Below are 71,863 nucleotides of genomic sequence, written 5' to 3' on the forward strand. Positions count from 1 at the left end.
TCAACATTGGCTTTTTTTTTTTTGCATCTACTCAACCCACAAAACATTTCCTGGTGCTTACATTTATTTGAAAACACTCTACATGCTACAGAATTCTGAGATGTGGTCTCTGGGGGAAGAAGTAAAACAGCTGCAGCAAATAAAGCAGATGGGAATTAAGAATGCTGGAGAGGCTCCAAAACACGATCCCATTGTCCACTAAGTGCCTGCCCTACAAAGAATGTGTGCTCCAAAATAGAAACTTTATGAAACTTTGAAGCATTTGATTAATGTAAACCTTCATGAATAATGCAAGACTGTGCACCAGGGTTTGATGTGGAGCTGAGAGAGGAGAAACATTAGCATGTTCATCTTGGCTTAAAAAAAAAAATTAAGAAAAATTCACAGAGGGAACTGGGGCATTTTGGGGCGAGAGGTACAACTACTAAATTAGCTGCTGTTGCCGTGTTTTTTGGGGGGGTCCTCAGAGCAAACGCCAGCTGGCTTGCTGGGGAGATTACCTGCCAGGGAGTGGGTACAGTTTGCCATCCTAAAGGCCCCCTAGTCCTGCCCTGTAAGCTGTTGGGGAGGACGGCCAGGGCCAGCCATGTATACATGGCTGCAGGCAGACACAGAGACTCATTTTTCTCCTGTAAATATCTTTCCTACCTACAGGTTCCTGGGATTAGATCTTCTTCCATCAGAATTCTTTCTCATGTATTAATAAATTGTCTTCTGCTAAAATGCAAACATCTCTGGGAGGGGTTGTACACACAGATTGTTCCTTTCTATTCTGTCTCTAAAATGTCTTTTATACATTTTGTTGTGAAATATTTCAGATGCACAAAAAGTATAAAGAACTTCCATGATAAAAAGTTAAAAATAAACAAATGCAGTTTAGCAACTACCTATGTACATGTCACCCAGCTTAATATATAAAATATTACCAGTGGAGGTGAGATCCTTTTGACACCCTCCCCAATCACAGCCCCTTCCCTGACCCTAGAAGGAACTGCCGTCTTGAATATAATATGTATCGTTGCCAAGCATGGGGTGTTGCATGAATTTATTACCTGCCCACCCACCCCCATGCATCCTGCCCTTCTACTGATTCAGGCCATTATCATTTTCACCAGAGCCATTCATTCAGCACACACTGAGCACTACCTCTGGGCCAGGCACCATGATGACAGTCTCCTAACCAGTGTCCTTGCCTCAGAGTCTCCCTCCATCCAATCCATGTTCCACATTGCAGTCACAATGTAATATCCCTGCTCAAGAACTTCAGATGGCTCCCTATTGCCTGTGTGATAAAGCCCAAGCTCTTTAGCACAGCATCCAATCCCATGAAGCACATTGCTAGGGCCCCTCCCAGAGCCTCGGAAGAGTTAGGGTAAGGATTAAGGTGGGTTAGGGTTACCATTAGCTTCACAGTAAATGGGCCTCTATACATGTGTTTGCATGGCTATAGTAATAGATTCTTGTGCTGTGTCTTCTCATTTTAGTAGGAGGATTTCAACAGACCTATTTAAATCCCAGCTCTGCTTCTTGCCAGACCTTGGGCGAGTTTCTTCACCTCTTTGAGTTTCTACTTCCTACTAGAGACAAGATCATTTATAAAACAACTGCTAGCTAATCACCAAAATCCCTTTTGCCCTTCTTCTATAGGTCTAAAATTATAGCTAGGACATGGCTACCCAGCTAGGGACCACATTTCTCAGCTTCCTGTTGAGTCTGGGATTTGATTTTACCCTACTTACACGTGACTGATTTCACTGGGGCTGACAGAAGACATAAGATTCCTAGGTCAGAGACAAAGGATTTTAGTACTCATGACACATCATGCAGCACAGCATCAGCATTTTTGCATGGGTTCCTCTTACCCCCAGGTCTCATGGGGGATGATGTGATGGCCCCAGATGGATGTTACGCACGCAGTGGGTTAGTGTTGCAACTGGGGAGCACCGAGGTTGGGGAGCCCATCACTTTTATAGAAAGCAATAAGCAAGCTTGTTCATTGTCCCTGGTGATGAGGGGAAGGGATGGGTCGATGTAATTTCATTTCCTAAGGCAACTGTCTGTGTAAACAACCCTAAGAAACAGCCTGGGTAAAAGAGCAGTGAAGTCCTTGAAGTCTCGGTATACCCAGCAAGACGTGTAGGAATACAAGAGGCCCAAGGAGAACTCTCTTCCAACAGCTCTTTTGAGACCAGATGTGACCATGTGACTTAGATCTCCGCAATAGAATATGAGATGTCTGTGCCTTCAGGGATGACACCTGAAGACCAGGCCAGACCTCATCTAATCATCTTTCCCCTTCTTATTGGCTGGATGATCAAAATGACAATGACAAGAACGATTTTGGAAGCCAAGTATTGAAAAAGCTGCCATCAGCCCGAGTCCCTGAATGCCTGTGTGCAGAAGAGTTGCCCTTCAACTTAGAACATTCACTTCAAATTGTCATGTGGGAGAGAAATAAACTTTTTATTTTGTAAGCCATCAAAAGAGGTTTTTTATTGTAGTGACTCAGTCTACCTTTCACTGATAAAGCATCTAAAATAAAACGGTTATGAAGATTAAGTGAAATTCCAACAGCTAACATTTATGCAAGACCTTACCCTGGGCCCCGTTCTTGCTAAACACTTGCACATGTTATTTCATTTAAAAACATCACAATAATCTTTCAAGGTAGGCTTTATCATCTTCATTTCATAACTAGAGATCAAAGAGATTAAGAAATATTCTTAAGGTTCAAGGACTAGAAAGTGGCAGAACTGAGACCAAATCCAGAACTAACTAACGCCAAGCCCATGATGGTGTTCAGTATGCCGTATGATTCCCAGGGTTTGTTTCAGGTTCTCTCTCTCTCTCCCCTTCCTCTCCCTCTCTTCTCTCCCACTGCATCCATCCTTGATCCCCTCTTTTCCTTCCCTCTCTCTTTCCTTCCTTCCTTAATATTGATTACACTTTCATACAAGATAACACACTGTCATGCAAAAAATGCTCTAGTCAGGAGATCCAAGTTTTGCTTTCAGCTTCTGCAAGTTCTAGCTGTGTTACTTGGTAAATCATTTGAACTCCCTGAGCTCGTTTTCTTGTCAGAGTAATAGACATATCATGAATAGCTATCCTATCTATCTTACATGATAACCATGAGGTTCAATTAAAATAAACATCAAAGTTCTCTACAAATTATAAAACATTCTAGAAATGGCAGGTGTTACTCTCTACCTCTTCCCCAAACGCCAGTTCACAAAGCATGGTCCCCAGACAGCAGCATTAGCATCGCCGAGAACTTGTTACAAATGCGGATTCTTAGGTCCCACCCAGACCTGATGAACGATGAGGTCTGGGGTAGGCCCCTGCAAACTGTGTTTCTCAAGGCCTCCAGGTGATCCTGATGCACACTTAACCTTGAGAACCACTGTCACACACGCTTACACACGAGCACACACACTCCTATCCCAGTGAAGTCAAGTTATAGTAAATATTGAATTAAAAAAAGCCACATAAGAGCAGCCTGTGGATGGTGTTTCCACCATGCTGAGGAGAGGCTCGGGAGGAGAAGTGAGATGATGAAGGGATGTGTGGGCCTCTTTTAGGTCAGCGGGATTTCTCTCTTCTCCTGGAACTGGTGCTGTGCACCCAGCTGTTGCAATGGGAGGAAGAGCAGGAAACTTGGGTCTTGAGGCAATGACTCCATATTTATTAGGACTCTTTCTGTCGCAAGTAAGAGAAACCCATTGCATACAGTTTTAAACATAAATGCAAATTTATGGGCTTACAAAATTAAAAAGTCCAGGAGTAGATTGGCTTCAGGCATAAGCTAGATTCCAGGGCTCACAACTAGTCATTGGAATCTGTTTCTCTAGTCTTCGTGGCTCTCATTTTCCCTGCTATTTTCATCCCTCTTGAAGTCTTCTCTTGTGATGGTAAAAATGGCCAGAAGCATTCTCTGGCCCATATTTGGCCTGTTTAGCCACTCTAGGATAAGAAGAGTGTCTCCTTCGCCATAATTCCAACAGAAATCCCAGGCTCTTTGATCCTGCCTGGGGCACACGGCCACCCCTGGACCAATTAACACGACTCTGATTAGCCAGGCCTGAGTTATATGTCCAGTTCTGGAGTCCAGCAAGGCCACATGGACTGAAAGAGGGTAAGCACGACTCCCTACGAGAAAATAGGGCTGCTGTGACCAAAAGAAGGACAAATGGACACTAAGCAGGCAAAAACAACAGATGTTTACAAAAGACCTTAATTTGCTACCTCTGGGAAGACTAGGATTATGTAGCCACAAACTCCTGCCCAGGTTCTCATTTTCTCTCTGTGTCCTGCAGAATTATCTGTGACAACAGTGACTGAGCCCAAAAGGTGAGGGGTAGCACTGGGGACACAGTAGCTAAGGAAAAAATAGGCCTGACCATATCTCACAGTTGCAAGCTCGACTCAGCTTCTCCAGGTGCAGGAATTATCCAGAGTGGAATCTCTAAGCCTCAGCCCTCACCAATCTCCACGTCCTCTTACAACCCTGTCTGGTAGATAAAACTCCAGTTGTCTCATAAAGGGAGGCCTGGAAGTGTCAGGGTCTTTTGTGTGTAGATGCACAGTGCACAGACCAGCGCTATCCAAGAGAACTTTCTGGGAGGATGAAAATATTCTTTATCTGCACTGTCTAATTTGGTAGCCACTAACCACACATGGCCATTTGAGCACTTGAAACGTGGCTGGAGTGACTAAAGAACTGAAATTTTAATTTTATTTAATTGTAATTGATTTTAATAGCTGCAAGGGGCCAGTGGCTACTATATTGGACAGTGACTGTGGGAAAGAAAGCTAGAGCAGAAGCTCTAACCTTCTGACTTCTAACAAGCTCAACAGACAGGCTACAATTTTAGGCCACTCACTACTTATTCTACTCTTCTGCTTTATCAATAGAACTCTGAGTTTTAGCTGGGCCCGTGGGCTCCTAACAAGATCTATTTCTCAGTCAGCCTTGCAGCTGCAGGGGAGGGTTAAGGGATAATGGGATGCAAGGAGAAGTGTTGTGTGCCATTTCTGGGTTATATTCACAAAGACAAAACCACTTGTCCTGGACTTTTTTTCTTCTCCTATGCTGGAAGTCAAACGTGGAATTGAATCAGACTTATCCCTCCTAGGACAATACCCTTAGGAAGACCAAGAAGATGGAAAGATCCTGGATCCTTGAATTATCTGATGGAGCAGAGATATCCCATCAGCTTTGAACTGCTCACCTTAGGAATGTCTGGTGAGCGATAAATAAAATTTCTCTTTTATTTAAGCCAGTGTGTTTTGGGGCTTCTTTGTTACAGCAGCTTAGCCTGTATGCTAATATACCAGCTACTCACCAAGGGAGCAGCAAGGGGCAATGGACTGGCTATTTAGAGATCTGGGTTCTTATTGGGTCCACAACTTGCTACAATGTGACCAGTTTCCTCTTACGTAAAATAAGCTATTTGAATTGAATCTGGGATGCAGGAAAATGGAATTCATCTTGAGAAAAACAGGGAAAATAATAGTAGCCACAGTCAGCCTTCCCTACCTGCAGAGTCTGAATCCGCAGATTCAACCAACCATGGATCAAAAATATTTCGGGGAAAAAGGGATAAAAAATAACAGTACAACAATAAAAAATAATACAAGTAAAAAAAAACAAGACAGTATTACAACTATTTACATAGCATTTATATCATATTAGGTATTATAAGTAATCTAGAGATAATTTAAAGTATATAGGAAGATGAGTGTAGGTTACATGCAAACAATATTCTGTTTTATATAAGGAACTTGAGCATCCATGGATTTTGGTATCCATGGGAGTCCTAGAACCAACGCCCCCCCACAAATACCGAGGGAAGACTGTACTTCATAGCGCTGTGAGAATTAGAGTAGCTAACATGTAAACCACACTTAGCCTAGTGCCCGAGACACAATAGATGCCCTGTAAGTATTAGCTGTAATTATCATTATTAGTATCAAGGTCTGACCCTTACCGGTTGCAGAAGGCTGCATGGAGCGCTGTGTTGACAAGCATACGAGACCCACGTCAGAGCTCACTGGAAATGGGCGTTGTTATCATCTAGCAGTCAATGTCCTCCAAGGGCACAGGATGGTGAGTTCCTTGTAACAGAGGAGACCCTCTGCATTCTTACGGCCCCTTCCCTTCCAACTTTAGAGAATGCTATCTAGGCTAAGCCAGCAGAGAAGTGCCCTCTTTTTCCCTCTTCCCTACACCACCCACACCACCAGATGCTTCAAGTACAACGCAAACACAGGAGCCCCAATGGCCTGTCACTCTCTCGTAGGCCTTCTTTCCACCCACTTTTGCATTTTATGAGCCTAACCCCTGGATCTGAAGACTCCAGACTTATGAGAGATGCCTAGACTTCTCAAGACTCCCTTTTTAAATTAGTCTTTACTCTCTTCTTATTCTGACTCAAGTCTCTTCTCGGGGACTGGAAGTTGTGTTAAATGATACTGTTCACCCAGGTCTTTGAAGGAAGCATTTTGAGGACCGGGGCCTCCTCACAGGTCCAATCCCCTTTGGGGTTAGTTCCACTTCTGCCTGAGAAGTTCTATGTCCAAAGAGGAACTGCCACAGGGATTCTGATCTTCTGGGAATCCAGTCACCAAAAGTTTAGAAATCAAGCCAGGTCAGAGAATCCAAGTCTGCATTCCCATCTCCAATCCCAGGTTGTTTCCAGGGAAAAGTCTTATGTTGACCATTTTCAAAAGTCACAGAAAGTGGAGAAACGATGTATGGGTGAGGGCTCAGTTGAAGAAAATAGAATTTACTGTGAAAAATAAAATCCACCTAGCTTAAACAGAGCTTGGTTCGCAGAGGTAAACCCACTCCCACACTCCCATTCGTAAATATTTATATTCCCTCTTCTTCACTGGAGTTAGCAAACTATGGCTTGCTTTTCTAAATAAGGCTGCCACTTGTTTTGTAAACAAAGTGTTTGGAACACAGCCACACCCATTCCTGTACATACTGTCTGTGGTTGCTCTAGGGCTACAACCACACAGTCAAGCAGTTATGACAGAGACCACATGGCCCACAAAGCCTAAAACTTGTACTGCCTGCCCCTTTACAGAAAAAGCTTGTCAATCCCTGTTGCATTATATATTCTATCAGCTTCATTTAGTGCAGGCCACCATCAACCAACCACGCCAACACAACCTCCCATCTGCCCGTGCGTGTGCTGACTCCACAGCCCTGGAAGTGGCACCTACAGCGACTGTTTCAGTCTGAACTATAACTATGTTCCTCCCTTCGTGGTCTAGCACCCTCTGAATCCATTTCCCTACCCATGGATAGGAGAGAGAAGTGATTCTTTTAGGGCAGCCATGGACACATCCCGATTCTCAGACAGAGGGCCGGGAATGTGCCTTCCTGAGCCTGTCATTTTCTTTCCTCAAGCTCTCTTGTTCTGTGAGATGAAGCCAGCTCATCAGCCCTCCTCTGTCATGGGAGAATATATGAAAGGTGGACATGGTGCAACTGGAGAGCCAGTACTGGCATAATGTGGGCACCACTTCTCAGCTCCAGCTAATGGTAGCTGTGGGTGGGTGCAAACCTGTGTTGCCAAATATCCTGATTGGTAAAGAGTAGCTGGAAATATTGTTTTGTTTTGTTTCCAGACAATCACTGTATACTGAGGTTTGAGACTCTATTAGCTGGTAATCTTGGGCAAGTTCATTTGCTTTATTGAAGTTTGGTGTCCTTGGCTATCCAGTGGAAGGAAGGAAGAACAGACAGACTGTACCTTAAAGAGGTTTTGTGATATTTACATATGATCATTCCTGGAATGTTCTTAGAATGGAGCCAGGTTTTCACAGAGTAAGAGATCCATGGTTGTTAGCCTCTTGTTTTTTACCAGACACTGGAGGAGGCACTAGATCGGGATCACATCTGTCCTGCCTGTCTGTATTCAGAGTGGAGAGTGTCCTGTCCTTCAAGGCAGGGATAGCAGAGCCCACTTGGAAGAGAGCTCCAGGGCCCAGTGGATAGTCCCCAGAGCTCCCTCTGGGAAGGAGCGAGACAGTCAAGACAGATGAAAGAAATTGTCCCGAACAACATGCTGCAGAGCTTTGCTGGGGGAGAGAAATAAAGAAATGAATAAAGAGAAAACCATAAAGCAGGAAGGAAGGAGAAAGAAAGAAAGAAGAGGAAAAGGGTAGGAGAAATGAGACTCAGAGAAAGCTCAAAGCTTAGAAAGAGGGTAATTAAGATATAGGCAAAGACTCTAGATTTATGGCATAGGGCTATAAAAACACTGCTAAGCAAGAGTCACGTTGCAGATTGTAATTAATGATAGGTAAAGATATTTAAGCTATATTGTTAAGCCTAAAAACCAAGCTATAAAGTAATGTGTATTGAATGAGACTAATAGTGTATATGAATTTATGTATTTTACTAGAAAAAAGACTGAAGGGAAAGCCAACAAAACACAAACAATGGTTATCTCTGGCTGACAGGATTATGGGTGATTTTTATGATTTGTTTTACTTATGTGAACTTCCTAAATTGTCTTCAATAAACCTGTGTAACTTGTGTGATGAGACAAAATGGGAATTATTAACAATAATCGTTATGATTGTGAAGCTATCTATCAGTTATAGCCGAACCAGGAGTCTCAGAGTCTTTTTTCCAATCTTCCAGCAGGTGGCGCAGTGGCAATGTCAGCCTCCTTGGCACAGTCTCACTCCGCAATTGACAGAATCTGAGATTTGCGGTCCGAAGGTGGGGCTGGGTCCTGGCAAGGCTGGCTGTGGGGCAGAGGACACGTTCCCCAGTGGGGAGGGGACGCTGGCAAGGAACCACCCAGACCCAGAAGCTGCCCGCGCTCAGATTTCTGGCCTCATGGTTCGGCACTTCCCACAGTAGGAGAGACAACATGTTTGGAAAATGCAATGATGCAGGCAAAAGAAATGCCTTTTCTCTCCTTCCCTCCTCTCCCCTCCCTTACCCTCCCTGTTTCCCATAATTTGGCCTGAGGCAAAGTTCAGATTAGCCTTTCTGATGGGTATTTCTAGATTGGATTGGATTTGCAGCTCATCTGGGCCCTAACAGTAAGTGAGATTTTGAGCTCAAAGGTGAAGACAAAGCAGGTAATTGTCTCATCCACAGTACTGTCCGGTCAGGGGCTTGTTTATATAGAGCAAACCTTGTACATAAAGACAATGGACGTTTTGGCTAGCCATTGTTGTGGGGCATGGGGAAGTCAGGGAGCCCAGCAACCGGGCTAACTGGTCTACCAGGGAGTGAAAGGGACAGAGGCCCTCCCGCCTGGTCGTTAGTAGCTGGGGCACAGCCTTCGCCTGGTCTGGAGGCAGAGGAACCCTTGAAGGAATCAGTCCCACGACATCATTTCCACTTTTGTTTTACATCTTAAATGTGTCTACCCCAAGAAAACCACTCTGAAGGCAATTCAAGGGGAAAAAAGCCATCAGAGCCCCCCAGAATGGTCCACATTGTACCCAGACGCACAAACATGCATACCATCTGGAAACAGGGAATGTTCTGGGCCCTCGCTGCTAGTTCTCATAGCTCTTCTATAAGCCTCTAGTGCCTTTCTCTGTTTTGACACGAAGGCGGAGGTTGGGGTGGGGGGGATGAAAGAAGGAAGATAGGGAAGGAGGGAGGGAGGGAGGGAGGAAGGGAAAGCACCAGCACAGCTCATCTTGGCAGGGAGCAGCGAGCAGGCTCCTCCTGCCTGGCCCCAGAAGTTCCCACTTACTGACTCACCCCATCGTGATCCAGATGCCTTGTCAGAGCACTGGCTTACACGTGGCACTCGTCTAGGTTCTCAGAAAGTCAACCAAACCCCTTGACATGCATTCAATCTTGGACGATCTAGGTGACCAGAAGGAGCCACATCAAATGATGGGGAACAGGGACCTGACAGTAACCCTCCCTTCACCCTACAGATGTCCATCCTATTTCTCTCTGTCTCTTTCAGACACACACACACACACACACACACACACACACACACATTCCCTAGGGTGCTACAATAGTAGTGATCACATGCTATGGTCTGAACGTGATCCCCAAAGTTCATGTGTTGGAAACTTAATCCCTAATGCAGCAGTGTTGAGAGGTAGGACCTTTGAGGAGTGATTAGGTCCTGAGGTCTCTGCCCTCATGAATGGATTAATGTCACTATGATGGGAGTGAGTTTGCTACTAAGAGGGTGGGTTTGTTATAAAGACAAGTTCAGCTCTCTCTTGCTTGCTCTCTTTTCTCTCTCTCCCACCTCCCGCCCCACCCCCCCACCTGTCACCATTGAATGAAGCAGCAGAAAGGCCCTTGCCAGAGGCTGGCACCTTGATGTTGGACTTCCCGGCCTCCAGAACTGTGAGAGATAAATTTCTTTGTTTATAAATTACCCAGTCTCTGGTATTCTGTTACAACAACACAAAACAGACTCCTGCACCACAAGACACCACGCAATAAGAACAACAAAATAACTAACACATATGAGACTATATACCAATCAGTTTGGAGTTACTCAGCCTGGGTTTAAATCCCAGCCCCACCATTTCCTAGTGTGACATCTTGAACAAATTATCCAAACTCTCTGAATCTTAGTCACCGTATCTGTTAAATGGTAATAATAATGGCTACCAGTCATGATATTACAGAGAGGATTCGATGAGACCCCACAAGTAGAGTACTTACTGCAGTGCTTGACTCAGTGCATGCTGGCTATTATTAATACTATTTTCTAAAAGCATAAGGATAAAGGGGCAATTTGGGATTGCCAAGCTGGAGTTTGTTTGTTGAAGGGAAATTTTATTGAAGGCAGTTATGTTCAGTGACAAGACTTTTGGCATTGAAAGAATTTTTAAAAGAACTTTGGTGTGCTTCAAAATAGATCTCAACACTGTTTTTGCCACGGGTTTTTGCAGTGGCTATCTGGGAGACCTCTGTGTGCTTAGTGAGCTGGAAGGGCCGGGTGATCTTCAAACCTATGAGCCAACATGGCTCAAGAACCAGCCAATCAGAGAGAACCCTGGCCCTGGCCTGCAGCAGGCACCTGGAGATCCCTGGGGTCCCAGGCCCGTTCTTTTGTACTGTGCAGAAGTCTGGGGGACCCGGGGGTGGGACTAGGCAGCAGTGACAAAGAGAGGCATTTGGCAGTGGCTACTGACCAACTGCTACGGATGTATTTCAGTATTTTAATAACCTGCATGGACATGATGGTGCACCCTGGCTAAACATCAGCTCTGGGTCAAGGTCTGAGTTTCACCTCCTACCTGAGCATCACTTTGTCCATTGGCCAGACTGGACAGCCCCCTTATAAATATGTCTTCTTTGGCAAAAGAAGAGATCAGTGGAGAGTGTTTGAATTGATCCAGCAGACATCCCTCCCCAATTCTGGAAGGACAACTCAATGTCAAAATGGTACATGGTTGGTTCCTATTCTTATGTGGCTAGTAGAAGCTAAAACATCCAGGAGCCCCACTTTCTAGATCCTGAGGGTCCAGGAGAGAGCTTATTCCCAGTGAGAATGAAAGGAGAGCCCACTAAGACACAGGGGTCTTCTGAGGTGGGCTTGGTGAGGCAGAGTGGCATGAGCAGATACCCCATAGATTGTGACCTGTTGGAGTGAGGAGCATGCCAGGCTATTATGTACACTCCAGAACAGAAGGTGCCTAGTCAATACTTAGTGTGACCAAGTGTTAGCATGGAACCCAGACTTGGGGTGGAAAGGCGTGATCATATATCTGTGGGCAAGGTTCTCAGGGGTGAGGAAGATGAGAGGAAGGAACAAGGGCATGGAGAGAAGAGACTTTGAGGCCAGTCCCCATGATCCTGTGTGTGGACTCTAGACAGACAGGGGCTACCAAGAGAAGCAGCAAGAATGGTTTGCCCACACATTCTGCAGAAGACACTGGGAGAGGAAGGCAATTGTCCTTCGGAACTGACGAGGATGGGAGAGAGTGGTAGAAGAGATCACTCCACCACTGCCAAGTGACTCAGGTATAGCTGGCACAGTATGGCCTCAAAGCCGGCAGCAAAATGAAGCCCCAACAGCTGGAAACAGCAACAGAAGTGGGGGACACATTCACTGGGCTTTGGAGCCTGCACGGAGGCTGAGAGTCCTTGGTTCTGCAGCCTTTCCAAGACTTTCCCCAGTGTTTCCCCAAAAAGGTTGCAGGGACTTTGGGGAGGGAACCAGAGGACCTGCCGCCACAGGGAGGGAAGCCAGAGGAACACATGCCACTCAATGGCAATGGCACTCACATCTGGAGAGCATCCTGCCATTCACAAAGCACCGTCTCATTCCTAAATCTTCCCAGCAGAGATGATTATTCCTGCTTCGCAGATGAGAGAACTAAGACCCAGAGAGGTTAACGGACTTATCCCAGGTCAGTCATGGGGGTGCCTGCACAGACTGGCTCATCATTCCAGGTGGTCTGTCTCTCAGTTCAGTCCTCTTAATCACAGTGGGACACAGAGGAGGCAGGGAAGGTGCCTGGGGTGCAAAACATAAGGAGGCAAGGTTCTTAAGAGTGCAGTGGCTGGGACACAAAATTTAAAGATGCACTCAATCCTGGGGTCATGACGTATCTCACCCACACCCAGGCCTTGCTTTTGCTACCAGTCCCCTTCCACCCCAGCGGTCAAGGGCTTCACCAGAGAAGCATATTGCTGGCATCGCACACTAGATATCTCTGGCCCCCACTGGCCTGTTGAGCAAGCCCAGGGCTTCACCGTGGGCTACATCCTTCCTGAGAAACTGCCTAGAATCTCCATCTGTTCTTGCAGCGAGGAGAAAGGGAGCGAAGGAGAGTGTTGCCACCAGATATGCCGGGCACCACAAACAAACAACAGAAAAGATTCATGTGTTCAGTGGAGCTGAATTTTAATTGATACTTTCTCAAACAGTGGTTCTGAAGCAACATCACTCAGCCCCCGAAGATGATGACGGGGGAGCGGTTTAACGCCACAATTAGCCGACAACCCGACAACAAATACAGTAAACATTAATCATATTAAATATTGAATGCAGACTTTGGTACGCTTGAAGAGCAATGAGTTTTTTAAATTTTATTTTACAGCAGACAAAGCAGTGATTGTGGAGGAATTATTCCAATGTCAGTGCGGAAGGGAAATAATGTAACATTCTGGAATTTATATAAAAATTACAGCTTTGTTGTGTTTCACACTATATATAGTAATTTAATCATTTGCAGCTGATTAATTTCACTGAAGGAAAATGTAGCATTATGCATCCTTAATGGAGTTCCAAGGTTTGAATTCTAATCGTGAGTTGGGAGCAGTTTAAGTCTAAATTAGCAATTAGCTTGGGCAAGGGACATTTAGGTTGTACTGAAGTCATCTGTTGACATGTACTGAGTCAACAAGAGAACAGCAACGAAGATTGTCGGAAAAATGCTTGCCCCAGAACACTCTTTGCTGGCTTAATAATTATGATTCCATACATTAGCAGTGCTGTTTCACTTTAGAAAACCTTTTCCTGTACATTTATCTCATTTGCTTTGGTCTTCATCTAAGTCTGTGAAGTGGGTGTTTGTGCTCCACTTTCCAGCAAGGAAACTGAGGCTCAGAGAACTTAAGGTCACATTGAGGAAGAACATATTGTGGCAGGATTTGAGCCCAAGTGTTCCAGCTTCAAAGTCAGTATTCCTTCTACATCAAGATATTGTCTAGGGCAAATTCTCCCCCCATCTTGAGGTCCTCCAGGGCAAAGTGCAAAGATAATGATACGAGTCAAAGCAAACCTTGATGAAACTCTCAGGACATATCTAGCATGGTGCTAAGCACTTTACAGGTGTTAGCTCAGTTAATCCTCAACCACAACCATGTAATGGGGATACTGTTAATATCCCCATTACAGACGAGGGTCAGGTGGGTCAAGTTACTTGTCCAAGGATGTAGCTGGCATTGAAAAGCCTCATGCTTTACCATAATACTTAGTACCTCTCAAAGATGGTTTCTAAACACCAAGCTAAGGCTTTTCGATCTTGTAGTGTATTTGGGATTTGATGTGTTGGGTTGTGACAGCGCATTTTGGGTCAGGAGCTAAGGAAAGCCCCTGTGCTGGGTGTCTTCAGATCCCCCTTCTCCACCCTACTCTGCTCCAGGAAGGAGGAACTGGGTGGATCTGTCGTGTCTGGGCAGTGGGGGTGATGAGGGGAGTGGGAGATAGGAGGGAGAGAAGACAGTGGCCCGAGTGTTTGTTCTTCTGGCTTCCTCACTGCAGGGCTGCCATGAGCCAGCTGTGTTCCTCACCAAAAGGTTATGGCTCCTGTAAAAAGCCACACTGCCCGCTCTGTCTCCAGGCTTAATAATTGCCCGGTCACTGTCCCTCTAGGCCCGCGGTGGTCATGATGCCCACCCGTCACCAGCCCTGGGGGGCTGCACACTCCCTTTGCCAATTTTGTCAGTGATGCTGATTGACACAAGCACAGTGACCATCCCCCAATGCAGATCAGAACCAGAGATTTAGAGCGAAATTCATGGAATCAGTCGGGGTCCCAACAGGAAGCAGAACTTTTCAGATGGGTTAAAAAAAAGATTTTTTGAAAAATAAAAGGAGTATTTATGGTGGTATGGACAGGGTTAAATGAACAAACAAGAAATATCAAGGCACCCAGAGACTGGAAAAGCAGGAAGCTATTACCATTCCTAGGGCCGAAAGGGCTGAAGTGCCCTCTGTCCTCCTGGCCTTGGAAGTCTTGCCTGTAACATGCTCCCAAGGGCGGCACCCACCCAGCAACCCGAGTGCAAGGGAATGCGGATGGTGCAGGGTTCAGGGTCAGCCTCACAGGGTACAAAGTGAAACAGGTAAGGCAGAGAGTACAGCTCAGCAAAAAAACACGAGAACAGGCTGTGTGTTCATCTTGTATCTTTGCAGAGGCTAGGGGTTAGGAAACATGAATACTTAGGAGCGTCTGAGTTTTACAAGAGAATTTCTTAAGAATCTCAACTTCAACAAGATTGACTCAAGCAAGGATCATCAATAGATGCTAAAACCATTGTGTGAAAAGTCCATCGGCTAACAGGATATTCACACGATCTCGAAGAATCCTCCCAAAGAGTATTGACTAATTACAAAAGGGAAGGTATCATTACAACAGTAACATCTGTCAGACATCTGCTTAACCAAGTGATCAAGCTTAGCACCCCCAATAATGGGACAAAGTGAGACGATGTGCCCCTCGTGGGATGCAGTGGGAAGCACGCAGCTTCACGTGCATTGTACTCTTGCCAAAATACTTAAGCTCAGTCTAAGCAAGAGGAAATGATCAGACAAACCCCGATCACAGAGCAGTCTACAAGACAACTTGCCTGGAGGCTTCAAAAAAGTCAGTGCCGTGAACAGCAACAACCACACAAACAGAGCTAAGCAGAAAAACTCGGACGAAACTCACAAACATAATGTTGAACAAAAGAAGTCAGACTCTAAAAGGAGTATATAAAATATGATTCTATTTACATAAATTTAAAAAGCAGACAAAACCAATTTAGGTCTTAGGAGTCAGGATAATGGATACCCCTGGAGAGTAATGTCAGAAAGGCCATCCAAGAAGGAATTCCAGGTGCTAATGACATTGTGTTTCTTGATCTGAGCGCTGGTTACAAGGGTGCACTCAATTTGCGAAACCTCATTAAGACTAGTGCACACTGTGTGTGTGTGTGTGTGTGTGTGTGTGTGTGTATTAGAGAGAGAAATAGGGAATACTAATGTGGCAAAATGTTAACAATTGATGAAACTAGGTGAATGATATATAGGTATTCGTTATAGTATTCTTTTAACTCTTCTCTAGGTTTGAAATTTTCAAAAATAAAAATTGAGAGAAAATATAAAAATGGTTTTAAATTAATTTTTAGGTGTTCAGTTACATGGAAATGGCTAGCATACTATGTATCAGCAATGGCCCCAACAGTGATTTCCCAACATTCATATCCTCATTTAAATATATGCAAACTATTCACACTTAACTAACATAAAACAAATAACTTAAAACTATTTTGCATTCCTCATGATCCCTAAACACGAGCCAAATACCTCATCTGGTGCTCAAACACAGAAATAGCGATCTGTTCCCATGTTGAGAGAAAAACTGCTCTGTTAGACATACTATAGCTTCTGATCCACAAAACCATATCTATGGGAGTTTGAATTCTTAAGGGTTATTTTAATGTTAGGCAATCTTTGCTATGCTCATTGACTTTAGAAATCAACTCACTTAAGTTGTGACACCACTGGCAATGTTGACCAACCTTGGAACCTTGTTTTTCCTTCAAAATACACACTTTTGTTGGGGCAGAAGGAAGAAGAAAATTCAGCTCCCTATTCTCAGGTGTTTTCAGTCCCAGGCATGGATAAAAAGTTCCAAAACAGGGAAGGGGGAAAAAAAAGAAGAGGGAGAAATTCTATTTGTCTTTTTCCACCTCTATTCCAAAATGGCATACTTGCCAGAGGCCAGTTACAGAAAATCCGATGTAAAGATCAGGTACACCAAGAAGCAATAGTTCTTGCTCTCAAAGGTCACAGTTGCAAAACCCGTATGCCTCTCCCCACCCTCACCCCTTTAGCTGCCAAGTCTTCAGGAGAGCAAAAGCACTGTGACCTCTTTGTACCCTGGGTCTGGGGAAGATGCAGCATCTGTCCCCAAGTCTCCAACTTTCTACTGCCAATTATGCCTTTGGTTCAGCTCAATTGCCAAACACCTGTGAGCCACTGTAGCACAGTGCTGGGACTTGGTAGATGCTCAATAAATATTTGTTGAATGAATGAATGAGCTCTGGTGAGAAGGGCTGCAGAAGAAGCTGAAGGAGTGGTTTTCATGGAGGATTCTGTGCAACTTAGAGGGCTTTTCGCCCCACTTTCGCTCAGAACCCAGCTCTGGAATCTTCAAAGGCACCATCTCGGGATCAGTACAGTCCGTGCTTAGCATGAACATTAGTATTCTCATCTTAAGTGGCTGTGCAGGCAACTGACATCTGCACGGGGCCAGGGTAGGAGAAAAGTATGATGGCTGTGTGTCAATTGCAGAGGACAGACTAATTCCTGAGTCTATGCATGATATTCGTTTGGGACTTCTTCACATGACTCACTCAGTATTTGTAAGGGGCTGAGGTCTTGAGGCAGCATAACAGTGAGAGAGTCAGTGAAGTTTGGGTGATTACTATTACAATGAGTTCAATTTTGTCCTTTAAAAAAATCTGTATTGAGAGTGAATTGTGTGCTAGGTGCTGTGCTATGTACTTTAAATGTGTTATTTTATTTAACTCTGACAACAACCCAATTACATATCACATTTTACAAACAAGGTGATGAAGGCTTGAAGAGGTAACTTGCCTAAGTGTGCTGGTTAGTTTTATGTGTCAATTTGGCCAGGCTACTGGGTGCCCAGATATTTGGTTAAACATTATTCTGGGTGTTTCTGTGAGGGTTTTTGTGGATGAGATTAACATTTGAATCAGTAGACAAAGTAAAGGAGATTGCCTTTCCCAATGTGGGTGGGTCTAATCCTAAACCACTGAAGGCCTAAACAGAATAAAAAGGGGGAGGGAGAACGGATTTGCTTTCTCTGTCTTTAAGCTAGAACATTGGTCTTCTCCAGCCTTTGGACTCAGACTGAAACTAGACCATTGGCCTTCCTGGGTCTCCAGCTTGCTGATAGCAGACCTTGGGACTTCTCAGCCTCCATAGCCTTGTGAGTCAATTCTTTATAATAGATAGATGCATAGGTAGATAGATAGAGACAAATAAATATCCTATTGGTTCTGTTTCACAAAGATCACACGATTATATGATAGACACTACTGGCTGCCTGTCTACCAACCCTGCTGAGACACCCCGCTTCCCTTGCTGGCAGGACTCACCTCCCACTGTGGAGACCTAAAACGTCAAACACTCCCCTTCCTAGCTTTCATTACATTCGGGGCACCAGCGTGCAAGCCAAACCTTGCCATGTGGATCCAAGGAGAATTTGCTGGCGGCTACTGGGAAAGAATTTCTTTCCTAAAGAAAAAGCCACACAGAGGAAGAAATGCCTCCCTTTAACTTTGTGGAGGATTGTGTCTGCCTGGTGTGGGAGCTGGAAACTGCAGCAACATCTTGCAGTTAGGAGGGAGAGACCGCCTCCGCGCTGAGGAAAGCAGGGCAGAGAGAAAGAAAATGCCCAGATTCACGATAATATTGTAGAACTGCTGAGTTAGCCGAACCTGAAATCACCTTGCCTCCAAACTTCTCATGAGAGATGATAGATAACCTTATTGTTTAAGTCCCTTCTATATGAAAGTTTGTTTTCTGTCCCCCAAAGCATCCTAATTTATCAGCTGATTTAATTTTCACTGTAAGAGTTCAATTCATCTGTCCAGTCAAAGGTATACTTATAGGTTCATTTAATATTTTTTATCATTTACCAATGGTCTAATGAAATCCCAAATATATTTATTTGTCTATGCCCATACTCATCCCTTCATCCTTCCACCCCTCAATCCTTCCATCCATCCATCAGTCCATTAATCTATCTATCTACCTACCATCATTTATGGTCAAAAAAGTTCAGGAGGTTGCTGTATACTATAGCCCCTTCTGGAGAAGCACATTGAACATTAATGTGTTAAAGCCTCTGAGAAGTTTCTATAGTAAAAATAAATAAATAAATAAACCTTGAACTCAGTGTTTCCCTGATAATTTTTTTCTAATCCCTTTTTGGAGCACACATTTTGACAGCAACCCATTTTTGGGAAATGTGTACATAAAGGGGTAACTATCTCCTAAGATCCCACACACATATTTTAAGAGGGCCGTTGTTCCCTCTGAAGGCAGCATTGTTCCTTGGAAGCACTGAAGCAAAGCCTCCACCACACAGAGGCCACTTGGATTTTGCTTAGCAGATGTTTACAGATAGCTTGATGGTAATTTCTACACAAAAGGTATATTTCTGGCTTTGCCTTATTGTTTATGATTCAAAACTAAATTGTAGAAACCTCGAGTCTGGCCCATCATCCTGCCTGAGCTAACCATATGTGACACAAGCAGTTTCCATTCATGGTGGCCCCATGCCTTGCCCGCACCAGCCACAGCCCAAGAGGTAATGCCGCACTTGTGTTTTAACATAAACTTCAAATCACATACATACTAACACTACTTCATGAGCAAGAAATTACTACATCTGGTTCATTGACATTTACTTCTGAGAACCATTTCAATCAGATTAATTCATTTATCTAAATAATCTTCCACTCACTTCACAGCGTCAGAACTCACCAATACATTTTCTATGGATGCTTCCAGCTTTCCTTTTGTAGACTGAGATGTGAGATCAATTTTTGCCTGGAGTTCTGCAGATCAGGCCCTTATCGGGGTGTGAGGGAGTCCAAATAATAACAGCCTCTGTCCCAACAGAGTTCTAGAAATAAAGAGAAGGGCGGATGGAGATGTCATTGTCAGGCTATTACACATAGGGCTGTTGGAGAAAGTGGCTTAGACGTGCAGCAACTGTAGACCTTGTGTTAGGCAGGGAGGTAGCTTATACCAGGAATCTCGATGGCTGATGACCAGAAAGGTTTATTTTTCATTCATGTTACATATCCACTGTGGCCAGCTGAGGATCAGCTCCATGTCACCTTAACTCAGAGACCCAGCAGTTGGAGCAGAGTCCATCTGGAACACCGTCAATTGTCAGGGCAGAGAGGAAAACAGTATGGCAGGGCCCACACTGACTCTCAGAGCTTCCACCCAGCTAAACAGACGTGTTCCCCTAGAACAGGCATCACTGGAAGAGCCCCAGGCTCCATCCCAGGCACAGGGGTGAGTCCTTACTCCCATGTTTACCCAGCAGCCAAGGGCAGAGCCAAGCACATGCTCTGTAGACAGGCAGACCCCAAAAGGAATGGACCATGGGGCTAAACCTAAACTCCCCACCCAGGTGAGAAGGCAGAGAGTGGCCAGGCAAAAGCAGTCAAGTCACGATAAGACTTTTGCAAAGCAGGTTATTCCACTTAATCATTGTCATCTTCTTTAAGTTCTCCATTTGCTCTTGTCCGTTTTCTTCTTTAATAAGGTCTACACCTTCATCATCTACTTCCCACTATTCTAGCCTTCTTCATCCTCCTCCTCCAACACACCCGGATCCTGCTCCATTGCTGATGCCTGGCTACATGAGCCTGCACCCTCATGTCTATGCTCCAAACAGCAAGTCTTTATGTCTAGATCAGTCTGAGAAAGGTTTTCTGAGACTCACTCCCCACCCTGGGCTTCTGTGGGAAACACCAAGCAAGTGGATGAACGAAGAGAATGTCCGGTGCCCAGGATCAGTAGCTATTGGTTCAATGTGAATTTCTCATCAGCAGCATTTTTGCTGATCCTGGTCCCTTCTCACAGCATGCCCTTTCCTCTTCTTTTTCCTTATTCAAATCCCAGCTGTCCTTCAAATGTCAAGCTCCGGTCCCACCTGAGGCTCATTCACAGCTCTGCAGCCAATCCGTAGCCATACCCTGTCCACATCCCCACGCTCACACTTGGAACTCACGTTGTGGTCTGACTTCTGTTCTACAAGCTACTTCAGAGGATGGGAATGATGCCGTATAGGCACAGAGCAACCTGTTGACAAATAGTTTCTGAAACGACTAGAAGCATACGTAGGCTGTGCAGCGTGGTTGGTGAGGTCTGCTCTGTTGCAGTGAGCTGGGGGGTGACCAAGAATCAGCCTTTGTAGCATGAACGTTCGATCATGCCGACAACTCAGGAAACTGTTTCTGTGCAGGCCATGTGCTGTGGGATGAGCTGAGACCCTGAGTTCTGGAAAACACATCACAGATGCTAAGAGGGAGTATTCCTCAGCTGAAATCAGCAAGGAGGTAAAGGAAAGCAAACACACAGTTTATTATAATTATTCCATTATTCTTTTCTTCTGGACTTCTGGGTTCTTTGCTTATTGGTATGAACTGTATATTTTTTAGCAGGTAAAGAGGTAGAGTTTTTCCCTGTTTATTACCTACTAGTTGCACTCAATTCTGGCTTGATGTCAGTGACCTCTAGTGACATCCTGATGGTAAACTGATTCTCTTGCCTAACGTGCTGAAAAGCAAGGTGGGGAACTGATCACAAACACCATGACTGAGCAACATCCTAGGGATACAGGGCAGACACCCGCAGCGGCACCCCTTGAGTGCCAGACCCTAGGGTAACTGTCTACGCGAATCCCAGCCATATTTTCAACTTTGCAGTCAAAATCTGGCTTTGCCACTGGGTGACGTGGAGCAGGTTATTTAACCCTTCAAAGGCCCAGTTGCCTGAGCTATTAGATAAGATGATAGTACGACGTGCTTTAGTGCCTGACTTGGCACATAGCAGGCACTTAAACAAGGCTGGTTTCCTTATGGTCCTCTCAAAGAATGGAGAATCTTGCTCTCCACTTCCTTCCATTTGGACACGGATGAGTTGAGAAAGTTCCATGAAACGTGATTCCCGTAGCTGTGCCGCAAACTACCACGGTGGCCCCCTAATGGCACGATGTAGACCAGAATGGCCCTTGCTGGAGTTCCCGCCAGCCACTCAACATTCACTGAACACATACTTATTGAGCACCTACTAAGTGCCAGGCACCGGTTGAATCACAGCGCCAGTGAAATGTTTTAAAGTAGAACAATGTCATGCAGGGCTGCTGCCAGCTCCAAAAGTGTTTTGCAGAGATTAGAGGAAGTTACCCTTTCTGGGCAGACACAGCCTTGTCGCACGCGGCTTGGCAAGCAGGAAGGCCCTTTGTGTAGAGAAGAAAACACCTCTTCATCCAAGTGGACACAGCCCGTGCAGGGGACACAGCTTGGCAAGCAGAGAGAGGACTGGATTCAGGCCCTGTGTGCCCCTCGTCCAGGTGTCCTGGCTGTGCACAGTGTCCATCCAGACAGTGTCCCTGAAGTTGTGCATTTTTCTTAAAGATAGACGTGCTCTGTTCAAGGGCCTCTCTTTTATTCTCTACTTTCAGACATGTGAAAGTGGCCCTTCTTTCATGAAATGAGGGTAATAGTAGACGGTAGTTGTTTGTTTTATCTCTTTTGTTAAATAGTCTCACTTAGCAAAATGAGTTGACAACTCTGTATCAATTCTCTGTTTTAGACATTTTACTGGCCCATAACATTCAAAATCTGGGGAGTCACTGACTGATGGGAGGTGTTACGGGGCAAGAAGCCCTCCGTTCAAGCAAAGGAAAAGTCGCCACCAAATAGCACAGACCAAGGCAGATACCAAATTGACATCAGTGTCCCCGAGCCACAGCGATCAGCATGACATATCTCAGAGCCTGCCGGGTTGCTATGGTTATCTCACCCTACCTATGCAATTACCTAGGAAGTTGCTGTCTTTGTGACACATGAGGTCCATGTCACACAGATATTCACAAAAGAAAGATTTTTCGTGTCTGAGAAGTGTACATGCTAGCAATACCTGTCATTGCTTGAAAGCAGCTGCGTGCACACATGAGAATATTCGTGCACACAGGAGAATCGTCACTTCCCGCATGCTTTGGTGATTAGATGTGACTCATCTGAGGTCCACACAGCTGTGGAGTAGGCAGACCTTGGCTCCAGAGACACATTTGGACTTTCTCTTTTAGCCAGGATCCTTCCAGTTGCCAGAAACAGAAAACTGGTCCCAGTAAGAACGAGAGTGCACTGGCTCACGTGATTGAGAAGTGAGGGTGTTCCTTCCAGGTACAGCTGGACCCAGGGGCTCGGCGACAGTATCAGGACCTGGGTGTCTCTCTGCCGTCCCCTGCACTGACTCAGCACAGGCTCTTCCCTGCTGAGGGCCCCAACACATGCTCCGTTGGCTGCCAAAGTTCTAGCCTTGGATCCACCAGAAAAAGGACAGATTATCTTTCCCAACAGTTCAAACAAAAGTTCTGCGCCAGTGTCTCGTTGGCCTGAATTGGAGCCTATGGCTATCATGTGATGCAGAGGGTTAGTTCTCCAGAATAAAGTCAGGGTGCGTAACCAGGGTCAGGGGATATGGCCAGCCAAGATTGCTTTTACTCCAAAAAGGAGCAGGTATAAGAAATTAGTCCCCAAATAGACGTCCACGTGTGGCTAACCCCATTTTTTTCTCTACCCGTCTCCTCCCTGAGACGTTCTGCACCTGGGTCCACCCGCTCTGTGCTCTGAGATGCCAACCCCTGAGGACGTCATCACCAGCCCTTGCTGGCTGGGCCCTGGTAGGTCGGACGATGGGGGACAAAGGCAGGACAGCTGAGGGAAGAAGGAGGAAGAGACTGGGGTATTTCTTCCCTCCCTGCCCTAGAGCCCGTCCATGAACCTGTGTCCTCCCTTGTCCCTTCCGCCTTTGAGAGTAACAGCTTCCTGCTGCTGCTGCTCTCAGGGTCCCTTGTTTGTTCCCTTGACCTTGGCCATGTATCTGTTCATTGTCCCTTAAAGTCGTTTCCTTTAAGCCAGGGGTCAGCAAACTTTAGCCCACAAGCCAAATACCACCCTCCCAGTCTCCTTTTGCAAAGAAAGTTATGTGGGTCGCAGCCACGCCTTCAGGCATCATTTAGGCATTGCCTGTGGCCTCTAGTGGCAACAGAGACTGTATGTGACCCGCAAAGCCAAAAATGTTTACTGTCTGACCCTTCACAGAAAAATATTTGCCGACCCCTGGGCAAACCATCTGGTGGATTTGGTTTTCTGCTGAGACCCTGTCTGTTATATCGCCTTATAAAATGTAAGGAGAAAGAAGACTAATTTTGCTGTAGGATTTGTATGTAAGTGTTGGGAAGATAATACTATAAAAGGCCAAACCTGCTGGCTCAAGGGAAAACCACATGGGAAAGACAGGTGTAGGTTTTTGTTTGTTTGTTTTTTAAATGTAGTCAGCTCTGCTGTCTCATCCCTTGAGTTGAGGGGTCTCAGGGCAGAGAATGCTCCCCAATCCTGTGGCTCCTGTCCCGAGCTTATACCGACCGCACACCTGACTGCTCCAGCCTCATCAGGACATGCCAATGAACGGGAAAATCAATATGTAAAGAACCAAACCAAAATGCTGGATGAAAAATATGAACATTGCCAGGTTTAGAAAATAAAAACGTTCCAAACAGATAAACAGTAAGCAAAGCGCTTCGATTTGTACTGTTTTCCAGTCCATAAAACCCTAATATCCACCAACGTTTCATTAAGAGCTTCCATGCCACTCGGCATGCCTGCGGCGGCTTGAACAGATTGCTGCAAAAACGTTATCCAAGCTACAGACCCAATCTTGTGCAGTGTTTTACATGGGTGCTAAATGGGGGAGAAGTCTGATCAATCATGAACAGAACACCAGTTCAAAGGAAAAGTAAATGCTGGAGTTAAATGAACAATATCTATCATTCTGCAATGCGGTTCTTCCAGTCAATCAAAAAAAAAAATAGTAAGCAAAGAACATTTATTGGAGGGAAGAAAAAAAAAGAGTAATGAACTCATGCAACCAGATCCTTTGGCTTTCAGAAACAGAGAGGGCTTGTGTTTTGAATAATAACTTCAGTGAAATAAATGTTCAAATTATGTTGGAAAATGGTTCATTTGGACTCCTAGCCCTTTGCAATCTCCAAACCGAATAATACTCCGGTTTATGAATCCCTTACTAATATATCAAAGCCTCTGCATCTATTGTTGCATTTGTCCCCTCAGTGGGCCCCACTGCAAGCTCTCTGAATGACCAGCCAGAACTGAAAACACTGTGCAGGACTCTTTACTTTGGTGACCTCCGATCTGTGGCTGCAAGGAAGAGGAAAAAGCGCTGGACAGGACATCAGCACCCTGAAGTGGATTCTGGGCAGTGAAGTTGAGAAGCTTTGAACAAATTATTAAATCACTCTCTAAGCCTCAGTTTTTTAATATGTAAAATGGGATCAACACCTTTCCCCCACCTCGATCCCAGGTTCTTATTCATCCATTCACATTTGGTAAATAATTACCAAGCATGTTTTATGTGTCAGGAGGGTGCTGGGGGAGGAGGAAGGTGTTCTGGAAGCTCATATGCGGTGGAGAGAAGAGAATGGCCAGTGACCATATGGTGAGATAAGCCCTGCGAGAGCAGCAGAGACAGTTCTTTGAGAGCCTGTACGAGGGACCTGCCCCAGGCAGAGCTTCTGGGAGGAAGGATCTCTGTGTCCTGAAGGAAGAGTCACAGGGGAGGAGTGGACTGAAAGGAAAGAGAGCTAAGCAGGACCCAGGTACCAAGGGCCTCCTGGTTCTGTTAGGGGTTTGGACTTGCCCTTGGGGACAGTGGGGGGCCCACCAAACGGTTCCTGCTGGGGGAGGTGGCATGATTTGATGTGCTTTAGAAAGGCCACCCCCACCACCCCACCCCAAGGACTGCCAGGTGGAGAAGGAGTTACAGTGAGGAGGCTGGAGGCAGGGAGCCTCAGCTCCAGGAAGAGATGGGAGAGGGAGGCCGATGGGGGGAGCAGGCAGATGTAAGGGGTGTGGCATTGACAGGAGGACGCCATAGACTGGGGAGAAAAGCAGAGAAAGGCATCCTCAAGGAAACTAGAGTTCTGGCTTGGACAAAAGGGCAGATGCTGATTCTATTCCTGGGGAGAGAGCGTGCTTGAAGGTGGTGCTGGTGCAAGGCAAGGTACACAGTAGGCCCTCAGTATTTGCTGACTCAAAGCACAATCCTATTCTCATAGCTTCATCCTTCCTCCACCTCTGTTAACAGAGCCCTGCCCCCACCCCCACCTCATTCTGCACATCACTGCCTGGTAAATCTTCTTAAAACACCAATTTGTCTGTCAGATTTAAACGGCTCATTTAAGTGGCTCAGGATTTCCCCAGACACCACTCAAAGCCCCTGTGCTCAGCGCCCCATTCCAAGCCAGCCTGGCTTCTGCTCTGCTTTGGTCAGGCTGCCCAGACAGAGTGGCCACAGGACCTGCTCTTCTCTGGGCTGTGCTCCCCTCCCAGAGCACCCACCTTCCCTGCCTTCTGCCACCGCAAATTCAAATCCAAGAATCATGGTGGAGACCAGGAGAGAAGAAAGCGGTTCCCTCCCCCTCCTGTTGCTTCTGCTAATTCAAGGCAGGCTTAATTCTTTGACACCCAGGCAACTCATAGGGTCTGTGGTGGAGGAAGTTGCAAGAGAGGAGAAATAAGAGCTACATTCGTCTAGATTAGAGATAAACTGGCAAACAAGCTATGCCTTAATCCATCCTTCCAGCATGTCCCAGACTCTCAGAGTCCTCTTGATTTTGAAACATGTTTTTAAAGCATGAGTGGATTATGATTGTCAGAAAAAAAAGGCAGTTTTCTTCCAGGCCTTAAGCTAGAAAAACTGCTATTCCTGTTTTCTCTGAAAATCAGCCCACTTTAGCATGCCCCACTGAGAAATGAAGGCAATCATTTTATGCCTGGGAATTACCAAAGATTTACTTGAAAGTGCTACCTCACACTCAGTGGGAAATAAGTCTAAATGAAAAGGAAAACAATTAGCCCAAATGTGCAAACCTCAACAGTGTTGATTGGTTGGTTGGTTGATTTTGAAAGCTCAATTTTATTTCTAGAATCAAAAATCGCAAAAACAAACAACAAACAACAAAACCCCCAGTAGTTACAGTCTCTGGGGGAGAAGCCCCTGGGGCAAGCGCAGACAGGGTTACTTTGAAGGCCACGTACCTTTGTGTTTGAGCTCCACTAGGGCCCTGGGAAAGGTGCCCAGTTGGACAAATTGGGCTCTCAAGTTGCAATCCATCAGGCCAAGAAAGCCACAGAGCCATCTGAAACAACAAACAAGCCCACGTTCTCTTGTCTGTCCTGTGCTTCCCCACTGGAACAGGACAGGCCTCCAGCCCCAAACTGGCTTCACTCTTTATTCAATCACTAGGACAGCGTTTCTCAAAGTATGGTCCAAGAACCACCTGCACCTGCATTAGAACCACCCAGGCTTCTCGTTAAATACACATGCTCAGCACCGTTCCCACACTTACTGAGTCCAGATCTCTGCAGGTTCCCTTCTTCCACACCATCAGGGCAGCCGGACCAGCAAGGCCTCTTTTTCCTCCCAGTCCATAGGCATTTTCCTGGCATTGTTCTCAGCTTATCCAGCTTAAGGTCCCTGGTCCATTGTTTTAATAATGCTCTTGCTAATATTCTAAACTTCCTTGCGATTCTACTGTGCCCTGCAATTCCACTGTGTTCTTCCAGTAAACACACTTCTCATCCACCTCAATAACATTTTCAAATCCCTTCAAAGTACAATTTCCCAATTACCAACCCCCAACTCTCTAGCACCTGACCTCACTTCTAATTCTCTGAGGACTTAGAATCTGCCAAATATGAATTCCATCCTCCTCTAGACACCAAAACATACACATCTGTCTACACTGGCTCCCTCACCTTGAGTCTTGATCCCACCCCACTTTCCTTCTCCGAACCTTACATTATCAATATGCCTCCTTTCTCCTTTGTGTTCACTTGTTTCCTCTCCATCGAATCCTTCCTTTGACTCTTTTTCCCCTTTGTAGAGTATCATTAGAGTGACAGATTAAGTACAGGTGTTTCCCTCCAATATCCCAGGAGGAGAATCATTACATCAACAAGGACATACTCTATATTTGACTACCACAATTGCATGTTAACATTTGTTCTCTATAAATCCTTAATAAAATAAAGAATATGTTTCCATATAGGTTTTAAAAACTTTTTGTTATAGAAATTTTTAAATATATTAAAAACTAGAGAAACTAGTATCATGAACTCCTACTTACCCATCACCTGGCCTCAACAGTTATTACCATTTTACCAATGTACATGTTTTAAAGAAAATTCTATATGTCAGGTCTTCACAGTATGCATCTTGAACTGATAAGGGCATATTTTAAAAACATAACCTCCAGGTCATTATTATAGCTAAATAATTAATAGTGATTTTTAATATCACTTAATACCCAGTCCACATTCCATTTTACCAATTATCTCATGGATGTTTTTCTACAGTTGGGTTGTTCAAATCAGGATTTGAACAAGGTTCTCATATTGTATCTCTTTGTTTTGTCTCTTAAGTTGCTTTTATCCTATATCAGTCTCCTTGCCATCTCCAGAACGTAGCTGTCTTCCCTGTTTTAATTTCTTCAGCTTTCACCTGGTCTTCTACCCTTTCAGATCTGGCTTCTGCCCCTATCACTCCCCAAAACAGGAATGACCTCCATACCTCCAAATCCAACAGACATTTCTTTTTTGTTCCAGTTATAAAATTTAGTAGCTTTATACAGGAATTTATTTTTATCTCTCATGGTTCATGGATTAACCAGAATCAGCTGAGCAGGTCTCACTTGAGCTTGCTCGAGGGGCTTCACATCAGGATGGCTTCTCTCCTCACATGGCGGGCATCCAGGTTGGATCGGCAGAACAACTGGGGACTAGCCAGGCATTTCTCTCTCTCTCTCTCTCTCTCTCCATTTCAAGATAGATGTTGCAAGGATTCATATGACCTTGAAAGTCACGCAGTGTCCCCTCTGCTTCAGTCTGTTGGTTGGACGGGTACAAGCCCCATTCGGCGCGGGACGGTGCTACACAAAGCTGTGAGTTTTAGAAAGACGGTTCACGGGGCGGCCATCTTTGTAGACTAGCTATCACACTTCTTCTTTGACTTTTCAACAACTATCAGCATCTCTGTGAACTATCTGCCTTTTGAAACACTCTGCCCCTTGCTCCCATAACATACCACTGGTCTGTTCCCTTTTATCTCTGTGACAAAAGCCTCTCTGCAGTCTTTGCAGGCCCCGTCTTCCTCCGCCCAGTCCTCCAGGCCTTGTCCTAGGTCTCTTCTCTCCCAAAGCCCTTTCATGCAGGTCCACAGTTTCAATTAACTCCTAAAATGCACGTGACTAAAATATTAATAACTCTGGCCCAAACCTATCCTCCGAGCACCATATTCTACCTTCTGGCTTCAGTAGCATCTTCAGCAAAGAACAGTACGTGTAGAAAAGTGACAAGATAAAGGAAAACGGCGTTAGGCTTCCAGAAGTGGGAAACTGGGAAGGTAAATACATGGAAGTAAACTAATGGAGTGAGGTTTGTTGGCGGCTTCCTGTGGTGCCGTGTCTGAGCTACCAAGAGCTGCCCTAGTAAAGGAGAATGTATGTTCTGTCTGCCAGTGGAAAGGCAGGAAGGCTAGAAAGAGCTCTTCATTCGTTTGCTGCTTCTTCATAGACTTTAGCTCGAAAATATTTATGTCAAAGAGGCTGCCATGCTTTGGAGATGGGGGTTTTGGCCCCTCCAAGTCTCATTTTGAAATTTGATCCTCAATGTTGGAGCTGGGGCCTGGTAGGTGTTTGGGTCCTGGGGGTGGATCCCTCAGGAATGGCTTGGTGCCAGTCCTTGGTAATGAGTTAGCTCTCACTCTATTAGTTCCTGGGAGACTTCCCTCCAGAGTTGGTTGTTAAAAAGAGTCCGGCGCCTTCCCCCTCTCTTGCTTCTGCTTTCTCACCGTGTGACCTTTGCACACACTGGCTCCCCTCCCCCTCCCACCATGAGTGGAAGTGATCTGTGGCCTCACCAGACGCAGGTGTTGATGCGTGTTTCTTGTACAGCCTGCAGAACCCCTGAGCTTCATAAACCTCTTTTCTTTGTAAATTACCCAGCTTCGTGTACTCCTTTACAGCAACACAAAAATGGACTGAGACGGGCTTATTTGGAGGTGACATATTCTAGTTTCTTTCACTTCCAGTCACAGCTGAGCAGCTGAAGCATCACTTCCTCTTGGATACTTTCCTGATCCCTCTGATAAGATCATACTTATCACATAAGATCCATACTACACAAATGCTCTTAGCATTGGGAACCTCTTCCTCGAAGCAGTCACCACTCCTGAGGTTTTACATGGATTTGTGTGATTATGCCATTAACGTCTCTCCCCTGTTAGACTGCAAGCACTATGAGGGCAGGAACCCTGTCTGGTTTTGCTCACTGCTATATTCTCAGTGTTTAGCACAGTATCTGGCACATAATAAACGTTCAAAACCATGAGTTGCATGAATGAAGGAGTTTGGGGATCAAAGTTATAGTGACCTTTACCTGGGGTCATATAACCTATAGCCCCAAATAGGAAACTTTTGAGAGTGAAAGGGGGTACTTTTAATAATTAAGCCAGGACAACAGGGTAAATGAAGACATTTCTATGCAAACCAGGATATATGGTCACCCCCTCTGTCTCTTGGCATTGCCCTGGAGTCTTTCCAATCCTTCCTGAGGAGAGATAGGACCTGCATTGCCAAAGGACCATACTAGGGCACCTCTCCTGGAACTTCCAAGATAAGCTTATTTTTCTTGGTTTGTGTTTATGAAGCTTTGGGGCACATCATGCAACTTGAGCACAAACCCCTAGAGTGTCCATAGGTTGCATAATATTTTCCTATACATCATGAATATAGAGAAATGGGCTTTCTTATATACTACTAATAAGAATGTAAACTGGTACACCTTTCTGGACAGCAATTTGGCATTTTGTCTTCAGAGTCTTCAGAAAAGGAGATACCTTTGACCTTGCAATTTTACATCTAGGAATTTATACCACAGAATAATCAGATAGCACCCAAAGATATGTATACAAGAGTTTATTGCAAAAAAAAAAGAGAGAAACAACCAATTCTCCACCCCTCCCTGTATTCACACCATTTGCCCTGTGAGTCCACTCTGTGCTTGGCACATGGCTTGCTTTGGCCATCAGGATGTGAGCAAATGTAATAGAAGCAGAGTCTTGCAAAAGCGCTTGCACACTTCTGCTTAGTCCTTGCTAGGCTGAGTAGCCATGAGAACATGCCTCCTGGGCTAGCTGCCTGGAGGATTACCCACCTGGAACAGCCGATTGCCTTAGTTGTCCCACCTGTGGCCATCCTAGACGAGCCAACAGCCAGCCAGTCCAGGCATATGAGTGAGCACAGTCAAAATGAAGATGACTGCTCAGCTAACCAGCCCCTGACCACAGAGACATGAGTGAGCCCAGCCCAGCAGAGATCAGTCAAGCTGAGCCCAGATCAGCTAAAACCTTACACGCTTGTAAGCCGTTTATTCTTGCATGCCACAGAGATGTTTAGGTTGCTCATTACAAAGAGCTAGTATGTCGATGGAATTCTGATAACAATTGCAGTCTAAACTTCCCACAATTGAGGAACGATGCAATACCATGCAGCCATTAAGAATGCTGATGTAGGTGGCTCACGCCTATAATCACAATAATTTGGGAGGCTGAAGAGGGAGGATCATTTGAGGCCAGGGGTTTGAGGCTGCAGTGGCCTGCGCTCCAGCCTGGGTGACAGAGCAAGATCCTGTCTCAAAAAAAAAAAAAAAAAGTAAAGACTATAGATTGCGATCACCTCTATAGTTCACTACTAAGGAAGTTTCTCTGAATGTGTAAAGCACCATGAGCAGGAGGTGCAACATGCTCTCCTGAGTGTGAAGCTGGCTCTCGGTGTTGCTTCACTGCAACAGCCATTGGCCATTGATGATCGGTCTGCTCTTCCTGGAAAATAGGGAGAGGATATAGTCTGAGTGGTTAAAAAGAAAAGAAAGAAAAAGAATGCCGATGTAGGTGTAAATGACTTGAAGTGTTCACAATAGACTGGTAAATTGCAGAAGGAATGGGAAGCAGGTTGCAAAACAATGTATGTACTATGATATCATTTTCATAAAACATAACCTTTATACATTTGCATATGAATGCATCAAGTCTGATATACAAAAAGATGCTGAAAGTGGTTATTTCTGGATGGTAGGATTTGAGGTGATTTTCGCTTTTTGTTTCTCTGTGTTTTATAGTTATTCTATAGGAGTATGCGTCACATGTAATTTTTCAAAGGGGGAAAAAAATCTCTCCTATAGAGCACACGATTTTTAAAAAATTATCCTTTGGTTTATCAGTAACAATCCTGAACGTGTTTCAAGTACTTTTTGTTGATAAGGTTGTCATCAGTTGTTCTTGCAGCATCCTGTGCTGCAAGACTTGGTAACATCGCCTCTTCCTGGATTCACGAAAGATTGCCCGTAGCAGAACACACTTGTCCTAACCCACCAGCAAACCTGAGAAGCTCTGTGGATGGGGCTGGCTTTAAGCCATGTTAGGGTGTTAGAAGAACCTCATTCTTCCAGCCCACCATTGAGATCCATCCCAGCAGAGTAGCTGAGGAAACTGTGGCTCCTACTCTATTAAGAACAGAGTGGAGCACTCTCAGTAACTACCTGCCTACAGGGCTTAGTTATAACCCTTGGTCAAACAAAAGAGAACTTTTTTCTAATTTCCTACCAACAGGGTGTCAAATTTCATACATTCAGAACAAGAAATTCAATGCCCCAGGGCAGCTAAGTATATCTAACTCCTTAATCCTTCCAAAGGATAAAAGGACTTGCTTTCTTTTCCTTCCTTCCTTTCTGCCTGCTTTCCTGCCTTCCTTTCTCTGTCTCTGTTTCTCTCTCTCCCTTTCTTCCTTTTTCCTTCCTTCCTTATCCAACATTTGCAGTTAGGTTTTCCTTTAAAATAAATCCTAGTTTAAAGCAAATAGATCTATTCTTGCACTCTCCTTGCCAATTCTCAACTTGCAATAAATCCCAAATCCATTTTTTTTTCTGCCACTACTGCTGCTGTTGCTAAAACCTTCCTCAGAGAGCTGGTGAAAATGGCACATCAGGCTGGTGGGTTCTACAACAATCATATCATCTGCCCTTATCTGGCTGTCCCTAAAACACTGGATTCTTTTAATCATTCCTCCTTCCTTCCTCCTCCTTTTCTCTAATTCAAGTAAATGTTAACCTTTTCAACCCTTTTTATGCCCCAGCACTCCTGCTTCACCCCTCTTGCACTCCACAGAGGCGTTGACTCAAAACACATGAGGTCCAACAACTGCTCTTTCCTCTGCCTCAAAATGTCTCCCTGCCGTCCTGTTTCCTGTTTATCACTCCTCCACCCCCAACCCCCAATCTCCCTCCAAGAACCTTGGTCCCAACCCAACTGGTTTTCCACACAACAGAGGTTATTTAAGGTCGAGTCCAGGGCACCAGGAGGAGTCCATGAGGCTCTCCAGATGCTCCATGAATCTCCTAAAATCAATGCAGTATTTTGTCCTTATATCAATTTCTAGGTGAGACTCCCTAGCTTTTGTTTAATTTCCAAAGTGCTCTATTGATTTGGGACTTGATTTTATCAGTTATCCTTTCTTGCATTTTTAGGCTCCCCCTTTTTCAACTGGTATCCTTTTTTCCATCTACACATAACCTGGATGTACCAGGGACATGGACAAGCATGAAATAAAATTACCAGGTATGCTAGTCTGCTTGGGCTGCCATAACAAAATTCCACAGGCTGGGTAGCTTAAACAACAGAAACTTATTTTCCCACACTTCTGGAGGACGGAAGTTTGTGATCAGGGGGCAAGCATGGTTGGTTTTTGGTAAGGGCTCTCTTCTGGGCTTGCCAGGCACTTTTTTGCAATATCCTCACATGCTCATATAACCTTCCCTTGGTGCGTGCATTCAGGGTACCTCTTTCCCCTTCTTATAAGGACACCAGTCCTATTGGATTAGGACCTCACCCTTCTGACTTCATTTAACTTTAATTGTCTTCTAAAGATCCTATCTCCAAATATAGTCACATTGGGGCTTAGCACTTCAACATATGGATTTTGAGGGAACTTAATTCAGTCCATAGCAGCAAAGATAAAAATAACTTGATTTAAGATATCAGAGTTGACATCTTTGTTACATTGGTAATAGCCTCCTAACTCATCTTTTTTTCTCTGGTTGCTTTTAAGATTTTCTCTTTATCACTGGTTGTAATCATGTTTCTTGTTTTTAGGGTTTATTGTGCTTTTAGGATCTGTGGCTTATAGTTTTTATCAAGTTTGGAAAATTTTGGCCATCATTTCTTCAAATGTTTTTTTCTGCCTCCTCTTCACAGACTTGTATTATATATATAATTTGAGGTCCCAGAGATCACTGATTCTATTTCATTTTTGTCTGTATGTTTTATTTAGGTTAGTTTCTATTGCTATGCCTTCGAGTTCATTAATATTTCCTTTGGCAATATATAATCTGCTAATCTTATATGATATATTTTTCATCTAAGATATCATAGTTTTGATATCTAGGCTTTCAATTTGTTTCTTTTTTTATATCTTCCCTGTCTCTTCTGAACTTTTAAAACATAATTGAATACAATTGTAATAACTGTTTTAATGCTGTTCTCTGTTATTCTAACACCTGTGTCAGTTCTGGGTCAATTTTTATTGATTGATTATTCTCCTCATTGTGTTTTGCTGTCTTGTTGTGTCTTTGATTGGATGCTATAAATTGTGAATTTTGCCTTATTGGGGGCTGGATATTTTTTGTAAATTTTCTTCAACTCTTTTCTGGGATGAAGTTAAGTTACTTAGAAACAATTTGATTTTTTTTTATCTCGCTTTTATTATTGTTTTGTTAGGCATTTTCTAGAGCACTGTTCAGTCTGACGTTAATTATTCCCCACTACTGAGGCAAGACCTTGCTGAGCACTCTCCCCAGTGCCCCAGGAACTATGAGTTTTTCCAGTCTGACTGGTGGGGACGGGTACAGTTCCTGCCACCCACTCTTCCTTCTAACCTTTCAGATGGCTCATTGCTTGGTCTCACCTGCATGCACCCGTCCATACTCTGCTGAATGCTTAAGGGGACCCTCTGCAGGTCTTTGGGATTCTCTGTCTGTGCAGCTATCTCCTCTCAGGTACTCTCTCCTAAGAATTACGGCTGATGTGGTCTCTCTGGACACTCACCTCTGTCTTTTCAACCCAAGGAGTCTGCCAGGATCCATCTTAGTTCTCCCTCTCTGCACGGTGGCCTGGGGTAATCATATTTATTCACTTTATGTCCAATGCCCTTCGTTGCCTGATGTCCAGTGTCTTGAAAATTGTTGTTTCAAATATTTTGTCCATTTCTGCTTATTTGTTTGTTTGTTTCAAATGGGAGGATAAATCCACTCCTTCAGTTACTCCATCTTGACTCGAAACATAAGTTGGTAGCTATAATTACTTTATTATTCATTCAGGATATGTTTGGGGCACCTACTCAGAGCCAGGCACTTTGCTAGGTATTGGGTATACAGTGGTGAACCAAAGGATATAGGGTCCTGGCCTCACAGCAAATCTGTCTTAAGGTGATCGACTTCGGTGAGAAAGCAATAAATGTGCTAGTCCCTGGATTTATGAATATGGACATGAATCAGATGTGATCATTTTTCTCAAGAAATTTAGAATTAGGAGAGACTAAAAGCAAATTTGTTAATACAAAGCAGACTTTGAAAAGTGGTATATGTAAGATACAAAGGCTCTGGGCATATAGATGAAGAAGTAATTAATTCTGATTTGAGGTATAAGGAAAAACTTCATGGAGGTGACATTTGAATTGGGCCTTGAAGTGTTTGTATAATTTTGAATGGTGGAGAGAAGTAGAGAGGAGGTAGAGATACTTAAAGTGTTTTCTTTTTTCTTTCTTTCTTTTTTTTTTTTCTTTTAGAGACAGGGCCTCCCTATGTTGCCCAGGCTGGTCTTGAACTCCTGGCCTCAAGCAATCCTCCTGCCTCAGCCTCGCAAAGTGCTGGGGTTACAGGTGTGAGCCACCGTGCCTGGCCTCAAAGTGTTTTTATGTGGCAGAAATAGCCATCCTGCTTGTTCTTCCTTGTCAACAGAACCCTAATAAAGTGCTTCAGAGGATGCTATATACAGCACTTTCCAGTCCCAGGGAATGAATCTTGATTGGTCTAAATCAACCATGGAACTTCAATTCCTCTTCCCTGTCACTGGACCAGGCATAGCATGTGACACAATTCTGGCCAGTGAGATGTGAGGGGAAGTCTGCTAGGAAGGTTTTCTTCCTAATAAAGAGACAAAACACTCCTTTTTTCCCTGCTTCTGAGAGAAAAACAAAAACCCCAAATCTTGGTTCCTTGAGGATGTCCTCAAGCCACCGGAATTAACCAAGCTGCAGTTGATCTAGCTTAAGGCTTCTTGTTACATGAGATTACAATGTTTTCTTATTGTTTTAGTAACTTCCGGTTAGATTTTTGTTGTAGTTAAGGATATTACGTGTAGCCAGATGCAGCAGATCAGCATACACTAAACTGATCAATTTACCTATCTGAACCTTGCTTTTCCTTTTCACTGGTTCAACCCTCTGCTAAATGTTACTCCTCTTGCTCCGGTTCCTTTGCCTCATCAAGAATGGAGGTTAACCTAAGAGATGACAATGTACTTAGTCTCTCCATGTATGCACATGGGGAGAAATGCAAAGCAATTTTTAAAATGAAAGAAAGCAATTGTGCATGCAATACTTTGACTATTTCATATTGTCACCCTTCCTTATCCTTTAGCTGGGAGGACTCGTTGAACTCTCATGGGAGGTTGGAGGGATAAAAATAAATATAAAGGAAGAAAGTGGAGGCAAGCCCAGGGGAAATTATGTAAACTCTTCCGGATTCACAGCAGTGCTGGAATTCTCTGGTAATTCCCACAGGAGCCAAGACTACCTCTGGAACAATCTGTTGGAAACCACTCATGTCTGGCAGAAAGCCAACTATTAACAAGGGCACAGGATATGCCATCATCATTGCCGAGAGTCCCAATCAATCCCAGGGACCCAGGCCAGCCCAGGGCAAAAGTTGTGAATAAGCAAAGAGTGTCACATTTTCTTTCCCATTCCCTTCCTAATCCTCTTTATTTTTCTAGCCCTGATCTCATTCCCTGTGCCTGCTCCCACTCCTTCTCCTCCCTCACTCAGCAATTCATATCCTGCCTGCCTGATGAGCACAGAAGGTACTGAGCCGCCTACCTCAGGACACTTGCATTTCAGTAGGGAGCTCTTACACACCCAAAGTAATGCTAGAAATTCTCTACTGCTCTGTTGCTAGAAATCCAAGCCTCTAGACTGGCAGTGGAGAACATGTTTGGCCTCAAGCATAGCGCTTCTTGCCCCATGCAAAGTCAGCGGAGGTGGGTTGAGGTTCCAAGGACTCACTGCCAGCCCATGGGGATGTACAGGGTCATAAGGACATTACTTCACACCCCACTGTCCTCTGCCAGCTCACGCGGGACCTTATCCTCCTCTCATATAACCACACCCCACCATCTAACTTATCCTACTCACCTTCCATCTAAGTGTAGATGTTCCTTCCTCCAGGAGGTCTTCCCTGATGGATCCCCAAGTCTGGGTCCTGTTGCTTTGATATGTCTGCATAATACTGAATGCTTTTCTCTCTGAGCACTTGTCATGCTGATTTGCAATCCATATATGCTCAATAAACCAGTATCCAGCACAGCCCTGACATTTAGCAGGTGCTCGTTTACTGAATGAATGAACACACACACACACACACACACACACACACACATCTATACATATATGTAGCTCTGCAGAGACCATGACTGTCTTGTTCCCATTGTACCCTCAGCACCCAATCCAGTGCTTAGGCTGTGGTAGGCAAACAGTAACTATTCATTAATTGATTGACATAGATCTTCATCAGAAAGGTCCTTTCATCTAAGCTGCTATTGATAATGTCTTGACATCCTTATTGAAAGGGCAAGAAGCACAGCCCAGGCCTTTTTTAGAATATCAGGGATGGAGGTAGGGACACAGCAAGATAGAGGAAACTTCTGGGAGTTCGTCTACCCAGGTCTGTGAGGGTGGGCTTCTCTCTTCAACCATAGTTTTAGTTTTCTAGGGATTCTTAACTTAGAGCTTATGGGTGGGGCTTCAGATCAGGAATCCTTCTGACACTTTAATCAAACATCCAGGTCAGTAGCTGTGCATTTTTCTGGAAAAGGGTCATCAATGAGTTTCAAAAAGCTGTGACACAGAAAGAATTATTGCTCTAGACATGCACCATCCAATATAGTAGCCACTAGCCGCCTCTGGCTATTTCAGTTTAAATCACAATTAAAATTTCAATGCCTCAGTTACGCTAAGCTACATGTCAAGTGCTCAGTAGCCACCACCCATAGGACAGCCCAGATACATTAATAGAACATTCCCATCATCGCAGAAAGTTCGATGGGACAGAGCTTCTCTGTATTGGCAGCGATGCCGATGTAACGTACAGATAAGATCTGACTCACAGAGTGCTTATGTAAAATGAGTTGCCAATATTTAGAAATAAAAACATAAAAATCTGAAATCCTGATGTCTTTCAGGAAACAGGAGTGCCAGCGCAGGGCCCGCATTCCTCCTGGCAGCTGGAACGCACACAAGACTGCTCGCTTTGGATGGGCCCTCCGTGGCATTTGAGTTTGCGACCCCCGTTTCTAGAGGACCTCGCCCACACTGGTGCGGTCGCTTTCCAGTCTCTCGTGTTTGTAACCAGACTTCAAATTTCGCCAAGTGGGGTTGGACTGGGCTTAAGAGCGCATTTTAAGGCAGGGTCGGGGGCGGAGGTTCGGGCTCTCAGCTGGAAGTTGAGGGGCCGGGGGGAGCCTCCGTCCTTACGGTTCTCTGGAACTGGAGGAAGAGAGAGGGAATTCTATCCTGAACATCTGTTGCTTGACAAAGAACTTCTTCCCAGTTTTCCTCCAAGCCCTCCAGTCCCCAGCCCAGTTCGCCCGGGCCCGCCCCTAGCGACGGGATGGCGGGGAGGGGCCGAGGCGAAACCCGAGCCCCGCGCCCACCGCCCGGGCTGGCGACGTGGCTCGGCGGCCCCGGCCTCCCCCGGCAGCGCGGCGGCCAATGGGCGTGTGAGCGGGGCCGCCCGCAGCTCCCCAGCCCGAGGCCCGGGGCGCGCCCCTCTGCTCGGGCCCGGGGCGGGCACTGGCGGCGGGGCTGGCCCGTCCCCTCCCCCGCGCCCGCCCCGCCGCCGCGGCGCTCCGAGCCCCCATTCCCGCGCCGCCGCTCCTGCCGCTCGCTCGGTGCCGCCCTCCCCACGGGACGATGGCGCCCGGTGGCCGCGGCCGCCGCCTGGGGCTCGCCCTGGGGCTGCTGCTGCTGGTGCTGGCGCCGCGGGCGCTGCGGGCCAAGCCCACGGTGCGCAAGGAGCGCGTGCTGCGGCCCGACTCGGAGCTGGGCGAGCGGCCGCCCGAGGACAACCAGAGCTTCCAGTACGACCACGAGGCCTTCCTGGGCAAGGAAGACTCCAAGACCTTCGATCAGCTCACCCCGGACGAGAGCAAGGAGAGGCTGGGGTGAGGCCGCGGCCCGGGCCGCGCAGGGGCGGCTCGGGTGCCCGGGGGCCACCCGGGCGGGAGCCACGCGGGACGCCGGCGGAAAGCGAAAGCGAAATCGCGCGCGCGGCCCCGAAGGCGGGTCCCGCCGGCTCCGCGCCGGGGCGCGGGCGAAGTTGCCCGAGGGCGCCTGGACCCCGCCGTGGAGGTCGGCGCCCCGCCCGGCCGGGCTGGCTCCCCGCGGGGAGGCGAGAACGTGGCAGCGGCCGCGGGAGCCAGGACGGCCGGGGCCCGCCCCCTCCCCTTGCTTGCATCAGAAGGGAGGGAAGAAAATGTACAAAAGAAGAGTTTGTCCACAGTGGCCTTTCAATGACTTGAGTTCTAACCCACTCTCGCAGTTTCTCTCTTACCCCCATTCCCGGAGAGAGGGGCTTGAGACACTTGCTAAGGAGGTCTCGAGGACGAACAGAATTGGATAAAAGATGAAGGGGCAGGCGAGGGAGGGGTTCATCCTGGCCTATGCTGGAGTGTTCTTGCCTTTTGACTAATTGCCCGGTAAATCTGGTGGAAGGATTTAAAAATCTGGTTGTTAAGAAGGGAGGGGCAGTTGGGGATGAGAGACGGTGGGGGGCGAGAATGGAAACTGGTCTCCCAGTTTGTGTTTCCAACAGATGTCTGCAGAGATAGTTCTTTTGTAACTGATTTGTTGGGGACAAAAAGCTGAAGGGGGGCCTTGGTCGTGGATTTTGAATTTCGCTGTTGAAGGCAGTTGAGTCAGGAAACAAACCTGGGAAACAAAACTTTGGTACATCCCAGTACACCCTCCCCGGCTCCCTTGAAGAGACACTTGGGCAATGTGCAAAGTTATCTGGAAATCCTTCTAGAGGAATCAGCAGCCAACCTGGCCCCAGATGGAGGGAGGCAGGGCTGGGGAGGGACCCTGCAGCCCTGCCTACTGGGCACCGTGGCTCCCGGAACCTGGTTCCTGGGGGTGGAGGATCTTCAGGTTCTGCTACGTTAAAAAGAACACAGCCATCCCTGTGCTCCTGGGGGCTGCCAGAGGCCAACATGTTTAGTTAGAAGATGAGGATAAATTATACCTATTGTGTAGGTGCACCATCTGCCTGCTCTGATAAATAGATCTTTGAACTTCAAAGTCATCTCCTAACAATTACCTTTCATCTTGCAGAGTACTTTCTCTTCTTGTTTAGGACTTAACAATGAGGGCCATTGATGAGTTCAGTCCATTGTATTGCTTGGAAGCACTTGGACACTGATTTATTCTGGGGTCTTGAGTGGCAGCCACATTGTCACTGGAGAGGAGGAAGGGGAGAGATTTTGGGATCTGGAGTAGGGAACTCTATAGTTTGTGGTCCTGCAGCTTCCAGTTTAATGCCTTCATCGTAGCCTAGTGGTGAGAACAAGTGCTGATGGAGTTGGTCTGGGTTTGGGCCTTGTATCAATACCTTGACTTCATGCATTTATTCATGCAGCAAACATTTGAGTGGCTAACGTGTACTAGGCACATCACATACTTGCCAGGTACAAAGATGAAACCTCATGCTCTAAGCCTCAGAGTGCTTATAATCAAATGTGGAGGAGAGCGGCACAGACAGACACTATGCATGATTGCTGTGACGGTGGCATGTCGAAAGGACAGTGAGCACATCCAGGAGGAGGAGCCCCTAAGGTTAGAGAGAGCGGCTTGGGGTTTGGAGATGTCACCTTATCAGAGCTTGCAGGGTGATTCAGAGGTTGCCAGGTGTACAACAGAGGAAGGCATTCCTGAAGAGAGAATAGTCCATTTATAAAAGGTTTTGAAACCTGTTCTGGGGCATGAGGAGTGTTGGGTCTGCAAAGGGACAGGGAGGAAGAAGTGAGAGATGAGAGTAGAGGGGAATCCTAGGGCAGAGCAGGGAGGACCTCCGCGAGATGGAGATTTGATATTATCCTGTATGGGGTTGAAAGTCAGACTAACTGAGGCACCACCAGGGAGACCAGGGGCGGGGGAGAGGTGATGAATGCTGAAGAGGGCATGGCCGATGGCAGGAGAGGATGAATCCAGACACTAGTGGGAGGTAGAACTGGCAGCTTTTGCCCTTGACTCAATGCCAGAGTGAGGAGGGAGGCAGGAGTGGAAGGAGGCAGGAATCAAGGGTGACACCCGGGTCTCTGGCTTGAGTCACTGGGTGGGTGGTGGCTGCATCATTCACCTGTAAGGTGAATCTGGAGTGGAGGTGGCACAGGGGGTGTTGGAAATTACGCATCCAGTTTGGGATGGAGCTGAGTGTGAGGAGCCACTGCCCTAGTCACAGCTTCTGTTTCAAGAGTCCCTCCAAGTCTGGGCTGCCGAGGGATGAGCATGGCTGGATCTAGGCAACATTGTCACCACTACCTGACCATTGATTCTGAAAATGTGACTGCTCTAACGCTCCTAGAGAAACCTAGGGCAGACGGTTGCAAAGTGAAGATCCTTTGCATAGACTACATACAGTCACAAACATGGTACCCTGTCTTAGAAAAAAATATACTTGCCAACATTTAAGATTTGAGTGATTGCACATACAGACCCCAATTTCTGGTTTCTCTTGACACCTTTGTCCCTACATGGCAGTCATCATCTGCAGCAGAGTTGGGCAGCCTTGCTTGTGCTGGCAGGGATCTCCACGCTGCCGTAGGCCCCCTGGAGGTTTTGCTCATTTCTGCTACCTGCTGAGTGTCGAGTTTTCCACGTCCACCCCTGATGTACAGTATTGTCTTTAGTGGGAAAAGGCACAGGTTCTCTCTTTTATTCTTCAACATTCCTTGTGAAGTAGGTGTTCCAGTTTACAGATGGGAAACTGACGCTCAGAGAGTGAAGTCACTTGCCCAAGATCACACAGATAATGGAGACCAGAGCCAGGAGGAGGACCCAGGGTTCTGATTAAAGGGTTGGGCTTTGTCTACATCATAGCTGCCTTTCCCAGTATCTCCCTCTTGAGGTTTTTAGAGAGCGAGGTTAAGATCATATTTATTCGTTCAACAAATATTTGTTGAGCCCCTACTATGTGTCAGGCTGAGCTATGTCTTGGATGCTTATTTGTCATAGATTAGATGCTGTCCTTTCCACAAAAGAGGTTTGTACAGTCGGGTGTCATTAGGTCTTTGCTGGCCTGGGATTCTGCTCCTCAGTTAGCTTTGGGTAACCCATTGGGGTGTCACCACCGTATCCCCAGGACTGGAGCAGTGCCCAGGACATAGTAGGTAGGCTGAACATAGCACAGTATTGAAAGAATTCTGTTGTGTCTAGTTGTGATTTTCCGGGGGGAAGCTTGAAGAGACTTGAGGTTTAGGCTTAGTCTTGAGAGCTGTTCAGACAGTAAATGAAGGGACACTTAAAGGTTGTGAGAGGTGTTTACTCCTTCCCGAGAAAGAGGAGCCTGGGCTCCCCAGGTTCAGGTAGGAGGTGGAGACTTTGATTTTTCACTCTGCCCCTTCTCCTGTGCACCCCCTCCCCCAAAAAAGTTACAGGAGATTTTCTCCATCAAACTCTCCAGCTGTACTCATGAAGAAGTAATGAATTCATCTCCCATTTTTAATTAAAGATTAACTGCCAATCAGACCTTCTGTTGAAAAGTAAGAAAATTTAACCACTGAAGTTGATACAATTCCAGTCCCAAACAAAGAAATCAATCCATAGTTAGTCTGTCTAACCTCATCCCAGGTAAATGGACTTCTAAGGTGAAACTATTTTAAACATTGGAAATAGCTGGTGGGTGTCTTTGAAGTTCTTCTCTGCAGGGATGGTGTCCCTACCCTGGGACCGCCTGGCCTAGATATGGACAATGGTGAGTTCCCAACCTGAAGTTTGCTCTGGACTAGCGTTTGGGGTACCTTAGTGGAGTCCAGTGGGAAATTTCTGGAACCTGGGGCAGCTGTGGAGATGGTGACACCAGTGGCTTAGGGGTCTTCACTCTGACAGCAAAGGGTTTAAAAGGGTTTAGCTGGTCAAGTTTCTCACAGCTGCTAAGCTGGTCAAGTTTCTTTAATAGATTCCATGATGTCAAGGCTCTTTCAACTCCCACATTTAGTGCTTTATCCAACAAGATCTGGTCACCTTCTGCTTCAAGTTTCAAGTATTTGAGTTCAAGATGGTGGGATTTTTTTTTTTTTAAACAAAGAACTCACTCATTTTTTTGGGTTACATAGAATTTTGCACTTTTTGCATTGGACCCAGAGCCAGAAGATACGAGTTCTTATGCTGGTTGTTACCAAATACTAGCTGTGTAATCTTGAAAACATCCTTCAATTTCTCTGGGCCTCAGTTTCCATTACTGTAAAATGAGAAAGTTGGACTATATCAGGGAGGAATAATAGGCTTCATCTTACAGATCAGCTTGAATCAATTAGTAGTGGCCGTCTCCAGAGCACTGTGCTAAGAAGAATTCTGAGGTCACCTCTAGGTTTATCGGGACAGAGGGACATGATCCATCAGCAGTATCTGCCATTGGCACTGGTTAGAGGTGAAAGCATGTCAACCGTGGAAGGATAAACTGTAAGATCCTTTCCAGCACCATCAGATCATTGATTCCATTTTAGTTGTTTATACCTTTTAGATCATGTAGGTGTTTGATCTTTTGCTGGACCAGGATCACAACACGCCTTGATAAGCCTTGTGGGTTTTTTTTTTTTTTTTTTAATACAGGAAGATTGTTGATCGCATTGACAATGATGGGGATGGCTTTGTCACCACCGAGGAGCTAAAAACCTGGATCAAACGGGTGCAGAAAAGATACATCTACGATAATGTCGCTAAAGTCTGGAAGGATTATGATAGGGACAAAGACGATAAAATTTCCTGGGAAGAATACAAACAAGCCACCTATGGTTACTACCTAGGTAAGACCTGGTGCTGCAGGAGCGATTACACAGCCAGGGCCTGGGTCACAAGCTTCTTGCGGGAGACTCTCTACTGTCTTGTTGTATCTGCTCCCTTTGGGGAGATGTCTCAACCTCCTAAGTAGCACCTGCTTGTGTAACATCCTCCTCTGCTTACTCAGAATGTACTGAGTTGCTTACTTACTCTGAGTGAAGTTATAGATAGGAGGGAGGGGGTGTGAGAGACTAATAAAAAAATCCCTTAGGTTGCTACCCTACTTCAATTTACATCTCAGAGGAACACCGAGAAGAAAGCAGAGGGGACATGGTGTCTGTGGTACAGTTTCAAACTGCTGCCTGATTTTGGATAGCAAGGATTGGGTGGGCCCGGGCAGTCAGGGAAGGCTTCCTGGTGAGGGTGCCTGGGAGCTGGGTCTTGAAGAGTGAATTTATATTTGGAGAGAGAGGCCTGTGGGGAAGGAGGGGAAACTGGGGTTCCAAGGAACAGGGTGAAGACCTGCTGTGTGCATGGTAGAGAGATTAATAGCAAAGAAACAGGCCCGAGGGGAACCTGTTCACACACACGTGGCCAGAATCAGGAAGATCTGGGAAGCCTGGCAGGGGCACTTAGATAAGATGTTGTGGGCAGTAGGGAGCCTTGTGTTGTAGATCAAAGACTAATATGATGAAAGCAGAATTCTGCGAAGAGAAGTATGGCGTTAGTATGGTCTAAAACCTGTGTTCTTAACCACTTGTGGTAAAGCCCCTAATAAGCCATTAGGGCCTAGATTATGCAGTGGCTTGAAGGGACAGATACTAGAGTCATTCTGAAATAAAATATTTTAAAGAACTCAGTAGGTCATGACCTTTTGTTCCATGTGTACCACTGGGGCATGAAAGATGAGTGATCGAGAAGGACACGCTTTTCTCAGCAGCGTGGTTTAAACATTTCTGCCTATGTCCTGCAGGAAACCCCACAGAGTTTCATGATTCTCCAGAGCATCAAACCTTTAAAAAGATGCTGCCACGTGACGAGAGAAGGTTCAAGGCTGCGGACCAGGATGGTGACCTGACAGCCACTCGGGAGGAGTTCACCGCCTTTCTGCACCCCGAGGAGTTTGAGCATATGAAGGAAATTGTGGTTTTGGTAAGATACACGAAGATCTTGGGCTGGGAAAAGATCAGAGAGAAAAACTGTCCCCAATTCTTGTCCCTTCCTCCAAAGACAGAATGTTTTTCAGCCTGAAGGGAATTACAGAAGGACTCTGAAGTGGAATGTGTTGGAATACCTGGCTACCCAGTAAATCCATCAGGGCAGGCTAGCTGCTGTAACAAATAGCCCCCAGTCATAGCCATTTAACACAGCCAAAGCGATTCCAGTCAGAAGGATCTGCTGGGCAGCTCTCCTCTAGGTGCTATGGGGTAGCCAGGCTGCTTCCCTCTTGGGTTCTGCCATCTTGGGACTTCTCTGTCACTGAGTTGCTGTCAGAGAACTATGAGATAGTGGGCAATTATTAAATAAAATATGAAAGTATGTCTGACTTTTTAATGTATTATACTGTATATTTAGTAATTGACTTAATGAGGTTTCTTGCGAGGGCCAATAATTAGATGAGTTTACTGTCTGTTGGCAAAGCAGCTCAAAGGCATCCGGGTAAAAGAACATGGTCCACCTTTGAGCAGAGAGCCAATCCCAAGGGCACGGGTCTGGCAGCACCCAGCTGGCAGACGAAGGAAAAGCGAGGGAATGAGAAGACACAGTCTGTCTCTACTGTTCTGGCAGGGAAATGACACATCCCTTCCGCTTACGTTCATTGGCCCCTCCTAAATCTGAGGAGGCTGGGAAATACAGCTTAGATATTATCTAGAAAGAGCACATGGGTTTAGTGAGCAACCAAGCTAGTCTCTGCCCCATTTTTCAGCTTTGAGGGAATTCGAAAAAGACTGAAATAGAGTGTGTGGGATTGTTAAAACTGTATGGGAGCTTAAGGTGAAAATTATGGCTGGACAGGGTGCTGCCCTTGGGGGTGCGGGCTTTGGAGGGGAGTGGCCCAGACCCCAGGCCCTGAGGGGATGACTGCTTGCAAGGCCTCAGAGTGTAATTGCTCTCAATAGTGTCTTGTTGGGTCCCAAATGTCTTCATTTTCCATGACAACTTAATAAATGCCATCACTTGTTTCTTGGGCAGATGCCCCCAGCCAGTTCCACCTGCTTGAATGCTGGGAAACAGGTGCTAAAGCTTTTGTTTGTAGTCAGCTCTGGGTGACTGTAGTTATCCACTTGGTGGCTGGTGCCACTCTTGCCTCGTGCTTCATCCTCATGACCTCCATGACCCTAAGGACTGGACACTGGTGCCAAGAATACTTTCTCTTTACCACCCAGCGTCCACTTAGTGATAGTTAATTTGCCAGAGGACAGTGCAGGTGGAGAATTATCCACAAATGGATCATGTGCCTTCGGCATTGGCTCTCTGCTCTCCGGTGGGCCATGTTCTTTGGCCCAGGATGCCTCTGAGCTGCTCTGCCAACGGACAGTAAACTCATTTAATTACTGACCCTGGCAAAAAACCTCATTAAGTCAAATATATTAAATATACAGTATAATACATTAAGAAGTCAACTATACTTTTATATTTTAATTGTCTGCTGTTTCATATTTCTCTGACAGCAACTCAGTGCTCATAGTCCAGTTAGCACTGGACTCTATTTTTGTGATCATCTTATCGAGTGGTTCTCACACTGGGTTCCTCCCAGGTCCCCCGGGGGTATTTGGCTGGATGGTGGAGCTGGGTGGCCTGGCAGGGCTTGTGATATAATCAGAGCACTTCTGGGTTTGCAGGTACATTTTCTTTTGAAGAGAGTGTTCTGCTCTTGAAATTGGGGGGTGGGGAAGTAGGGATAGAAACCACTGCCTGGTTTTTACAGATGAGAAACTAATACCTAGGGAGGTAGGGAGACGAGCCAGAAGTCACCAAGCATTCAGCCATAAAAGCGGGACAAAGGAGGACAATAGCATTCTCAGACTTAGAACACACAGCCATCTCGCATTGTGTTTTCCCCTTTGCTTCCTAGGAAACTCTGGAGGACATTGACAAGAACGGGGATGGGTTTGTGGATCAGGATGAGTATATTGGTGAGTGCTTGCTCAGCTGTCCCAACTGGGCCACATTCCTCCACCCACATGTCTGGCTACTTTCCCCAGACGTCTCTTTTAACAACAGCTGCAAGTCTGTAAGTGTCACTCCTGTGCATTTCCAGTGGGGAGGCCTTCCAGCCCCATCTGTCCCATCAGCCCTAGCCGTGCAGTATCAGGGAAGCATTATTAGACCTCATTCAGTGGAGAAGAGATGAAAAGCCTAGCCCTGCCACTAGGCTGGCCAGCAATTGGCCCCACGGCTCTGAGAGGTACCCTTCCTCACACTGCCTAGTTTTACTTTTGCACAGTGGGATTGGCAATCCCTTAGACTTACGGGGAAGACAGAGCAGACAGTGTTGGGGAAAGAATCTCTGAGTAGGTGCAGCTATGATCAACAGACCTGTTTATGTGCCCAGCTCTCTGCACAAAGGCATTCTTCTTGGGTAAATGCTTTTACAAAGTGCACAACTGCCCAATTATATAGCCATTTTGTGCCTCTAGTTTTCCGTCCTGTAGTTGGGAGTGCCATACCTAGAATTTTGTTCTGAAGGGCTTCACTGAAGCAACAGCAAGAAGTGTGTTTTCAGGAATCTGTGAGCACTGGCTGGCTGAGAGTCAACTCAATACACTTGGGTCAGAACCCACCACGGCTGGTGAGAGCCCTTCCCCGCAGCCCACCAGCCCCTCCAGCCTCCCATGCAGAAAGGACTGAAGCAGCAGGCAACAAGGAAATTTCCATTCGATCCTTACCAGCTGCTAAGGCACAAGCTCCAACTACAGCTGCCTTCTCACGACAGCTCTTCGTTTCCCAAGTCTCAATAAAGTAAAAGCTGGAAAATCATTTGATTTAGGTGTTAACCTAGGAAAAGAGGGATGGGATGGATATAATTTTTGTACACATCTTTAATGTGTACATGGCAGTTAATTACCTTTAAATGTAAAACCAGAGCCCGAGTTGCCATCAGCCTCTGGTTTTATGGTTGTACTATTTTGCCACCCCATGAAAGAGAGCAAGTGTCATCAGTAATGAAGAGCAAAGTTTCCTCTAATCATTAGAAATTATGTTTGATCCTGAGAAGCGAACACTGTTCCCTGTCTGTCATTGGTAACAGACAGGTAGCTCTTGCTGTAGTAATTAAAGTGATCTTGGTGGCACTACGTTTGTAGAATAACAGATGCCGACAGCTCCCTCGTCTGAGCAAGCAGCAGAGCCTTCCTCTCGCTGGGTGCACGTGCGAGCAAAGCACTCCAAGCTGCGTCTCGCCGTGATGGTGGGGATGAAATGAGACTGACAGCAAAGGCTGCCTGATTAAAACAAACAATGCAGTGCTTTTGACTGAAACTGTGTGCTCTGCCGGGCCCTCCTGAACTCTGCACTGAAATGGTGTAAAGTCAGGAGCAGAACTCTGTGAGTGGCTTTGCCTAAAAGAAGCATTGCATTCTTTATGCTGGTCAGAGAGGAAGGCGGAGGCGTTGTGCTTGAAAATCAAATGCTGAGTGACTTGCAGCCAGAGAGACCCAATGTATCCACTTGTCGTTTCTAGGGGAGCCTTCTGTTCAGGAAGGGACTGTTCAGGAGTGGAAAACTGGTGGTGATGTGGCAGTAGGAAAGGCACTGGAATGAGAGGCCCTGGCTTCTCCACTGACCCTGGGGGAGTCATGCCTCAGTTTACTCATCTGTAAATGGGAATAAATAGTACCTATCCTTGCAGGGTTGGATGCAGTTCCAATTAGTTAATATATGGGGTAGCTCTTTGTCAACAAACTATGTGCACGTGTCAGCTGTGGGCTATCCTGCAGCTACGTTGTAGCCAAGGGTCTTGCCTCTCTTTTTCCTTCCTTCACTACCTGCTCCTTCACCACTTGGCATTTCCAAGCTCTGCTCCCATTGAAGAAAAACTGCCCACAAAGTACCTCTCTTTTCCAAGAAGACCCAGTGATGAAACACACAATGCATAAACATTGTCTTCTTTTTCCTTTCTTTGCCGTTTTGTACAGTGGGGATAATGATCTATCTTACAGAATTGTTTTAAGGATGAAATAAAATGACATATGTGAAGGCCCTTTGGAAATTATATAAACATAATAATAATGAACACAGTGGTTAAGACCATGGGTTAAAAGCAGAGTGCCCATGCTCCTGTTTAGCTGTGGGTCGTTGGGTAAGCCTTTGCCTTAGTGTTTTCATCTGTAAAATGGGAGTAATAACAGTACCTAGTTCATAAAGTAGTTGTGAGAAATTCAAATGAAAAAATATATGTAAAGTACTTTATACAGTATCTGGACAATAGAAAGTGCTCAGTGGTGGTCATTATTATTAGTTTTCACTTATATAGTGCCTGCCAGTTTGGGTTGTAGAGGGCTTTTACTTAGATGGCCCATTTGATCTTCATAATAACCCGGTGATTTATCCATTTTTATCTCCATTTTACAGATAAAGAAACTTAAGGTTTACTGAACTAAGTAACTTAATCCCAGTTGCTGAACTAAGTCAAGAGCCGGGATTCATCTTCCGGCTCCTAAGCGCAGGTCTTTCTAGTCTACCACGCGGCCTTCACAGTGGATGCACCGTCACATTGTCCCCAAGGAACTGCCCCCCAACTGTTTGAGTTAGGTCTCTTGATTGGTCATCACCTTGCCAAACTCAGGAGGCCACGTTTTTTGGTTTTTACCTTCTCACTTGTCTTCATAACCAAGAACAACCTTCCCTTCTAGCGGACATGTTTTCCCACGAGGAGAACGGCCCTGAGCCGGACTGGGTGGTGTCAGAACGAGAGCAGTTTAATGAATTCCGGGATCTGAACAAGGACGGGAAGTTGGACAAAGATGAGATCCGCCACTGGATCCTCCCTCAAGATTATGACCACGCACAGGCGGAGGCCAGGCACCTGGTGTATGAGTCAGACAAAAACAAGGTATTTCACATTCTTCTGCAATCATTGATTCAAGGGAGACCATTTACATAAGATTGGTTTTGTTTGCTTCTTTGGCGATAGCATTGCTATTGACCTTTCATTCTTGCCCTACAGTAGAGACCTGTAAACTTAACCAATGCCCTGATAACCCACAGGGAGGTCATTAGACCCAGACATTCCTGGATAGCCTGATATGCACCGCAGATTTACATTAAGTCACGTCTAGCATTGGAGAACCAGTAACTTAGATGTGGGCAGGCCATGGATTTAAGAAGTATACCCTACATTGCCCTAGGACTAGCTTATTTATCCAAATAAATAAGTAAATAAATTTAGAAAAAAGTTCTGCCTCTTCCCCACTTGGCTAATTGTCCCAAATTCTCAGGTTATGTGGTTAGGCCACAAAAGGGAAGTGGAATTCTTCAGGGCCTGTTTTGGAAATACCAACCCTGCTTGTAGACACAGGTGGATTCTAGCGTCTGAATTACTCAGAGGCCTCACGTGATGTACATTAGCACAGCCTTTATAGCAGGAGGTTGTTCTGGTTTGGAGTTTTGTGGCGCAGTAATGGCAGATGAAGAAGGTACCCAGCAGCTTCTGAATTATTAAAGGTAGTATTGAAAGCGCTGCATATCAGTGAAATAACATGAGCATCACGCTGAGTTACTACAGTTATCAGAGCTTCAGTGACAGACTTCTTTCCTCTCTTCCACAGGATGAGAAGCTGACTAAAGAAGAGATCTTGGAGAACTGGAACATGTTTGTTGGAAGCCAAGCTACCAATTATGGGGAAGATCTCACAAAAAATCATGATGAACTTTGATAGACACTCACCATGTATGGCAGACTGTCAGAGGCTTTCTTTTATCGTCTTGGGTGGTTGCTATGATTGTCTAATTTACAGCAGGTGTGTTCCCCACAAAGCAAGTTTATACCTCAGATTGGGGTATAAAAGTTGTTTTTCACTGAATGTTTACTGGGAAATGGTCATCACTATTCTTTCAGTAACGTTTCTCTCAAAACACATTAAAATCTTGGTAGACTGCAGTTCTCTTTGGGGATACATTGCTACAACATGACTTTTTAAGGTTTTTTTTCCATTAAATTTAAACGAAAGGAGGATAAAACTTGAAAAAGCTCTGTTGTTCAGAAGTTGGGTGGGTTGGGGGGGGCAGTATACGAGTGACTGCTATGTATTTTAACTACCAGATTTTTTATATTTGCCACTGTTAAATAGTTGGTAAGGGAAAGTTCTGATTAAGCTAAAGTGGTGTTACCCTAGCAGCTTATTTCAGAGCAAATCTGATGTTTCAGATTCTTCCTTCTTGACTTCATACTCTGAGCTGTCACTGCGTTTTTCTGTATGGACCTGCTAATGTGCACAATAAATCCACATCTTTGTCTTTTTGTTTTTATAAGAAGAAGCAATCGAGACAGATAATGTGAAAAAGAAAGGAACTTACAGGTAGGGAAAAGAATGTCAGACACTTGAACAACTGTAGGAAAATGATAAATACTTTAAATAAACTTGAGAAAATTTTCTTGACATGCAAATGAGGTAGTTCTGATCTTTGAAATAGTGACTAGAAATACCATCTGTTTCCTCGATGGTCACCGACTGGAATGAAGTGGTGGGATGTAGCGGGATTCTGGAACGACACCTTCCAGTCCAGTGAATCCATAACCCTCAGACCTGCCCCTGGAATAGCTTATACTATGGAATTAGGACAAGGTGATCTTCTGAGCCATTGACTGAACTGGCAAAAACAACTGTTACACATTGAAATTTCACCTTGTAAGTAGGAAGCGAATGAAATAAAGAATCTTCCTGAGGATTTTCTACAGTGTCTTGTGGTGTTTGACTTCACAGATGCCATTTGTGGCATCATTATTCATACAGAATTAAGCTGTGGGATTGGATTCCATGAATAAGATTATAAAGGTTCTGGTTTTTTAAATCCAGTTGCTAGAATGTTCAGAATATACTCATGTTTACTAATTTGATAAATGTATATACTTAACGTCTTTTCTTCTCTATGCAGTTAGGGAATCAGCAGGTCAACTGTGAGATCTTCCCGAGACAGGTTTCCGTTGGAAAACCCAGACTTCTTACCTGGGCCTGTGGGGCCCTACCTCCCTCATCAGCATCATCCCTTACCACTCTCCCCTTCACTCTCCCTCCCCCCCAATATTCTAGCCCCACTGACTTTCTAGTCCTCAAACAGCATGATCATCCCCAGATTGGGCCCTTTGCACTTGCTATTCCCTGAGATTCAGAATACCCATCTCTCACTTCCTTGGGTAACTCCTGCTACCTCCTCAATGCAGCCTTCCAGATCCCACTATTTAAAGTAATCCCGACTTGAATCCCTTTCTCCTGTCCTCATTTTATTTTCTTCTTGGTACACATTACCATTTCTATTCATTTCCTATGGCTTCTGTACAAATTACCATGAAGTGGGTGGTTTACAGTGACAGAAATGTACTCTCACAGTCTGGAGGCTGGAGTCTGAAATTAAGGTGTGAGCAGGCCTGCACTCCCTCTGAGAGCTCAGGGGAGAACCTGCCTTGTTTCTTTCAGCTTCTGGTGAGTTCTAGGAGTTCCTTGGCTTGTGGCTGCTATCAATGCACTACACCATTTCTGCCTCTCTTCACAGGGCCTTTTCCTCCTTTGTCTGTGTCACTCCTCAGCATGTCTCCTATAAGGACAACTGTCATTGGATTTAGGGCCCCTGTGGATAATCCAAGATGATGTCATCTTGAGATCTGCAAGGACCCTTTTTCCAAATAAGGTCACATGCACAGGTTCCAGGGGCTACAAGGTAGACATATCTTTTGGGGGGCCTCCATTCAAGCTAAGCTGCTGTACCACTTGACATTACCTACCCCTCCCCACCCCCAAGCTAGAATAGAAACTTAATGAGAGCCTTAGTCTGGTTTGTCTGAATTACTGCTGTTTCCCAGGGCCTAGAACAGTAGAATCTAGCATACAGTAAGTGCCCAGTAATTATTTGTGGAATGATTGAGAGGTTGATGGTTTTAATCAAAGGGAATATCCCTCAGGTGAAAAAAATAATTCTGTAAAAAAACAGAAAAATAGCTAACATTTACTGAATAGGAAGTTAAGCAATTTGCTTAAGATTCCAGTGATCAAATGGCAAGGCCAGAACTCAACTCCAGGTGTTACTACTCCAAAATCTCTTCTGTTTAGAATTAAGTTGTACTGCTCCAAATTTCTGAGTTTCTCTGCTTCTTTGCTCACCCACAGCATATGATTATGTGGCCAGGAAATGGGAATAACTGCTCTTACCTAGAAATAGGCCGATGCCTTTTTTTTTTTTAAGCAATGAGAATCCGTATTTAAAACATGAGAAAATAATATTATGTAACCTGATTCTAAACATAACACTTTTAAAAAGGTGCTAACATTATTTTTCTCCCCAGAAGAGAATACTGGTTGATTTATTAAGTTACACATAGTAAGACATTAGATGTATTTGGAGCATTAAGTTTTCCCTTTCAAGTCAGCGCACATAAGAAGAATAACCTTCAAAGAGACTAGAGCTTCTGGGGCTGAATTTAACACTATTTAAAGAAAGGAAACCCTAGCTAGGGGACATAACTGTTAACATGGTGATTTGTAAAACCTTAGATTTCTAATAAGGTCTGACTGTTTCAAGGAAAACATATTTTGTTTCTAGGTAACATTTCAAGTCTGATTATGAACAAATGCTACAAAATTGATCTGTAATGGGAAATACTGTAATGTCACAAAGCATTATTTAATGCTTAATGTGACTAAAAGCATTAATTGCTAGGAGCCATAGTCTGTCCAAGCAAAACACGAACACACATTTTGTATCTCTTGTCTCTTACTGTAAGTTTTCGAATGAATTCAAGTGTGACAAAAATGTAGTTAGAAAACCTGCGATACCTGAAGGTTTTCCTCCCCTGCTTGGATTACTGTAGTTGTTCCCTTGTTAGCAAATGCACGAGTCATGTCTGCTCAGAAGTGCCCAGCAAACAGTAGCTATGTGGCTACTTGTTAGCAGCTCAGCTGAAACATCTTGGGGACTGAAATAGAATGGCTGATGGGATTTTTTTGTTTTTTAGTCCATCTAGATTTATTTTGCCACTTTTATAATAGAATCCCAGTTTCCTCCAAGATCATGCAATTGAGATTGGGCTCTCTCTGTAGTCTTAACATGATGTTTATAGTGCTAGAATTTCCCACTAAAAACCAATGAGTGCCATGATGTTCACTTGCTTTAGCTCACATTGAAGTATTAAACATTTGAGCACTGGAAAAGAGTGTCATCTAAGTTCTTAAACTCGTGAAGATTTACATGAACTTGGGGATATTTCCAAATAAGCCAACCCCACTCTCAATTTTGGTCAGTCCCAGTGTCCGTGGCTGGGGACACACACCCTAGGTATAATGTGTCCCGCCACCCCGTGTGCTTTGAGCACCTCTATAAGTGCTCTCATATAAAATGGAAAATGCACAGAAGCACATCAAAGAAAATGAAATCAAGGATTAGCTACTTTCCTACCTTGAAGGTGTTTGTATAGTGGGTGCACATAAGCATTTCATCTCTCCTAGGATGAATACTAATAGCTGTGTGCCAGGCACTACGCCAAGTACTTACATACAGTTCTCATGTAACCCTCACAACAGCCCTAGGACGCTGATACTTGGTAAGAGACAGGGGATAAGCTGCTTTTTGCTGCAGTGCTAGAGAAACTGAACATCTCAGTGGTTTAAAGCAACAGAGGTTTAATTTTTGCTTTTGCAAAACCAACTGTAGCCTGGGCCAATTGTCCGTAGCAGTTGCGCTACTGGGGTTCAGTTTAGAATTAATTTGTACTGCTCCAAATTTCTGAGTTTCTCTGCTTCTTTGCTCACCCACAGCATATGATTATGTGGCCAGGAAATGGGAATAACTGCTCTTACCTAGAAATAGGCCGATGCCTTTTTTTTTTAAGCAATGAGAATCCGTACTTAAAACATGAGAAAATAATATTATGTAACCTGATTCTAAGCATAACACTTTTCCACATGCACCCATATCCACTGGAGAGCCCGACACAGGCAATCAAATGGTGCCTCCTGAAAGCGACCCTTGCCACTCATGCTCACTGATATTGGTCAAAGCAAGTCACGTGGCCACATCTAACTTCAAGGGAGCAGGAAAGTGTGATCCTACTGTTGTAGCTCGGCAGGAAAACACTGTCACCAGTGGCACTCATGGGTACCAGAGTATTGTTTTCCCCATCTTACAAATCAGGGAACTATATGGGGAAGTAATGCCCAAAGTCACACAACTCTTAAATTAGGTAGCTAGGCCGGGCGCGGTGGCTCAGGCCTGTAATCTTAGCACTCTGGGAGGCCAAGGCAGGAGGATTACTTGAGCTCAGGAGTTCGAGACCAGCCTGAGCAAGAGTTAGACACTGTCTCTACTAAAAATAGAAAAATTAGTCAGGCATCATGGTGCACACTTACAGTCCCAGCTACTGGGAGGCTGAGGCAGGAGGATCTCTTGAGCCCAGGAGTTTGAGGTTGTAGTGAGCTATGATGATGCCACTGCACTCTACATAGGGCGACAGAGTAAGACTCTGTCTCAAAACATACATACATACATACATACATAAATAAATAAAGTGACTATTCAATTGATTGTCCAGACCAGGACACCTTTGCCAATGAAAGAAGGCAGCTTTAATCAATATCTCCCCAAATCCTTGGAAATCAGCCCTGCCCACTTTGGGGTTCAGAAAGACCCATTCCTCTCTTGCTTTGGCTATGCTCCTCCCCAGGGGCCAAAGGGTTTTGCTAACTCAGAGTGCCTCTCCCTTCTAGACCATGCTCCAAGTCCCCATAAGACCCCAGAATTCCCTGCCCAAGTGACCCAAGCCTCTTCCAGAGCTTGGGTCATCTTCTCCAGGTACATCTTCCAAAGGGCAGGCAACATGGCAGGTATACGCACCTCTAGTCCCAAAGGATGGCCAATGGGCAGCTATTGAAGGTGGACTCAGTTTGAACATGCAGGCCGGGATGTCCACACACACTGCCATGGTTTGAATGTATGTGTCCCCCTTAATTCATATGCTGGACTCTAAGACCCAATAGTACTAAGAGGGCTTTAGGAGGTGATTAATTCAAGAGATCTGCCTTCATGAGTGGGATTAGTGTTCTTATAAAAGGACTTGAGGGAACTAGCTGGACCCCTTTTTTGCCCTTCCACCCTTCTGCCACGTGAGGGCACAGCAGCAAGGCACCTTCTTGGAAGCAGAGAGCAGCTCTCGCCAAATACTGAACCTGCTAGGGCCCTGATCTTGGACCTCCCAGCCCATGTGAGAAATGAAATTCCAGTCTTTGTACGTTGGGGGAGGGCCTGCCATGATCCTGGGAGAGCCAGGACTTTCCTATGTGAAGAGAGACATGTGATTCCCCTACTTAGAAATGCCAGATGCAGGATACAAATCCAGACCTCTTTAATGGTGGACCCCACTCTCATAATCACCCCACTTCATTGTTTCCTGTTTAATAGACTCTCGATGAAACCACACTACTGTCACCACAATTTTTAAAAAATTGTTGGCAGAACAATGGTGTCTTTAAAAAATTGAGGACCACTGTGATGAGATGCAGAGTTGGTGGCATGGACAGGCAGGTCCAAAGGCCTGGCTGGAATCGAGTTCTAGCTCTGCCAATCAAGAGTGCTGATCTTGGCCTGTTCTGACTGTACAGTGGGGATAATAATAATAATGGCTAACTTTCAGAGCAGTTAGGCAGATGAGGTGAGATACTACATGTGCAAGAACCTCGAGGACTGAAAAGTGACACACAAATGAAAGGATTGCTCCTTGTTGCTGTTTCTGAGTGTATCATGTGCCGCAGGTCAGACAGATCAATGTCTGCAAACACCAGCCTGCTGGTTAACAGTTCTCCCAAGTTTTAGAATTATTGTGTGAAGTGTTTCTGAACCCTCAAAACTGATCTATTACTAGGCCAAATCGAATGGCCTTAATGGCAAAGGAATGGCAATTGGCATTTGTCTGAACCATGGTCAGGGTATCCCAAAGATGTTTACATGTGGGAGGGATTTGGAACTCAATTCCATAGAAGATCAAGAGTCTCTATACACTCAAAAAGCATTCATGAATCCAACTGGAAAAGGTCACTAGGGATCATGTTTTCCAGATGAGGAAACTCAGGCCTGGAGAGATTAAGCCAGTGGTTTTCCTTGTTGCATTGAGATAGAGATGGACCTTGGATGAGAACCCCTTCCCCTGACTCGAATTGTCCTCTTTAAAGCCTCAATGTTCTCATCTAAAAAATGGTGATAATAGCACCCACCAAATAGGACAGTCATAAGGACCAACTGCAGTAATGACCATGAAGCACATGTGCAGTCAGCACTCAGTAAATCACAGCCATTTTTATTTACAGCCCCAAAGTATGGTCCTTATGTATTTCAGCATCAAAGATTTGTTTTCTTCATAGTTACTTCCAGACTTCAACTCATGGCATGAGTGACTGGTGGAGGCTATGGATTTAGCAGAAAAGTGTCAAAGGTTTGCTGGTTTGTTGTTTTAGACACATGAAAGAAAGGTGGCTTTACAGCACCAAAGTTCACACCTTCTGTAAAAGGGAGGTCGAGCAGCACCTGCCTCCTTAGGTGGCTGGCAGGACTGATGTGGGAAAGCAGAGCCCCGGACCCCATGCAAGGAGGCCCTTGCTCAATGGAGCTAGAAAATTCTGTTATAAAAACGTTTAAGGAATCGACAGTCATTTTGAGGACAAAAATATATGCAAGGGAATCCAAAGACATGGTTTAGAGAATAACCTAAACTTTATTTTATGACGTGCACAACTCCAAGTACAATATATGTGACTCACACGGAAGCTGGGCTCATCAGCCTTAGGAGGGCCACCCTGAAGTCTTCTGGAAGGCCCACTGGCTTGTCAGTGGCTGGATTCACAGAGACATGAACTGAAGACCCGGTGGCACAGGCCAAAGCATCAAACTGTGCCAGCTTGGGAGGGCCAAAGAAAAAGCCATCACGGAGGTCATGGTGATCTACTGAAGGCGGCTCCTTGGCGGGCTTAGGTGGAAACAGAGCAGGCCGGTAATGCATGCTGGAGTGGTCCATTTTCTCCACAGCCAAAGCAGCCACGGGGATCTCAGGAAAGCTGATGGGTGTGTGGTAGGTGCACTGACTGGTCACTATGAACTCCACCATGGGGGACATCAGCAAGCTGGTTTTCAGGCCACAGTACCTAGAAGGTTAAACCACAGGCTCACTCTATGTCACCTTCAGCAGTAGAGGGCTCTAGCCTCAAATGGCCTTGAATCAAATCCAGCTCCGCCACGTACGGTGCCCGAATGAATCACACTGAGTAGTTACTTAACTTCCCTGAACCTCAGTTTCTACAACAATCTAACATTTGTAACCATAGCACCTGCCTCATAGGCTGACTGTGATAATTAAATGATGAACATATACCCTTTAATAATTAATAGTTCCTAAACATACATAGTTCTCATTAAGCATTGGCTATTATTAATACAATTATGTCCATCTTGTCCTTGCTTCTCATGATGAAAAGTCAGGTACTTTTGTGTTCAATGAGAGAGGAAACTCATTTATTAGAGATGATAAATTATTGTGTCTCTTATTTCTGCCACTAGATTTTAATCTCTTTAAGGACAGGGGCTGCGTCTTGTTCATTTTGTAAGTTTGTCAAATAGGAAAGAGGTGGCACTTGAGATAAAACCTGGAGGTCGAACAGAATTGGACATAAAAAGCACAGGGCTGAGCTGCAGCCCATCCTCTCCTCTGCACCAAATAGGCCCACCTATGGTTTCAACATTTTAATCACATTATCCTACTGTCTTCTTTTCTTAAAAAAATTAAGATAGAATGTGTGGGCTCCCTGTGAAGGAGCAATTAGGGGTTGTATAAAGGTTGGACTGCAAAGTTGTTCATCAAGGGGAAACAGAAACATGCGACAAGTCTCCACTCAGGGAAGGCAGCCACCGTGAGTGTCCTGGGGCCAGGCACCCTCAGAGCCCACCAGTGTCACCCATGATGCCATGAGATACATTCACGTACTGACATGGAAAGATGTTCAATAGAAAAGATCAGGTTACAGAACAGTATGCCTTACCCCGCGTGACCCTATTTCTTACACAAGAACATGTCGTTTTATGTACACACTGCCTAGAAAAAACTTTGAAGAGATAGACTGCAAAATGCTTGCAGACATTATCTAGCAGTAGAACTTCAGAAAACTTTTTTATTTTCTATTATTTTTCCTTTTTTTTCTTTTCTTTTTTCTTTTTTTTGCTTACATGTCCCAAATGAACATGATTTGTCCTTGAAGTAAGAAAAATTGTTATTTTTTAAATGATGAAATGTGAATTTCATTAAAAAAAAAATAAAACACTGGAGAGATGAGCGGGCTGGATAACGGAGGCTCCCTCTTCTGCTCGGGGGACCCTGCCTCTGGCTGAGCTCTCTTAGGAGCTTTGCTCATGAATTCCATGAGAGATGGCTCTGTATTCAGGCTGCTATACCAAAAATACCATAGGCTGGCGGGCTTATAAACAACAGAGATTTAGTTCTCACAGTTCTGGAGGCTGGGAAGTCCAAGATCAAGGTGCCAGCAGATCTGTACCTGGTGAGGACGCACTTCCTGGTTCATAGGCAGCCATCTTTTCACTGAGTCCTCACAGGACAGAAGGCCGGGAGGGAGCTCTCTGGTTTCTTTTGTGAGAGTGCTAATTCTATCCATGTAACCTAATCACCTTCCAAAGGACCCGCCTCCAAATACACTCACTTTGAAGATTAGGTTTCAACATATGAATTTGGAGGGGACACAAACATTCAGTTTATAGCAGAGGGAAAGGGGACACATGAAAAGCCTTGTTTTCCAGTATGACTCCAAGATCCAGTGAGAATCAGCTTCCTCTGTTTTCATTTCCCATGCCTCTCTGTTGCTATTGCTTTTCTGTTCTCTGCCACTGTCATCTTCTTTCTTTTAGAAAGAGGACAGTAAAGAAATAGTGCATCTTCCCACCAGGAGAGCAATATTTCATGAGTTCCCTGCATTCTGTGTGAGCGCAGCCATGATACTTTTAAATAATTAAAAGGCAGGAGTCAGTGTAAACGATGCTCGTGACTGAGCACCTGGCATGTGTCAGGACTGTGCTAGGTGCTTCACATTTTATATTCAGTTTCAAAACGACTCTGCAAGGCAAGTCTCATTTCCCCTATTTTACAGGGAAGAAAATAAAGCAGAGAGGTTGAGTAAGTTTTCCAAAGGCATGCCCACATTCAGTGGTAGGCTTGGACCAAACTTCGGGCTCTCTTGACGCAGAGTTCACATTTTCTCCTCCCTTCTGGATTTCTAAATGACGAAAACAAAATCTACATTTTAGTCCAGTGGATGAATTGTATTTTGTTTTGATGGCTCTGTGACTTTGGAACAGTGTCATCGCGTCTGGACAATACACCCCAGTTTGTAAGTTCATAACCCCGATCTGATTGGTGGTAACGATAGGGTCCCCAGTGAGAATTTTTTTCCATTGTTTTCTTTTTTAGGTTTTAATTTTTACAGACGCTTATATACGTGTACCTACTTTTAAAAAAATCAGGTAGTTGCTCAAGGCTTATTACAAACAAACAGCAGTTTCCTACTGGTTATACCTTTGATTATAGTCGAGGTCAAGAAGTTCTCAGAATGAATTCCTTCTTTCAACATCCTCTATTGCACACCTGCTCTTTCTAGGTGCTGAGGCTACATCTTTGAACAGAAGAGCATTCCTGCCCTCAGGAGTTCTCAATAAAGGGGTTGGGGGTGGGGATGTGTATTTGTTCTCAGCTCTTGTTCTCTCCTTTGGCAAGAAGATGTTAGCTGTGTTCCTTTCTTGTTGCAGAGAAGAGAAAAATCAGGAGTCCCACTCTTTTTTTCTTCTTCTCCTCTCCTTTTCTTCCTTTCCTCAACATTTATAGTACCTACTATATTCCAAGCATGTGCTAGGCATAGAAGAGAGAGCCGTGAACAAGCTAGATGGCGACGGTCCCTGCCCACGTGTAGCCTTGGTCTAGAGAGGAAGCGACCCTCAGATGCAGTAGTGACACAGTGTGGTAAAAGCAATGCCAGGGAAAGCACAGGGGCTCTGCGAGATCTAGCAGGGGGACTGACTTGGTCTAGGGAATCAGGGAAGACTTTCTGAGAAGTAACAGTTAAATTGAGACAGGAAGAAAATGTAGGAGTTATCCAGTGAACAGTAGGAAGAGGAGCCTTCCAGGAGGAGAAATGGAGCATGTGAGGGCCCACCTAGAGGCCAGAGAGAGTATGGCACACCCCAGAGATAACACAACTCCCAGATGGGTAGAACACGCACTGCCAGAGGAGGCTGAGGAGGAGGGAGGAGCCAGACTGGGAAGGATCTTATTAAATAATTCGGATTTTGGTAGGGCACAGTGGCTCATGCCTGTAATCCCAGCACTTTGGATGGCTGAGACAGGAGGATCACTTGAGCCCGGGAGTTCGAGACCAGCCTGGGCAACATAGCTAAACCCTGTCTTGACAAAAAATAAAAAATATTAGCCAGACAGGGTGGCGCATACCAGCTACTCGGGAGGCTGAGGAGGAAGTATCGCTTGAGTCCAAGAGTTCAAGGCTATAGTGAGCTATGATCACGCCACTGCATTGCAGCCTGGGTGACAGTGTACACTAAAAAGAAAAAAAAAAAGAATTTGGATTTTATCCTGGGGCAATGGGGAGCCAATAAATGTGCTGTATGTATGGGAGAGCACGATCTGGTTTGGTTAGTAAAATGACCCGTGGCCTCAAATTGAACAACGGGTTACAATGGAAAAGTAATGTCTACAGGGAGAACAGCTAGGCCCATACCGCAGTCCTGGCAAAGATGATGGTGGCTTGGACTAGGTGGTGACAGTGGAGATGGAAAGAACTGGATGGATTCTGGAGAGATTGTGCAGAAGTTCTGGCACTAAGTTGGAGTGAAGGAGGGGAAGGAGCCAGGATGGCTCCTAGTCTCAGGCAACGAGCAAAGAGGGAATGCCGAGGAGAGGCCTGGGGTGGCAGAGAGGAAGGAATGTGACAAGTTCAATTTTAAAGAGGGTGAGCTGGGTGCCTGTGAGATTTTAAGAAGAAGAGAACATTAGGAATAATGTTATCACTAACTCACATTTATTTAGTCCTGCACCACCAGCCAGGCTTTGCATAAGCACACAAACTGCATTTTCCCACCAGGAGGCATTTGGATATATGGGTGTGGAGCTCAGAAGAGATATTTGAGCTAGAAACAAGAGTTGAGAGACTGAATTAAGCCTAAAATCAGGGCCCAAGCAGGCAATCTCAAGGGTTGACACTGGCTGGGTATAAGAGTCGGGAGTGGTGGGCCAGGGGCCGAGCTGGAAAGTAAATGCACAAATTCAGATCTTTATAATAAAAAATACTGGGCAAGCCAAATAAAACTCACATGTAGCCTGTCAAGTTTTATTTTTCAGTGCCCCCAGTTTGTGACCTCTGAGGGAGATGTAGTCAAACCAAGGGAGAGGGAGCTACCGCCTAGGAGAGAAGATAGGAGGGGATGAACTTGAGCCCCAAGTTTCAGCTTCCACAGAGAAAATTGGCTTTGAAGAAGCTCCCAGCCAATTTCCTGGGATGTAACAAGCGACTGATAAAGTGTCTGATTCTGCCCAATCACCACGCGAGGTGAACGCCTGTCTTCCACGCTTTCTTATCCCTGATGTAGTAAACTTTAGAGTGAAGGAATGTTAGAGCTGGAAGACCCCTGGGATGGGGGCTGCCGACACTGACGTGGATCAGAATCCGCCAGGAGCCTGGGAATGCCCAGATCCCCAGCGCCATCCTCCCAGGCCTTCCAATCAACCCCTAGTTTAACAAGTTCCCCCGGTGATTCTGATGCACACATCCGAGCAGGAGTTTCTCCTCTAGCGCTAACCCCTCAGATAAGGAAACAGCCTGGAGAGAGGAAGTAGGCTGCTCACGGTCACATGCCTGGAAAGCAGCAGGGCATGTCTACACTCTGCCCCACACTCCAGCCCCTTCAGCCGGGTCCATTAGCCTCTCCACCCCCAGACTGAGCCCCAGCCCAGGCTGGAGGACCAGTGAGTCTCTCAGGCATTCACGGCTCAGAATCAAATCAGCAGAGCCCAGGACCCCACCCTGACTTTGTACCCACCTCCAACAATGGGACTCGGTTTTATCTTCTCCCCTCTCCCCAGGTTCCCGCCTTTTTCCTTAGGGCCACACTAGGTTCTGCCTGGACCCCTGTGCTGAAGCCCTGCCTTGGCGCCTGCCCGGGCTCTGGGCGCCTCCGCAGCAGGAGGTGTGTGTGCACACGAGGGACCAGACGCTGTGGGTCTGTGTAAGGATGCCACCCTGCCTCCTCCTGAGGTCGGGAGAGAAAGTGCCTGTCAGGAGGTGGCAGGCCAGTGGGCAGATGGCATAGGTACACCTTTCAGAAGGGTGAGGCTATTTTTGCCACTCAATATAAATAGCAGAGAATGGGCCATAGCTTGTGGCGAGGTACCTGGAATGCCAGGGCAGGATTCTGGCAGGAAGTCCAGCCCCACACTCCCCTCAACTAAGAATAAACACAAGCTTGGCAGCATGAACCTGTGACTGTGCTGAGTCCTCAAGGAGCATCACACAGGCAGCTGACGGGTAAAATCAGGCCTTGGGAGCCTGCACAAGGAGGCCTCTGACTGTGTGGTGTTAGTAGGTCATGTGGTTATAATGAGAAATGCATACATTAAAAAATAGAGGCCGGCACAGTAGCTCGTGCCTGTAATCCTAGCACTCCGGGAGGCTGAGGCAGCAGGATCACTTCAGCTCAGGAGTTCGAGACCAGCCTGAGCAAGAGCAAGACCCCATCTCTACTAAAAATAGAAAAACTAGCTGGGTGTGGTGATGGGCGCCTGTAGTCCCAGCTACTCAGGAGGCTGAGGCAGGAGGATCACTTGAGCCCAGGAGTTTGAGGTTGCTGTGAGCTATGATGATGCCACTGCACTCTAGCCATGGTGACAAAGCAAGACTCTGTCTCCAAAAAAAATAAATAAATAAAAATAAATAGAGACCTGGGGAGAAAAATACCTTAAATGGGAATATGTATAAAGTTAAGAAAAGATGAAACTAACACTTAAGAATGGACTCTGTGTGTCTTCATGTAAATAATTTATCTTCAATCAAGCCTATTTGGATATTATCATCACAGAATGATCTGGGTCTATAGAGCCTAGGCAGACTAATGGAAATGAATTGTATGTCAGCCATTTCTATTAATGTCATCATGCAGTACAGAATACTGGTTAAAACCTTAAAGTCATCAGATCTGACTTTGAATCATGGTCCTGATGCAATGTGACCTCAATACCTTTTTTTTTTTTTTTTGAGAATTTTTTGAGACAGGGTCTCACTCTCTCACCCAGGCTGGAATGCAGTGGCACTACTATAGTTCACTGCAGCCTTGAACTCCTGGGATCAAGTGATCCTCCTGCCTCAGCCTCCCAAGTAGCTGGTAGTTTGGACTATAGGTGTGTGCCACCACACCCAGCTAATTTGTTTTGTTTTGTTTTTAAGAGACAGGGTCTTGCTATGTTGCCCAGGCTGGTTTCAAATGCCTGACCTCAAGCAATCCTCTTACCTCAGCCTCCCAAAGTGTTGGGATTACAGGCGTGAGCCACTGTGCCTGGCCCTCAATAAATTATTCAATGTCCCAGAGCCTCAGCTTTTCTCATCTCTAAAAAGGAATAGTAACATAGACCTGAGAATTTGTGTGACAATTAAATAAGGCAATGGGTATTTTATATGTCCTAGCTAATTTCTGGCCCCTAAAGATTTTTGTGGTTTTTGTTATGTGCTTATTTTTTGAACTTTGCAAGGACTTTTGATCTCTAGAGGTGGTAACTTCTATTTGCCTTTGGGCCAGACTTTTCTCTTATTTTAAGAAGATTCCTTGTGTCAGGACTCTGGTAACCAGCTGGGGTGTGGACAGTGGTGACTGTCAATGAAGGCCACTGTACTATTCCTTCAGGTCATGGACATCAGAACCAGGGCAGTGGGGCAAGAGGGAAAGAACCAGATGGATGAGGGGTGGCAACTGCTGCACTTTAGGAACTTCCAGGGAGAGCTGAGGGATGTTTTGGAGGGGAGAAGGGATGGGTCCAGCAATTGAGCCAGAGGCAGTTTAAGCCAATGCAATTTGCATAGTAACTATTATAGAATGGAACTAATGTTTATTGCATTGTCATAAGAAGAATTTACTCAAGAGGTACAACGGAAGTGTTGCTTGGTCCTTGGGGCAGTGATTCAAGCATAACCAATTTGAGGAGCGAAGATCTCCTCAAAAGAAACTGACAAATCAATCTAGACTTCATCTTAAGTTTTATTAATTTAACCATATTTTGGGGTTTAGTGCTGGTATTACCAGAGTGATAACGGGTTCTCTTCTCTGGTGGATACTACACTAATAAAAGAAAGACAATATTGACTACTTCATTACAAATTAAATGTGAGTGTTCTGCAGGAAGTGATATACAGTTGGCCCTCCATAGCTGCAGGTTCTGCATCTACAGATTCAACCAATATTGAATAGAAACTATGCATGGAAAAGAAAGAACAATAAAAAAAACAGCAATAAAAATAATACAAATTTTAAAAACAATACAGTATAACAAGTATTTAGTTAGCATTTACACTGTATTAGGTATTATAAGTAATCTAGAGATGATTTAAAGTTTACAGGAGGGTGTGCATAGGTTACATGTAAAACACTACACCATTTTTTAACAGGGACATGAACATCCTTGGATTTTGGTAACTGCAGGGGGCCCTGGAACCAATCCCCGCAGATACCAAGGGACAACTGTGTATGGTTGTATGAGCTGCTATAACAAAGGGGCCTCAGCTAGACAAAGGCAGGTGAGACCACAGAGCTTCTGAGGAACTGAAAGGAAGCCACTGGGGCCTTGTGGCTGGACCAGAGGGCAGGAAGGGAGAAAGGTCATGGACGAGGCAGGAGAGAGAGGCTGGGCTCATCATGTATGAACTGGATTTTATCCTAAGAGAATGAGATGTCATTCTGTTCGGGGAAGGCAGTAGCATGATCATGTTTTCATTTCAAGATCGGTGCTCTAGGAAATGGACTCTGAAGGCAACTGTGAGGGCAGAGACACCGGTTAGGAGACTACTGAGATGATGAGAGCTGGCCACAGTGGAAATGAAAGCTGTGGCTTCCAGAGACATTCAAGGAAGGGCTCAAAGGATGGATACCTGGGCCTTCCCTGGCTGCCTGACTTCCACCTCTCACAAAGGTCAGTATTTCACAGTAATGGCACCTACAGGAAAAGCAGGTGTTCCCACCAACTCCTTCCAGTCTTTGAGGCCATTGATGAATCTTAGGCTTCTTCATATAAAGGAACGCCATACTCTCTTGGTATATTTCTGCCTCAGTAACCTATGGTTCTGCATGGCTACACTGTGAGCTTGTCCCATTTTCTTAGTATAATTTAGGTCTAGGATTTTCAAGCACTTTAAGAAGAATATTATCCCAAACCTAGAGGGAATAACCACACAGATAAATAAATGTATTTGAATATATATGCTATTTAGCTTCCACAACGGATTAAGATAAAAGTAGAAAAGAATGTTTTTCAACCATCTCACATTTTGAACAATCATGAACTAAAGAATACTGAGTTTTTCCTTTGATTAGTTTTTTTGTTGCTTCTTAGCACATTTTGACTTTATTTTAAGAGATAAATGATATCATAGGTAACAAGAAAAATTTCTCAGAACTAAACTCTAGTAAGAGGTGAGACTGAGCAAATGTCTAAATGAGCCTGCACCCCACACTACGTTCACTTACCACGTGGCAATATATCAATATAAAAAAATGATATTTCTAAACCAAGTTGCCCAGCTCTGAACATAAGAAGCTAACATAATGAGCTAGCAAGAGTTCACATTAGGAAAATGCCCAGACCCGCTGGCTGCAGATCACTGTGACTGCAATTTTCAGCATGCCTGCATTGGGCTCCCAAACTGGGGGAAATCATCATGAGAATCATCTACTGTCAGAGCAGAACAATTTCTCTGCAACAGTGTTCTCACAGGAAGTTCATTCTGGTAAATCAATGTCAAAATGACAAGAAAATCCAACATGTCTCAAGAGGCACAATATATAACCAGCAAAAATTCCAAATCTGCGTTCAGAAACTGAACGATAAAGGATCTAATGAAAAATTCAAGACAAAAAAAAAAAATGAAGGGCGTGAAGGAAATTCATTAAAACATTTTGAGTAAGAATAAGAAGACCGTGACATTATGCTCAATTAACAGGAAAATACAATCTTAAAGGGGAAATGTGGTAGATGATGATGTGCTTTTTCAGACATCAAGAAGCAGAATCAGCCGTTAAAGACGGCTCTGCAAGAGATTAGATTAGATAGAAATGGAATCTACACGCTAGTGAAATCACAACTGGTGTGCTTTCTTCCTCTCTGGAGTTGCTGTGGAAAGATTTCAAAGAAAGCATCGCTGAAAAATGACCATTAGATAGTTCAAGCCCTCACAATTAAGCAGGTCCGGGATACAGCAGTCATTCCCAGGCCTGTTGAGAAAAAGTGAGAAGGAAGCTGAGAAGTGCTTGGGTGATGCCCCTAACGTCCAGCACTTTGCAATTATTAACTGGTTGTGGACAAGCCCAGGAGAGTGTGAGGAGCAGCAGTTCAAAACCCTATTTAAATCACCAGGTAGCAGAAAATACTTAAATACACGGAAAACAATGTAGAATACCAAATGTGCCAGAAACGACTCTGAAGCTTTCATATCCAGAGAAGGCAAAACTGGAGGAAACAGAGGATGGAACATAAAGGGTTTTTCTTCTTTTTTTTTTAATCACCACACCGTGATGTTGGAAGTTGATCGAAGTTGAAGCCTCACCCTAGAAAGAGGTTATTAAATAAAGCAGGTACCCCAGCTCGCAGGGTCCCAGCATCAGTCCCAGCATTTAGGTGGCTTTAAAGCTTTTTTGTCATTTGTTTCTTCATGATTTTTAAATAATGTTTATTACATAATTAATGTGTGTATACTGTAGAAAAATAGAAAGTATAGATAAAAAGAAGAAAATTTAAATCACCCTTTATCCCGTAACTCAGAAATTACCAGAATTAACATTTTGGTGTATATCTTTCCAGACATTTTTTAGGAAAGGAGATTTTTATTTTGTTCTATTATAATAAAACTGAGATCATACAGCAACTTGCTTTCTGCAGTCATATATTATAAACTTGTTTCCATGCCAATAAATATATTTCTTTTCATGACTGCCAAGTATGCCCTTATATGGGGAGAGCAACATTTATTTAATCAATCCAAAGGCAATATAAAAAAAATTTTGTTTTAAAATACTTTCACACTTACACAAAATTTTATAAGAGCAGTACAGTGGGTTCCTATATATCTTTTATACAGTCATCCATTTTTAACGTTTTCATGTCAAAATGACAAGAAAATCCAACATGTCTCAAGAGGCACAATATATAACCACAAAAAACTTCAAATCTGTCTTGAGAAACTGAACATTTCTCAAGAAAGATCTAATGAAAAATTCAAGACAAAAAAAAAGAAAATGTGTTTTTTCACTAACTTTTGTTATTTTTGGACTATTTAAGGGTAGGTTGTACATATCATGCCACTTTCCCCTAAATATTTCAGTGTGTATTTCCTAAGAACAAGGATGATCTCTTCCATAACCAGAGTATAGTTACTAAACTCAGGAAGTTTAACATTGGTCTAATATTTTTTAATCTAACCTATAGTTTATATCCCAAGTTTGCCAGTGGTCTCAATAAAGTGCTTTATTTTTAAAAAATAAATTTAAACAAGAAAGAAATTTCTTTTTTTCCAGTGCAAAATCTAATCTAGGATCATGTATTACATTTAGTTGTCACAGCTTTTCAGTGTCTTCATCTTTTATAATGCTGGTATTTTTTAAAGAATGCAGGCAGTTACTGTTTAGAATGTCCCTTAATGTGGGTTTGTCTGATGACCCCTCACGAGCAGACTGAGGTCATGCATCTTTGCTGGAGCACCACACTAGTGCTGGTGGGCCCTTCTCACATGTCACATTCAGAAGCTCATGTGTCCATTTGCCCGCTATCAGTAACATTCATTTTAATCACCTGATTAAGTATTTATTGCCCACATTTTTTACAGTATAGTTTTTTCCCCTTGTCTGTGATTTTTATTAATATTGTGGTAAAAATACATAATATAAAAATTTACCATCATAACCATTTTAAGTGTATAATTCAGTGGTAGTAAGTACATTTACATTGTTGTGTATGCACTCTATAGTTTTTATTTTTCCTTTTAAGGAGCAATTTGTGGGGAGATACTAAGATTACCTTAGATAGTCTCATCCTCAGATGTTGCCCTTAATAACCTTTCCCTCACCTCCCGCCTCCCAGTTTAGCACCTCCCTGATGGTTCTTGCCAAGGTGAAATGTTAACGCCTCACATTAACTCCTGTCCCTTCCCCTCTGCTTTCCCTCATTCTGGAAACAAGGGCCCAAAGTTTCTACAGTCTCTGGTTCTCAATCTGGATGAGGAAATGCTGACCTGAATGACTTCCAGAAGCCATTTCTGCACCAAACTGCTATGATGCTTCACAGTAATGGTCATCCTTTTCCTAGTATCATGTTTAGTTCTTCAAATGACTCTTGGTTCTACTCTGGGCCAGACTACATGCTGGATGTTAAGAAATAAAAATGGATAAATCAAGAGTGCCTTCCCTTGAGCTGGTTACATTCTGTCGGAAGACACACAAATAGGTACTTATAATGCAATGTGGAAAAGCGACGTGACTCTATGGGCATGAGGGAAGGCCCAGAGAACACTGGGAACACAGAGAAGGAGCAAATCTCACAGCTGGAGTCCAGATTCATAGGGGTGAACAATGACAAGAGTGTGTGCCTGTGTGTGTGTGTAGGGGGTGTGGAGGGAGGGTGTCCCTGCAGGTACAATGCCAGGCAGGCAGCAGTGAGAGAGCAGGCTGGAGGAGAGGCAGGGCTGGAGCATGGAGGGCCTGGATACAAGTCCTAGAGCTTGGACTTGGCTTTGCAGATGATGCAGAGCAAGCTGAAGACTGCATGACCAATAAATTTTGATGGATCACCCTGGGGGCAGCAGAGAGGTCAGGTCTGAGGGCAGCAAGACCCTGGAAGCAGCAGATCAGTTAGGAGGACATTGCAACCATCTAGGTGAGACAAGAGTCTGATTTGAACTAGGACAGTCGGGGCAGGAACACTGAGGAGACAATGGATTCAAGGAATGTCTACAAGGTGCCTGAGTGTGGGGGTGATGGTGAGGATAGAATCAACTCTCAAGTTTCCAACTTTTCAGAGAAAAAAATCACAAACGGTATTATTTATCTCAAGTTGATTATTATGACAACCTTTTCAGATAAATAGGGCCAATAACTATTATTGCCATTTTACAGATTTTTAAACTGAGATTCGGAAAGTCAAGGTGACTTGTAAAAGATCACACAACTAGTCAATGGCCCAGTAAATACCAAGTTCATCCTAGCACACATACTAATGGATGATACAAATTTATTCAAAATGCTGGAACTGGAGAACCACACACCAAAAAATGAACTTGGATCTATACCTTAAACCATATATAAAAATTAACTAAAAATGGATCATGCGTCAAAACATAAGAGCTAAAACTAAAAAACTTATAGAAGGAAACACATAAGAAAGTCTTAGTGGCTTTGAGTTTGGCAAAAATTTCTTAAATGGGACACAAAAAAGTACAAATGATAAAGGGAAAAATCAATAAATTGGACTTCACCAAAATTAACACCTTTTGCACTTTTCTATGGTCTGAATGTTTGTGTCCCCCCCCAAAATTTATAAGTTGAATCCTAATTAAAAAGGTGATGGCATTACAAGGTGGGGCCATTGGGAGGTGAATGATATTAGTGCCCTTATGAAAGAGGCACAGAGAGCTGCCTTGCTCTTCTGCCCTGTGAGGACACAGCAAGAAGGTGCCATCTATGAAGAAGACAGCAAGCCCTCATCAGACACTGAGTCTGATGGCACCTTAATCTTAGACTTCTCAGTCTCCAGAACTATGAAAAATGAATTTCTGTTGTTTATAAATTACCCAGTCTAAAGCATTTTGTTACAGCAGTCCAAACAGACTAAGACACTCTTAAAAGTCCACTATTACAAAATTGAAAGGGCAAGCCACAGACTGGGAAAAAATAGTGGCCAAACATATCTGACAAAGCACTAGGATCTAGAATGTGTATAAAGTACACTTATAATTCAATAATAAGAAGACATCCAACACAATTTAAAAATGGGCAAAAGGCTGGATGCGGTGGCTCACAACTGTAATCCTAGCACTTTGGGAGGCTGAGGTGGGAGGATTGTTTGAGGCTAGGAATTTGAGACCAGCCTGGGCAATACAGAAAGATTCCATGTTTACAAAAATGAAGACAATTATCTGGGCGTGATGGTACATGCCTGTAGTCCCAGCTACTCGGGAGGCTGAGGCAGGAAGAGTGCTTAAGCCCAGCAGTTTGAGGTTGCAGTGACCTATAATTATACCACTGCACTCCAGCCCAGGCAGCAGAGGGAGACCGTGTCTTAAAAAAAAAAAAAAGGCAAAATAATAGGATAGATACTTCACCAAAGAATATAGATGGATGACTGGCGGGTGTGGTGGCTCACGCCTGTAAT

At 44.8% G+C, this 71,863-nt stretch overlaps 2 protein-coding genes and 1 pseudogene across 3 annotated transcripts in view; 2 read left to right on the forward strand and 1 right to left on the reverse strand.

The window, feature by feature from the left end:
• The first annotated feature begins 31,312 nt into the window (after positions 1–31,312).
• LOC123643006 lies at positions 31,313–31,518 on the forward strand (annotated as a pseudogene).
• A 7,239-nt stretch (positions 31,519–38,757) lies between these two features.
• On the forward strand, positions 38,758–51,878 carry RCN1 (reticulocalbin 1). The gene is made up of 6 exons (XM_045557733.1): positions 38,758–39,152; positions 43,816–44,009; positions 44,957–45,135; positions 47,060–47,120; positions 49,839–50,038; positions 50,754–51,878. Exons 1-6 carry the CDS (start codon positions 38,902–38,904, stop codon positions 50,859–50,861), a joined length of 993 nt encoding a protein of 330 aa, XP_045413689.1. The 5' UTR covers positions 38,758–38,901; the 3' UTR covers positions 50,862–51,878.
• Positions 51,879–57,915: 6,037 nt separating this feature from the next.
• The window catches only part of LOC123642556, a 100,666-nt gene continuing 86,718 nt past the window's right edge, over positions 57,916–71,863 (reverse strand). For both annotated transcript variants that reach the window (XM_045557734.1, XM_045557735.1), the window contains exon 3: positions 57,916–58,322. In XM_045557734.1, the coding sequence (XP_045413690.1) occupies positions 57,938–58,322 (385 nt within the window). In that variant the 3' untranslated portion in view covers positions 57,916–57,937. The remainder of the gene's footprint in view (positions 58,323–71,863) is intronic.

The sequence above is a fragment of the Lemur catta genome, chromosome 7, assembly GCF_020740605.2.
Source record: "Lemur catta isolate mLemCat1 chromosome 7, mLemCat1.pri, whole genome shotgun sequence".
NCBI classification, from domain to species: domain Eukaryota; kingdom Metazoa; phylum Chordata; class Mammalia; order Primates; family Lemuridae; genus Lemur; species Lemur catta.

What these genes read in the sequence shown, in the direction of transcription:
- RCN1 (XM_045557733.1), top strand. Translation starts at nt 38,902, where the DNA reads ATGGCGCCCGGTGGCCGCGGCCGCCGCCTGGGGCTCGCCCTGGGGCTG. An exon ending in GAGAGCAAGGAGAGGCTGGG is followed by an intron (nt 39,153 to 43,815) that starts GTGAGGCCGCGG and finishes TTTTTAATACAG; the next exon opens with GAAGATTGTTGATCGCATTG. An exon ending in CACCTATGGTTACTACCTAG is followed by an intron (nt 44,010 to 44,956) that starts GTAAGACCTGGT and finishes TATGTCCTGCAG; the next exon opens with GAAACCCCACAGAGTTTCAT.